The sequence below is a fragment of the Bombus terrestris genome, chromosome 2, assembly GCF_910591885.1.
Source record: "Bombus terrestris chromosome 2, iyBomTerr1.2, whole genome shotgun sequence".
NCBI classification, from domain to species: Eukaryota; Metazoa; Arthropoda; class Insecta; order Hymenoptera; family Apidae; genus Bombus; species Bombus terrestris.
Window position 1 is genome coordinate 16,812,611 of NC_063270.1, and position 61,405 is coordinate 16,874,015.

The 61,405-nt window shown below is 41.8% G+C and overlaps 1 protein-coding gene across 2 annotated transcripts; it reads left to right on the forward strand.

Annotated features, from left to right (window-relative positions):
- The first annotated feature begins 10,842 nt into the window (after nt 1-10,842).
- On the forward strand, nt 10,843-53,469 carry LOC100648236. Of its 2 annotated transcripts, XM_012320284.3 has the most exons (5): nt 17,133-17,427; nt 17,513-17,620; nt 21,139-21,348; nt 35,042-35,463; nt 42,719-53,469. In XM_012320284.3, exons 3-5 carry the CDS (start codon nt 21,210-21,212, stop codon nt 42,896-42,898), a joined length of 741 nt encoding a protein of 246 aa, XP_012175674.1. In that variant the 5' UTR covers nt 17,133-17,427; nt 17,513-17,620; nt 21,139-21,209; the 3' UTR covers nt 42,899-53,469. The 2 variants fall into 2 exon arrangements, with proteins under 2 accessions (XP_048265645.1, XP_012175674.1); XM_048409688.1 differs by lacking the exons at nt 17,133-17,427; nt 17,513-17,620 and adding an exon at nt 10,843-10,979.
- The last annotated feature ends 7,936 nt before the right edge of the window (nt 53,470-61,405 follow it).

Here is a 61,405-nt window from a genome sequence, read left to right on the forward strand (position 1 = left end):
ATGCGGTCTTAACCACTTCTCCTTCCATTATATTGACATCTTACTATTACGTCGATCTTACAAGGGCGAAATTAATTAAAAGAAACGAAGGACGTGTACGAGTGAGGAAATCGTTCTCCAGCAAAAAGTTCTCTTTCATCGTATCATAAAACACGCGTATAATAGATTTTTCCTCTCGACCGCCTTCGATTCCAGTGACAAATTCCGAATGGCTCATACCCGCCCCCGCGTCACTGTTTTACAAAATTGCGAAACCGAGGGACTGGGGCAACGTGTCGAGTTACCGCTGCAGGAATTACCACAGTGTCTTCTGACGTCGCCGTCGGTGGAGCAAGGTATGATTCACTATCCTATCCTTCCTGTTCGTCGCCACTTGCCTGCCTCCTTTCCTCGCGCTCCTCCGCCCGACGGTTTTCAGTGCCAACGCACAAGAGGGACTGCTACAGGAGAGAGGGACCGGCCGTTCGTTTGGCGAAAGCATGCTCTCCAGCCTCTTAAATAAAATAGGGACCGTGTTGCACAATCAGACGTTGGCCCCTCGAGAAGGCATGACGGAACAACCGAATCGTGACGCATAAGCGGACCGACCGGAGGTGCAGGTGACACAATTCCAGATCGATCCGCTGGTGGCCGACCGCCAGTGAAAATCGCAACTTGTAACCTTGATTACGTGACCCTGCCATTTCTAAGGTTCTTTGATTAATTAATCTATCACGCTGTGCACAATTTTTATGATAAGATTGCACCGAAACTTCGGTATACTTTTATGATGGAAATTGATAAATTTGTAGAGGAAGGTTGATTAAGTTGTTATTTAAATGACGAGATATCTCGATATTGGAAACCGTCAAATATATTTTAAAATAATAGATACAGAGAATGTTCGCTAAGACGCTTGGTACAATTGACTCGCTAAAGACTATGTAGAGATCGCTAATAAAATCGCTCGGGACTAAGACTGATGAACTGGTATTGATTCGCACGATTGACTGACTTCTGGAGAACATGATCGTCTATTTATACTGGTCGAGAGAATACCGGAAAATTCAAATTCGCCTTCGTTTGACGATTGCACGTAGCGGCGATATTGTTTTGCCCGGAGTTTATTCATTATTACATTATATATGTCCTAACGATGTCGATACTCCGAGGCAAAATAATAACATGATTTTAATTGTCCTCTATCTCATATGCCGCTAGAAATTTTATTTTCAGAAGGCAGTTGATAAACTTACTGTACTCTGAAGATTTGTATACGATTAGAAGCATCGTAACGCGTTTGTAGAGAGATACAATCGGAGGATCAAAGCTTCTGCTTTAAAAGTATTTGTATATTTATTTATACGGTAGCTTTCTTTTCTTCCTCGTTTTATCGTTCAAAAAAGTACGAATCTTCAAGCTGTCAAGATCGTTGTAGCGGTATCAGTGGAAGGTACAAGATTAAATATACTTAAGTGCATGGTTAATGGCGGCTGGAAAAGAAATTAATTACATTTACGGTATAGGGTATCCCCTCTATTTTATCTCACAGTCGGTTATTCACGCGATTTAACATCGGTTATTCTCTTTTCGTGATTTTTATCGATAACGCGTAAGGTGGATCAAGACGATTTATTTATAGCAAATACTCATTACGAAACAATAATCGTAAGAATTTGCGCAGATCCGCAATCACAAGAAAAGGATTGAGATGATCCGAGAACGTTAGGAATCTATTAATAGATAACAGAAGGCCATCGATTCATCGATACTGATTCAGAGGTTTATCTGAGAGGCGATAATAAGGAAACATCGGTGCAGTAGCATCTATGTTGCTATTGTGGATATAGGTCGCGGTCCAGTTTATCGTCGCGCTTCTTTCCCATCTTTTTCCCCATTTTCTCTCGTTGCATCTTCGAAAAAAGACTATCTCGTGGAAACTGTTTACACTGGCTATTTATATCGAGGCGCGTAAACGCGGCGTTATCAGTCGTCGACACACGAGTCGGTTTACGAATCGGGAAGGCGAGTTTAACGGGACCGCGTTAAATATTTATACACCTCGCGATCGAGGTTATCGAGTGTGCGCGACACACGCTCGGCATTTGATCCGTCACCCTTTTGCCGATGGAATCCACTGCTATCTAGCGAATCGTTGTTCATAGACATCAAAGAAAAAGGAAAGATAGACAGAATTTGTTACAACGTAAATGAACGTCTTGGTGTATTAGGTTGTCCGAAAAGTTTCTTTCGTTTTATAAGGAAGCAGTGGATGCACAACATTTTCCGTTTTATATTATTTTATCGAATTGCGTATGATCCATTTTGTTCTATCAAGATAAGGATCACAACGTTTGACAGATTAGATTTTATGTTCTTTGTGATTTTATGTTTCTGTAGAAGAAAGACATTTTTCGGACAACATAATATTTAAGAGATTGTTAAGAGAAATAGCTGAAACGATATTTACGACGTTTTCAGTGGCTTAATTTTATACCGATTCTTCGAGTAAGTCAAGTATTTAATTCGTGTTACTGCGCATATATTTATATTCTCTCTTATCTCTTCGTTTGCATTCGTCGTAATTCAAATATTATTTCTCTTAATCTCGGCAGGGGAAAAATTATTACAATCAGAAAGAAACAATTGTTTCTAATATTCCTTTTCATCATTTGATCATTTGATAAGAGTTCAGATAAACGAATTCAATGGACGGGAATCCGGTTAATCACTCGCTGATTAAAATACTGTTCCAATAAATGGATTTCTGGGTTGCATAAGAAGAGAGAAAGAGAGAAAATAGGAGAGAAAAAAGAAAAAGACAGAAGAGAACGTCCCGGAGTCGTCGTCGTTGTACTTTCATGAAAATAATGTCCCCGTCGAGCTTGTTTGCCCACGATAAGGTTTCCTCGTGTGTCTTGTATCGCGGTCGCCGGTGTGTCCCGCGGGCCTCGCCACTCGAATTCCCCGGTACACATTTTTTTCCCGCTCGAACAGGGCCCCGAAACAACGAGATAACGAGTGCACGCAGCCCTGCAGGCGGCCAGCAGTCCGCTTCTGCTCTCGGTTTCGCGTCCGTATCTCTCGCAAATCCCAGCGGGGGTGGCAACGAGAAGAGGGAGGAATACAAAAAAGAAAAAAGAAAGACGAAGCCGGGTAGCTCTCTAATTATTCATCATCGTGTCCAGACGGGAGAAACAAAAATGGCCGCTTCTCTCTCCGCTAATACATACTTTCATCCAAAGAGGATTCTACCAGCTGTCTCGCTCGCTCTTTCACCACAGGCCTGGATTAACGAGCACTTTATTTGCCCGTCGACTCTTTTTTCCGCTTCGAAACGCGTCGTCCGCGCTCCGTGCCTCGCGGACACCAGCCGGGATTATCAATTTTCTTCGGTCGACGACTCGAAAGATTCGAAAGAGAAAAATAATCGACACACCCTCCCTGGCGAACGGTGAACGATCTGTCTCAACGTTACGATTATACATAGTTTATGTAATATTGATATTGCATTCGCGAGATTTCTGCCTCTTCTAACATAGATAAACTTCTACGCTCGTTTACCCTCGCACTGAAGAGTACAAGCGATAACCACTATCAATATTTGCACTGATACAACAGAAAATGCCTATTACGATAAGGAATCGGTCTCGTTCCGACTTCTGATTCGACACTGTCAATAAATATCAAAGTGCTAGACTCTCAGAAAATTTACCTATATCCTGCAACACTATCATTGTGATCAGGCTCGTATATAACCCAGAGATCTTCTAGGAAACAACAAAACGAGGAGGACAGTGTACAAAAAGAAGAAATCCAGAGAATCATCGCAAGATCTGAAACCCGCAATTTCGGAGGGTGCCACTTCCCTCTACGTGGAGGCAGAGAGAGAAAAGACCAAGAAGAAGAAGAGAGGCACGGTAAACGATTCCACAGTATGCATTTATACCTGCGTCTCCCTCGTTGCAATTCGGGGTCAAGGAACGTCTTTTGCTCGCCCCTCGAAGCGAAGGGTGTCGAGGGAGGGTTTGGTTGTTGCGGGTGCTGCGCGAAGTTAGAATAATTCATCATTACTTTTTGGCTTCCCGTAATAATCCGTGCAACGCCCACCGATTATGCGCGCGTTGACCATGCCTGCGGGCGATTTCCCATACGGCAACACCATAGGGCTCGATTCTCCCTTACCTCGCTCTCTCTCTCTCTTCCATTCTATGCCCGATCGTTTCTTCGTCTTCTACCTTGTCGAAGAAAAGAAATTCAGTATCTTTCTCTCTCTTTTCTGCTACTCTTTGTTTCGTCACGTGATCCTTCTTCATCGTCCGTGCCCTCTTCTCTCACGTTTATTAAAATGCACCGTGCAGAGGAGCAGCGAGGCGGACACCGTTCCATAGTGGCTCCCATAACGAAATTACTGTGATTAGTCGTTCACCCTCCCACGCTAACCACCGTTCTAACTTGCCCTAATTCTACCCCCGCGACGCTCCGTTTCTCCCTCTTGTTTTCCTTTTGATCGCGACGCACCAAGGTTACCGGGAACGCGACCGTCTCACTTCGTGTCCTCTCCACCCGATGGACCCTCCTAATAGCCTAATTTTTGCCCTCATGCGAACCATACCGGGAATTTCTCCGCCAGTCTCTCATTTCTGCCATTTTAGACATGGAAGAATCGTAGATCTCGACCAATTTTAGAGCAATTTCAAACGAATGATTTTAATAACAGGTGTTGCAACATGGACGCATTAAGACACAATCGCAACATCTATAGGATTGCTAGTTTATATGTTTATAGGGGACTATCATGGTCTCTTTCTCAGTGTAACAACGACATCGTTTCTCTTCTTATTTCGAACGTCGAGAAATGGGAAGAGGTGAGTAGGTCGAGCCGAGAATGTCACATAATTATGTTGAAATATAGGAAGATTATACAAAAAGCAACACTTAAAATCCATCGGTGAATATACGCAGGCGACAGGAAAAAAGAGCAATGTGAGGAATTTCAAGTATGAAAAGATAAGGGAGATAACATTTGCATTGTGAAATTGCATCGAGATGAAATCACTCTGTTGCTGCGTTACCCCTCTCTTGTTACACTCGAAGCCATTTCGAGTGGTGAAAAATCAACTTGAAATCCATCAGCGAACACGTCCTTCCCAAATTCATTAATCATCCGGAAAGACGAGTAGCCATAAGTTCACAAAGAGAAGACCACAGAAAACCAGAAATGGTTTGGAAATGGAAAACCAGAAATCCTTCTCCCATTTCTGTACGCTATTCTATTTTTCGCCAAAGCATTGTAACGTCACCTGTTGTCATTTGTTTAACGATTGACCGCTGATGTTTGTCAGACTTAACTGAAAAAGGCTTTAAAAAGTAAACTCCGAACTTTTTCCTATCTTGGGAAACACTCGAGAAGAGATTCGAGTCAAACGTGATTCGTAGTAAGGAACCTGAAAGTCCCAGAAAAGCTGGAAGAATTCCAGGAAACAGGGTCTCCTCCGATGCAGGGAACCTTTTTGTCCCTCTTCGCAAGAAGATCCTATAAAGATAGGGGCGACGCGTTGGCGTGGTGAGGGACCAGTTTTCGGGGCCCTATGCCATTTATTACGTGACGCGACGTGGATCTTTTCACGGACGGGTCCTACGAAAACGAAGGGAGAAAAGGCAAGGCCAGATGTGAAACTGCTTGTTTCGACCAATCCTCCGCTTTTACCAAAATCTACCTATGCCTGTCCTTCTCCTTCTGCAAGCGGACACTGTGCTCTCCTGTTTCCCTATGGTCATCTTCGGGTCACGTTTACACAAGTGTGTTGATCCCTAACAGATCTGCGAAGCTGCAGCATGTACGAGGGCAGAGAAAAAAAATCGAAAGCGTGTAAAGCTTCGCATGGTCTGCCGTGCCCGTTGATGGATGTTCCGTGCAGGGTTATTTTTCTGCTAACGACTTGTTCGAACATTTGTTCGTACATTCGTCGATGACAAGAGCGCAGACGTGATTTTTCGAAAGGTTACGCGTGGTTGCATCGATCTTCTTGTTTCTGCGGTTTGGTCATATAGCGTATGTTGAATATTCTTTGGACTAGGTCGGTCAGAGAGGATTCGACGCGGTCGAGTCTGGCGGTGATCCAACTCCATAACTCTCGAGGCCGCAAATTTACACCGTTATCTGTAGATTAGCTTTATCTGAGCGACCTTCCACTGCTACCGGGCCCGTCGCGACAGAAGATCTTCTCGATTTCCTCGTCGTCGATTTTTCCGGTCGTGGGAACTCAAGGTGAACGCGCCCGAACGTCGAATCGTCAACTCTTACCACGGTTTGTCGTTCGTGAGTCAAGGTTTTCAGAGGATCGTTAGCTACCACGGTTACGAAAATGACTCGCGATTATGGGGGAGATTAACATCGATTGCTAACGTGGAAACTATTTCTTGGCGCGATTTCGTAAACGGTGCAACGTTGTCTTGGAGTTACGTCCGATTGATGCAGCGGAAATGTAGAACAAAGTATGAAGGTTAAAGCATATAGGTAATTTATTCCAAAGAGAAGAAATGTTAAAAAGCCATTGTTCTTAATTCGATGTTCATTCTTTTGTCGAATACTTATCAAATATTTTTTATATAATTCAAAGAACTCACATTATAACGCTAATATAATACTTTTCGCAATAGTCAAATATTTACATCACAACTAAGTTTATCTTATTGTTGATCTATGATTATTCAAATATGACAATAACATGAAAATCGCAAAAACTCCGATCCCAAACGCTGTCTCGAAAATTATGCGGGACAGGCCAAAAATTGTATACCAACAAAAGATCGAAATACACGAACTTCGCTGTACCGTTTTAAGAAAAAATAAGGGATCCCTGAAATCAGACCAACGAGTAGGGGACAGGTAAGAAGCGTCGAAGCAGGGGAATCCGAACCTGTTGGGACCTGTTCCGTCTTGCAGGTGCATTCGTCCGATCCGGGACCAGGCTTGTGGAAGAAAATAATGCGCAGGTCGACCGAGAAAAAGGACAAAAGGGAGGTGTGGGCACGTCTTTTGCGTCGTTGAAAATCGTCCGTTCCCCGTTCCTCGTCTCGACGCCTTGATTGTCCGTCCGAAACGCATCAACGATCATCCTACTGTCACTTGGACGTTTCGAGACGAAAAATGAAACCTCTAACTTGAAATGAAACTAAATTTCCAACACCTTGGTCCAGTCACTTCATCGATACAATCGTTCGACCATCCAGATAAACATGGATCTCTGATTAAAAATTTTGAACTGAATTATTTATGAAGGAATTCATACTTAAATCTCGTTAACATATATAATCGTAAACATTGGCGCGAGGTTTTCTTCGTTTAGAGAGCGTAATTAATAAAAAGTACTATTTCGAAACCGGGTCTCTGTAGACTCGGAGTCTGGAAAAATAAAAAGAAACAAGCTCCTGAGGATGGAGACACCGCCGATGCCCAATAAGAATATTAAGGCCTGCCTTAAAGAGGTGGAAAAAAAGGAAAAAATGCTCTCACCGTCTCCGTCTGGTGTCCGTCTGCCTGGCGACTGTCTGGCTCTCTATGCCTGTCCGGCCTGCGAGTCGCGCCGCTACGCTGTCGCAGCGATTTATGGATCTCTGTGCTCACGACTCTTTCCACGCAATCGACTGGAATCATAGAATAATATGATTTATTGCGTAGTTTTAAATACTTTTCGTGTCATACTGTTTTGATTATTTTGGTAGAATTTTCTAGAATTCGGTGTTCGTTGAATCATTGCAAGGATGAAGCATATTTGAAATTGCCAGCAGAGTTCTACGGTGTTCTTTATACCATTGGACGAATTAATATATCAACGAGTTTTAGGAGTTTGTCTTTCTAATGAAAAAATGTATCGCTAGATTTTAAAAGTTTTTTATATCGTTAGATAGATCAACCAGTTGCATGGAGGCGAGCCTGACCTCGCCCAACATATTCTAATATTTTAGCAAAATTCTCCAAAACTAGAATTTATCTGTATCCTTAATCGCATTAGATACATATAAATTTCAACTTCGAAAACATTGATATGGATGACGTTCTCTTGTTATTTTCTCCGATTTTAATTTTGAAACGGGTGGATAGATAATATCCTTATAAATCAAATACTATATAAAAGTGAAAAACAATCTACAAATTCAAGACCCGATAGAACATTTAGCAAGGTCCACAAACCACTCCCGATGACGGCGAGGGTTTTAAATCATAGAGGGTTGCCATTAAAAGGATTGAGGCCAGCGTAGCACGCGAGAGCACCATAATACGACGAAATTTCTCATGGCTTCTACAATAGATCGCGGCACGCGTTACGACGATGGCCATAACGGTTGATAAATGAGTAAATTCTCTGGCTTCCATTTAAGCAAAGTGTCGACCGCTGCTACGTTCGTCTTCCCTTCGTTTCCGGGCGAAAAAGATCGTCTCGTGAAAAACGTTCGCGTTATCAGTTTTATCGCAGCCAATGGTTGTATCCTGCGTGAAAAATTGTCATCTCGTTTCCTGACCGGCCGCTTCCTCCCTTTGCCCCGATTAATCGAGATTACACGAGATGTTGTACGAAAACGCCGACAAAAGAGATTGCGTGGCGATTAGAAACACCTTACTGCGAAATTATTCGGCGCGCTGTCGCTTCCGGCCCACTTTGTCGAAACGTATATGTGATTGTTAAGCAAAGAAAAACGACTTCTTCCTGGGGTCGAAGCACTCCGCTCCATCTGAAAGCATTTTCTCGAGCAGAAACTGACGACCGTTTCCGCGGAGAAAGAGATGCTACTTGCAGTTAGCCACGGGCGAAATAAGAGATTGAAGTACTCGAAAGTTCATGTTTATTTATAACTTCCGCAGCAGTTATTTCGCTTTGGTAGAATTTAATTTAATTAACATCAATCAATTATTAATTGAAATTTAGATCGATATTTACTAATATCTACGTTGCTACTAATTCGAAGCAATTATTACACAAAACCTTTATACAGAAAAGAAAAGCAAATTCAAGGGGAATTTAGGGGTCGATCGACCTCCACTTAGATCAAAAAAAGTTTACCTTTCTTTGTATTTATAAAATTTAGAATTACTGAAATTTATATCTATATTTGTTAATGCTCGTATAGACACCAATTAAGAAGAATAATTACGTAAAATCTCCATAAAGAAAATTACGTAACTCGAAAACAAACTCAAGAATCAATCAACCTTCACACCAAACCGGCTAGCAGCGGAAACGTTCAAAACCATAAACATGGATAGAAGGCTAAAAAGGAAGCACCCAGCAGACCTCACAAAGGATATAACCTAGCAAACCCGAGGATGGTACCCCGCTGGGGTTAGCCACCTACATGTTAATATAACCGTTAAAAAATTCTACCAAATGTCCAAATTGGACAAATTGTGAATTCAAATAATAAATAAAAAAAAACCTTCGCTTCAAAAAAAAATTCAAATTTTCACCACTTCTGATAACGAATTAACGAGCACGTAAGAGAAAAAAATGTATGTGTTATCGCTATTGCTATCTACGAAGATCGATGCGCGTGAATTTGGTGGACTATCGCGTGACTGTATGTGACTGGAGAAGAGGAGCGCGGTAACAAGATTATGCGATGCGCGTAAGTGCGGTAAGAGTTGGTTGCGTTCCAGTTTCTATGCACGCCGCGCCGCGCCGGTTCGTCGTTTCGTTTCCTCGGAGCGAGACGGGTGAGTCATCGGGTTCGTTTCCTGCTGTTGGTAGGTCCGTCATAGCGCGTTCGAGTTAACCTGACGGGATCGTGCGACGCGGGAGGGTTCGGAGGGCGGAAGAAGGGTCCCTCGGGTTAGAACCTGTGTTTCTGGGCCTTAAAAGAACCGCCCGGGATTGGACGGTTGCTAGGCACGAACCTGTTCTTTCGAAAAATCACGTGATTCATCTCGGTTCTGACTAACCTGCCTGATATTTCGCTGAATCCCTTCGATGCCTTTCGCCTTGATGAGTCAATGGTCGCAAACACCGGCCCGTTGTGTGTACATATAAACAATGCGACCTGGTGGGACTACCTGTACTCGTGGTCGATAGCCACGGTGTGTTCATAGTATTTAGATAGATTGTCACCTGTGTTTGATCCGCGATAACGAATGGAAACGATAAACGAATTGGAAACAGACTAAGTGTATTCTTCGAGGACTGCGTTACGTAAGCACGTCAAAGCTTTATTCTGTGATTGCCTTCTCTTCGATCAGTTTGCAATATCAACGAGAAGCGCATAAAGCAAATGGAAGGAAAAATTGTCTAGATCAACAACTGTCATTAATCATTCCCAACAACCTAATAAATCTCTTTAAACAAAGTCAACATGTATGGCCCCATTTTCGGTAAAGAGCAAACACTTCGTACACATTGTAACTGCAATTCGTCGTCGAAAAGGAATTCTCGATGACAATATGCGTATGTGTGTACGTAGCTTAAAACTCGTACGAGCCAGTTAAAGTGCGTAGAAGATCACGTAAGCGGAAAAAATACTCACATCGACTAATTAAATATAGAGGAATTCCTTGGTGATTGTATCATCCCTTGATAGCGAATTTTTACTGGTTTGATAACAGGCGGCGCGCGCCGCTAGCGATCAGGGATTCTGTTTGGTTTCTTGGTGAAAATCGCAGGAGTCATCAGCCTGGTATCTGCCAATGGTGACGGAGGCGGCGAGCAGGTTACACCAGGATTGGCCAAGTAAAACGTAGCGAGACCCGAAGCAGCGTGCTGTGATTGGTGGAAAACAAGCGGAGCCACGTGTCCCGAACCCCTCCGTCACAGCCCATAAATCTCGTCGAGATTAAGCTAGCCACCGACGCGACCAACATTTTCAAAATTAGTCTTCGAGAGCTTGCTTTCGTTAAATCATCGTGTACTCCAGATTTAGTCTAGACATCACAACCTGTTGATATTCGAAACAGTCCAACGTGTTTTGAAAATAATCTGACTGCTCCAGCTCGTGAATCTTCCATTTCGGTGAGTAAATGTATCGAAGTTGCCATTTCTCTTTTATCGATCGCACACGATAAACTTTACCTTTCCTCGTTCAACGTATGTGACACGCAACTTGCATCCGTATAAGTAATAACCACTTTATTTAACGGGTCTCGAAAATCACGTCTACATTCGATTACCAAAAATATTCTAAGATAGTACGTTTCGAAATAGTGCGAAAAAAATACTACAATACCGTTTAATAGAGCAAACATCCTAAAATACAGAACTTAGAAAATTATACGAAGGAAACGTTCCCTGTTATTGAACAGATCTTGAATATTTGTTCGTCATCGTTGAATTGAAGGTCGAGTAAAAACACATTATCGCGGTAAAACAATGGACACGTGTAACACGTAGTCATCGTAGGAAAGTTTCGTATTAGCGGTTAAACCGTTGTCACGATTCAAGGACAGCTAGCGAAATGCCGTCGAATGCACCAAATAAATATCTACGATGAAACTACGTCATAGACCGTTAGATCGAAAAACACGCGAGACTAAATGTCTATATCAGTGTTTTAGACAAGGTCGAGGAAATTGTTATCTGACGCGTGGCTGAACACTCTTTGGGGAAGACGCACGATTATCGTCGTCGTTGCAACATTACGCGAACCGTGCATGCAACTTCGGTATACATGGCTTTATCTGAAACAGATACCGTTTTATTAGCCTGCAAGGGCAGGTTCTGGGCTGCCGAGGTTATCGTTAGAGGCCGGCATGTCCCACGATTAGCTCGTCTGATGATACTCTTTTTGTCCTGCCTAAACGAACTATATTCCTATCTATCGGACCTTGATGATAGCTCACGTTCACTGGTTATCTACGATTTCCGCGCGTCTACCTGCATATTACGCCCTCACAGCTGGGAATGCACGTCCATGCACCTGCAAGCGCACCAGGCTTACTCACTGCGCGAGCATTCGTTTGCTCTCATCCGATTGCTCTCCGCTTTCTTCTTTTGGAGCCAATTTTTGCTTTTCATCCTCTTATTCTTTTTTTCTCTTTCCCGATTTTTTATACACGCGGAGAAGTTCAAATGTCCTTTTTCTTTTTACGCAATTTTTTAAATAATTCTAAACATTTCGTATCGTTGAAAGTTGAAATTTGCGGAAGAAGGAAATCGAAAGCTTCCAATGTTGGAAAGTTGCGTACGACCTTGAGCCATGTCGACGCTGCGGTTTACAGTAGCGTAATTCGACGAATACGACCTGGATTCCAATCACGATGACCGCACCGCGTCCGGCATTTTTAGGAACGTTTCTGTTTGCCAGTCGAAGTTTCTGAGAAGCTTGCAAGTTGGAGTAAAGTGATATGTAAACTGATCTTCCAGATGTTGATGTATCTTCTGATAACTCGCTCAATCAATTCAATTGGCAATTACTTGTTTCTTCGGTTAGATTAATCGATTCTATGGAAAATGTCATCGACGAGATATTTAGGTATATAACATCTGTTACTTCGTTTATCCTCCATATGATTCTATCACATGTCAAAATTTCTATCTTCTGCACACTTCTGATTCATTTTCACTTCTCGTACTTAGCATTCGTCGTAATAAAACAGAAATGTTCCCAGCTACTGATTACACTTTTTTTTACCAGTATCAGTGTAACGTTAATCAACGTCGGTTATCTGAAAGTTTAAGGAAAGTCAGTATCGATAGCGTGGCACGCGATCGTGCTACTGACCCGCCACACTTTTAAGCGAGTCACGCTGTGTTTACGAAGATGTCGATTGGTTCCGCGGCGCGTGGCGAAAAGAACCGGTATCTTGGTGAATCGGTTCGCGATCAGAACAGCCTTTGCGAGGAAATTTCGGTCGTTCCACAATTATGACAACGATGACGACAAAGTGGTTCGATGTTTTGTTGCTACTAGCACACAGAAGGCGACAGATAATCTGACTTTGCGGCCCCTCGTTATCGCATCCGCAAACACCCTCGCGAATTCTTCATTTCCGCTGTTCGATTTACGAATCTCGTGTAGAATAGTCACGTCCTTCACAGACATGATTGATATAATTGCTTATCGTGAAGAAAAACGATCTGCTATCAAATATCTGCTACAACTTATATAATCGACCACGTCGAGCCAAACTTTGTTCTATGCCTGTCCATGACGATTTGAAACATTTATGGGAAAATAGATGGACTGAGAAAGAAATATTTCGAATTCATATGTGCTAATTCTAATGAAATTTATCTGAGCGATAGCCGAGAGAATATTTGAAAATCGTTAATGCTAAAGAGGTGAAAACAATTCATAAAGCAAATGGTTGAAATTATATGTAAATACTCTTTAAAATGTTCTTAAAAATCAAATCCTGAGAATTTGGAAGGTGTAAGAATAAAATTTTGTATCCAAAATTCAGTTTTAAATAAAGTAGGTACTTAATTATTAATAAAAAAATTAGTAAAAGAAAAATATTGAGATTCGCGGAGATTATAAAATAAAAGACACTAATCGGAACGAGTATGGTGTAATAGGCAGATAGAAATGGCTATTAATTTTGTGAAGTAGGTGATTTTGAAATTTCTGATACTTCCTGGCGACGTTTCAAGCTAAATTATGAAGATAGGAGAAAATATATTTAACATACTTAGTGAATATTTTAATTTCATTTTATTCTAGTGTTGCAACGAATATCGATTCGATAATGAGCAAGAAGCTAAAAATAAATGTACATTAAGATACATTGGAATGTGATAAGGAAATTGATAAACGTTGTCTGACAGACAGACTTTGTAGAAGGCTTGACGCCTTGGCAATTTTAATGAAACCCAATGAACAATTAGCGTGACAATTAGCTCGACGAACTAAACGTACTTTATAAAACCACAGGAAGTGAATCGATAACACAGAAAAATCACCAACGAACAATCACAAATAATATTTCATTCTCTTCCCAACATGCTAAATAATATGATAGGTCTCGAACAAAGAGCAAACAGCGACGATATATAACGTTATCACGATCGTAATCCATCGTCTCAGATCGTATCGAAGGTATCGAAAAAATCGTTCTGAAGTCTTAAAAATCCGAGGGGAATAATTTCCTCTGACATTGAGGTGCTCACTTATCGAGAAATCCCATCGCGTTACGTGTGCCCGCGTGCACGTGTCTCTGTGCTTTCGTGACTGACGTTTGTGCACTTCTCGGAACGCGGAGTTCTTTCACTTCGACTGCTCGGTACGCGTTTACCGAATGGACGCTTTCAGAATTACAAAATTGCCGATATTAGTCGCGTCTTCGCACCTGCGCACTCTATAAATCCATCTCCATGCGCTCCATTTCGCTACGAAATTCAACAATTTTCTACATGTTTCTCTCGTCGTTCTATCACACTTTTCGCTGATAAAAGTGAAAACGTGTATTTCTGACGCGATTTGCAAATACGTTGCTCGTTGTAGACGAAGAAGGGGGAAAAACCGAAGGAACACGTAATTGGATATCGATACCCGGTTCTTACGTTTTCGCCGGTCATTCGATTATCACTCACTGGAATCTTTTGTAACTTTTAAGCAGCGATGACTACAGATGTAAATGGGTTTTTTTCCTGATGCTTATCGAGCGATCCCGTTTCGATACCGGAAGATAAAACCGTTTTTATTGCTGTTTGGTTAAGATTTTCACACAAATCGATCTCATCTTTTCGTTTTGTTACACGAGGTATTATAAAACACTCAATTTGTAAATTCGATGGAACGAACGATAATTCTTGCGACTTTGGAACGTGATGTCATTGACGATGGAATGAAATCGTTAGGGTAAGCTTGAGACACGAGATTCGCTCGTGAATTACAAATAATGCACGGCCACAGTTTTCCGGCTATTGTTATTCGATTCATTTTATATTTTTTTAGTTACTGCGCTTGGTTACTGACTTTTTTATTGTGGTACGTCGCCGTAAGGTCATTACGCCGTTTTAATAATTTCTTTCCGGTCCGGCGAGTCGACATTTGCACAAAACAAGCAATAAATCTAGTTCGATGAACCGGCGGGATAGGGTGAATGCACCCGATAATCCGATAAAAAATGATAAGAAATGCAATTCGTACCATCTACGTGATAAGCTGAGTCACCTTTTGGATGCGACTCTCAATCGTGCTGCTTTTTTGTACGTTAATTTCGTTGCTTCAAGTTTTACGCGAAATTAAGTTACCTGACAACGGATGTAGATTAAATCTACATTGCATGTAAGAATCGTTACAAAAGAAATTGCATATGTAACTGTTTTCATTAAAGACAACTGCAATATCAGAAATCTTGCAAAAAGCCTAGTTCACGTTTTCTACAATTATTTATAAAACTTCACCGTCGCTTTTCCTAAGTATATTTAATCGTATAAAATTCTAACTCATTTTTTTCGTAAATCTTGTAACATGTTACGACAATTTCAGTACAGCATTCTAGATAAATAGAAATACTGCACGAGAGTTTAATGTTACTCTGACATAAAATATAACAACAATTAAGAGGAGAATACATTTAATAGCATGTTTAACGATTCGTTTAAGAAATGTTGAAATACGATTAAAGTAACTCTCGTCCACGATTTTTCCTGACCCTGTCCGCCTTCAATGACCTCGCTGAGAACTTTCATTCGTATCCTTGCATCGTGGCCAATTACTCGTCCAACTGGCGAGTTTTTGCAGCCAGTATGAAAGACGCTTACTAACGTTGCTCTTACTATTAACCTCGTAAACGACAGCAACGTGTGTATAATGGTAGAAAGGACGAAAAACGTGTTCTCGTTGCCGATCGACGGGTATCATCACCAAAATATCATTTTTGGAGCATGACGTAGAGCCTTATCGTTGAGTTACCGTAATCACGCAGAATACGTACGCCAGTTCCTTTATCTCTGTTATTTGGTTTCTGTTACGTATCGACTGATTATAACACTCGTGTGTGTAATCTTTAGAAGGAATTTACTCGTGGGAGTACAGTTGGAGAGTTATCGACAATTTTTCGAGTGCAAATGCTTGAAAGTGAAGAGTTACTATGAAGTAAAATAAATTTCCGATCGTGGTTTGATGAGGTTTAGCGAATTTCCACGGATTTCCCGTTTTCTCATTTTTTTGTTATTATTTGGAGAAACTTTCTGACAACATAGTATTTTGATTATTTTATACAAAAAATTCAAGGGAAATTCAAGGTTGAATTTCAAAATGTTAAAACATAGCTGACCCAAATAACTACATTCTACTATATCATAATATCGCCGTTAAAGATCCAAAGTTCACGGAAAATGTGACAAATCTTGCAATAAATGAATGTCCTACTTTCAAATTATTCGGACCTCAAACTTCTTTTTAAAATCAAAATCGAAGACACACAACAGGCTGGCTGATCTCTTAACACCCTTATATCGATCGAAGATTTCTCTTTGAAAAATGAGCACCGGTGGCGTCCCTCTAAATCCCAACGAATTATCCTTGCTTCACGGCACGTTGCCAGAAGAACGAACGCTGAGAAATCTGCGACGAGCGTGATCCGCCGACAAAAGGGGATCATCGTGCGCGCTGGAAACAACGTGGTGCAGGTTCCTGGACCGGTGACCAGCGTGTCCGCCCACGCGAGGATGCCGGTCGTTCTAAAAATATACAATCCAGTCGGAGCATACGGTGCTACCGGTTTTAAATCTCGCCCGCTACCGGCCAGGAACCGATTCAATGCTTTCCGTGGAAATAAAACGAAAGACCCGGGCCACACCGACGACAGAGAGCCACTTCCGAGCCGCTAAACTCGTGGATCGTTAACATTGATCGCTTTAAGGATAGTTAGACGACCAGAATCGCTGAGCTAAATATCATACGATTCGATAGATGATTGCAGGTTGAAAATCACAATAGTGTAAGGCCACTGTGAATTTTCATAAAATAGTGTTCTACGTTTATTATTATAAAGCGTTAATTAAATTCTTTCAAGCGATGAAAATGTATTGTGACACTAAGTTGCGACATATTTAATTATAAAACTGAAGAGATGATACCTTTGTAAAATAAACTATGTATTTAAATTGAGATTAAACAGACAGCCAATTAGAATAGTTTGACCTAAATGAAAAAGAAACGGAGTAGAAATGATCCTGCAAGCGTTTAAAATTCAGGATGGTTTGAGTGAAATATTATTAAAAAAATGTATTTGATAAAATTAAGAAAGAATTTGATGTTTTAAAGTATATGTTATGTCAGAATTTAAGTAGGACTGTGCAATAAACAAGACAGGGATATGAGGATATGAGGATAGGTAGTCTTGAATTGAAAAAATGTAACTTTACTGTAACTGATACTGTTGTAGTGATCGATGAAGATAAGATAAGCTTATACTTCCTTATAAACGCGAGCAGAGGAGAGGAGACAGTTAGTAGTGATCGAAGTTACTAAAGTACAATTTGATAAAACAGTGAATCTTATCGCTTTCATGTAAGTCAGCAAAATCAATCTTTCAACTCGTTTCTTCATCGTACTAGATACTACATGAAAATTAAAGAATTACTTTTACATCCAGTTCACATTTAACTAACAAATTTGGATTGTCGGGCGGTATTTGGCTGGTATTCAGAAAAAATACCTATGAAGAAAAGGAAAGTGGAAGGAAGATCGTCCGAAACAAAACGTTAGTAGCACTATTGCTTCATGTATCTATCATTATCTTCGCTCTCGATAATGTTTCACCTTACTGTTTCACTCGCTCGATCGCAAAAGGATCAAAGAAATGATGGCAATCGCGTTACGAAGGTAACTCGGTAGCCGCATCTCGAGATTACCAACTAATTAAGATCCCAATAAAATCTAATCTACGCGCCAGTCATAAATCACCGTACGGACAGACAAACGAACGAAAGGGTTCGCGACGTGCAGAAGTAGTTCGTGCTCGCGTTCTCGATCGACGTTTCGCCGATCCAGTCAATTAATATTTTTCTGCATCCGTGCAGGAAAATTTGATTAACGGTACAAGCCGTGCATCTGCCTAGACTTAGAATGTGGCTCGCGTGAAATTGTTGCCTGTAAACTGTAGCTGGGATTAAGGATCGATCTGTCGATATCGATGTGGCATTCTCCATCAGGATAGACCCGCTTCTCTTCTCGTCGACTCCAGTTTCTATGGTCCGTGGCAGTAATGTCATCTCTCTGTAACGCCATCCCTGATACACGAAGGACTCACCTGGCCTTTAACTGCCTCTCTCTCGTTCGTGTTCTCTCTCTTGATCTCTCTCATCTGATATCCAATGACAATGTCTCTCGGCGCCGTTCCCGCCATTAATCTATTCTCCTCTTGTGCCTTGTCGTCAACCTGCCCCGGTGAATGCAGATAATCCACGATCGTTCGTCGATTCGAGTGACTCGCTTGCTCGATCATGTTGGAATCGGTGCATCGTACTTAGGATAATGCGTGTACGTATACTTTGCCCGTTCGACGGTTTCGTTGGACTCTTTGTCTCGCGAGAACGGATTTGCAAGTCGGATCGCGAAAAATGATTATTCGGTGCCAACAAGCTATTGTGTGACTACTATGCGTAATTCTGAAAACTTGTACGGATAAAGAGTATCTTGATTTAACGTATTAATCGATCATTTACGATAGTATTTTCCTAATGAATGTAGTAATACTTAGTTATAAATGTTTGTAATTTCCGACTATTTCTAAATTGATCTATGTTTTTGTTTCAGTTTTTTATAAGCCTGTCTTAGATTAAGAGATATAATCATTAATTATTCTATATTACATAGTATTAGCATTGTATAGGTCAATGCCGTAGAAATAAAATGTTACAGATTGTAAGTGATAATATAGGATTGTTTATATAAAGAATTTAGTTATGTCAATTTTCGATTCTGCATTTTTTCCCCTTTTTTTTCTTCTTGTTTGATCCCATTGTCCCCGTGCAGAGTAATATGCCGATACTTATTTATGTGGTTTCATTGTACAGTGCGCTGGGTGTATCGTATGCATTGTGAATCAGCGCTCACAGTAGGAGCACATTGTATTCTTGTTTCTCCTCCTGTTTACCCATTCATTGGTCGCATAAAAAATTGTCGCTTAACCAAGCATCACGGTCCCAGAGATATCTGTCGCATCTTCGCAAATTATCGCGAAATTAAGACACCGTTGCGACTTTGATTTATTCATCGTTCAAAGTCGGTATTTTCACGTCCGTTTTATCTCGTGTCTTAGTTTCGATGGAAAAACTGAGTAATTATTAGGAGAAGAATGGAGGCAGGAACGTATTTCATAAGTTAAATTATACAACGATGTTACTCGAGCTACTCTATCGCGATAATGCGAGTCGTTCTCGATAACTTTTCAGAGTCTATAATTCCATTTCCCGAAAACGTGAATGTATTGGTAAAACTCCATCAACTACCCCCGTGAAGTTGCTCGCAGAAACTACGCAGTTACGCTCGAGTGTCGCTCCGTCGTGTCATACGCGCCTCTACGAACCGTTCCGAAGTGCATACAACCGTGCCGCTCGTTTGTATGGGTTCCCTCTCACTCTCTCCTGTCGAGATCGCATTGCTACGTGCTACACGCTTTGCTTTGCTTTGCTATGCCTTCGCCAGCGTTTCGCGTCGGATGCTCGAAAGGAAAATCTTTTATCCTTGAGAGAACTATCGTTTTTACGATACGACTAATATACAAAACCGGAATAAAGAGAACAAAAGAAAAACGACAACGTTAGGAGAGGTTGCAAACTTGGAGAAATGGCGCGCAAAATCTTCTGCCCGCGCTGCATTCGCTGACTCTTTCGAGTGAGTGCATCGTATCGATGTTTCGTCGGCGCGTAAAACACGGGACATCGTGCCACGCTCGGTTTCGAAAGTTTTGATTTTCCTTCCATCTTTTTTACCCTACTTGACCCTAACCGGTAAATTTACAACGCTACGGACCACGCGCAACCACACGATTACACGTTCGCAACGTTCACACACACACAACCCCACTAGCGACTGTTCTTTTCTCCCTTTCCTCGCATCGTACGAGTCCGGATGCGCGCGCATCGTTCCCCCACTGCTGGAGCAACCGGCCGCGCGAGGCTGGCGGAGTGGGGTAAATCGGTTGCCGCCGCAAGGCAGAACGTGCGGGCCGAGTGGCTGAAACGAAAGCACAGAATCATTACCACGCTAGATCTCGAGGAGTGTAGACGTGTTTCTCGTTACCTAAGCTCAGTCGAGAGTTCTCGTGTCGCATTACTTTCTCTCTTGCACTTTTGCTACGTACACACGTGTGATAGTCGCGTCAAAGAGGACAGTAGCGAGACGCAACGTGTTATATAGCATCGACCGTGTGCGTGTGTGGGAATCGAAGAAACGGACGAAAGAAGTCAATTTTCCCTGTTCTATTCCCTCTCGCGCGAATATTTCGCTTGTGCTCGGTGTAAGAGAAAAGCAAATTGACGCTTTTGCCAATAGACTCAGTCAGTGCATCTTGTGTCGTACATTTGACCGGAGGACATTGAACTTTGTGCCATCGTCCCACGAAACGTTTTCGAACTGTCATCCATCCGTGCCTCTGTGGAGATCGTCGGACGTGCGAGCGCGCCCCCATCCATCTCGAACTTCGATATTCCAGTGAATCTCGACCGTCCGTGAAACGGAGTTCGATAATCGATTGAGTTCAACGGCAGACAGATTCCACTCATGGAAAGTGATCCATTCGAGGATCCACCTTATAGGCGTTGCAGGCGACGTGATTAAGACACGCGCGTCGGATAGAGAAAGAAATCAGACTAATCGCACGCACAGTCGATCGCGTACTTATTCATTTGCTCGATCGTCGTAAATCCACGGATCACGATTTTCGTCAACTGGTTGGCGCGTTGCGTTCTTCTCTGGCCACGTGCGTTTTCTCTACGGACAATCAGTGACGACGATAGAGACCTTCGTAACCGCGGCGACGAACATCGAGCGTGCGCCGTCGAAGCCCGAAGGCACGTGTGTGGCCACGAAAATACCTTTTGTGTCGAACTGGGGAAAATTCATGTTTGCGATCCCCTTTGACTCTTGAACCGTCGATATTTTCGATTTAACGGCGATTCTGTGCCTGCGGGGAAAAGAGAGTAGCGTAAAACAGAATCGAGAGAGAAATTTCAAAAAGTGGTAGTGCTTGATCCACTGACATTGGTTCGATTGCAGTGCCGAGACGAGAAGAGAGCAGCAGAGTATTCAAGATCTGAAAATCGTAGTGCACCTGCCACGATCGAGAAATGGCTATCCCATTCATATTGCCGTCCGACGACGAAGCAGAGGTCCAGGGACAGGAGCTGGAGCAACTGATGCTCGCTCTGTACGCCGCTCTGCAACAGGTCCTCCGAAACAGGAACGACCAGCATCCGTCACGAAATCGTGAGTTGAACGATTTATTAAAATTGGTTTGCACCTTTCTCAAGATTTTCCTACGCGTTCTGGTACAAATGTCGAACTATCCAGCGCAATGAACAACATGTTGAGTTTATGGCCTCAACTTTAGTTTATCTTTCGATAGAAAGGGACGAACAATCGACTACCGTACTTTGCGTGGTCATGTGGCTCGTTGACACGTGCCACGGCCGCGTCTTTCTTGTTCTTTCCACTTGATCCCGGTCTCATGGCTAGGATGTATCCATTTATCTATTGGATAGATCCAGTCTTACCACGATATCCTTCCGACGGCTTTTCAGAAAGATGCATTCGAAGACCATTTCGAAGGGCGACCAAATAGAGGCAATTGCATGAGAAAATGACAATACCGTCCACGAGACGTTTTCTGATCGTCTACGGGGACTGGTGGATCTAGTCGAGAAAATATAAAAAGAAATGTAGACACTCGGAAAAAGTTAAGCAAAATGCAAAAAAAATATTAAAATGCTTAACGTAATTCTTGTTATGTAGATCAATTTAAAAAGTTATTCGCAATATTGCAGCTATTGCTGCGACGCGAAACATTTATAAATACAGTCATTGTTATTTTTTTGAACAGATGCTGTGAATTTTTGATACCCATATATGACACAAATGATCTTTATCTGACATTGTATAATTGATCTTTGTTTTTTTCTTTATACCTATTTTCTTTACCTTATTTATTTATTTATTTATTGAAAAATGTATGTTTCTTTTTCCTTACATTATTGATGATTTTGTAAACACCAATTGAAAATTGTTACTTTTTAATAAACTCTGAATACGTTGAGATTTATAATACGTGCGACGCAATTAATTTCCACTTCTCACACGCTGCAGCCGCGGGAATATACACTCGAGAGTAGGACAGCACGCTGCATATCCACTAGAAATGCAACACGTGGTTGTCGCGCGGTACAACGCGGATAACTTTCGAGTGGAACAACGCGACTCTGCAGTCAATTTCCTTTTCAAACCTGAAAGATACTTTTAGAATCATGTTTTTCATCGAGTTCCTATAAAAAAATCATAGATCATTCAAAAATTCACGCTTCATATTCATTTCACACACGAAGTTATCCGAAATGGTTTTCTTCGAAATTTTTTACATAAGTAGGAGCATGAGTATGTCACCGATTTCCAATGTTAATTTTTTTTATCGATCCTCAGGGAAAAGACAGAAAGTGGGTTGTGTGGGCGTTTAGTAAAATATTTCGGTGGTTGTAATTTCTGATTGCGAGAAAAAATTACAAAAAGTCAACTTTTTCAGTGATATTTATCTTTGTTCATTATTTTAAGTATTGTATGTTCCCTAAAATATGTACTGATCAATCTGCAATTCTCGTTCTGTTTCGTCATTGACAGCAAAAAGACATAGAATTAAGTAGTCTGTTTCAATATACATAGCATTAATAACAGTAAAAATCGAATATAATTTCCGTGCACATTATACTATGATAGTTTGCTTTTACTAAAAATTAAGCGTCAAATATATAAATTATGGTTTCAGAGGTTCGATATATAAATTCTCTGCCAACAAAGAATTACTTCTTAATCAATTTGCAGATGTAAAAAAACGATTAATCGCTATCGAAGGCGCAACAAATTCGTCAAAATTAAGGCGTAGAATATAGGGAAGTTTGATTTGTATTATTTAGTAGGACTCACGATACACGCGAACGTTCGTAAAGTCGCGGAACGATCGTCGTTTCGTCCAGGTCGTTGACACGCGTCGGCTGTTGCACGATTTGTCGAAAATTCTGATACATTTGACAGCGGTCGTTGTCCCATGAGTCAGCGTCGAAAAATTTCGGTCCATCGCGATGGTTGCGAGATATCCCGACACCTTTTGCCGTGATTTCGCGGACGTTCGAGAGAAAACGGACACGTAGGTTGTGAAACGCGCGTGTCATCGCGTGATTTACATTTGCCCGTCCTTTCGCGTGATTAATTTGATTTCAGTTTCAATGTCTTCTTAGGTCCTTGTTCCTTAATGCTCTGACGCTTTTTCCCAGAATTTTTAGTAATTTAAAGAATTAAATTTGCGCTCGCTTTAAAGAACATTGTTCAGTAGTGTTTTCTTTGCTTGGAACTAATTACAACTAACGAAAGCAATGACGCTATTTAGTAAGACGATCGTAGATTCGTGATTTTTATTTGTTCAAGTAGATTGATTAGAATGTAACATGATAAAGGTAACTAAAAAATGTCATCCTTGTTGCCTTATGACTTTTAGCTGCGTGTATCGCGATTGACTCTTTGCACTTCGACAATTTTTATTATATAATCGATCAATAAATTTTAGTATACATTTTGCAGCGAAACTTTTTGAAACCAGAAGTTTAGTCTCGGGAAGAGAACTTCCCTTCTCTGTCGTTTCATCGATGAAAACAAAATCAAATAAAAATTGCCTCAATATCATTGGCTGTAACATGAATGTTGTAAAAAAGGTTAAACTTGTGGAAGGAAACTTTCAAACTGCGATCCTTCTAATCACGATTCTCATAATCACCATCATGTACACTTGCTTTCAACTTTGTCCATTAGTTTCTCAACTGTCTCTTCTCGATGCAATCCTTCTTCATTGTAACAATAACCACGGAAATTTTGCTGGAACATACCACGCAAAAGACTGGCGCAAAGAGAAAACAGAAGATAAGAAGAGAGAGAGAAGGAGAGGAGCGAGCCAGAGGCGTAAATTGCGGTAACTTATATTCGGCGCATAATGAAACGCGGCTTTACGAGGGTGCAGCGAGCGAAAGGGGGCGAGTATAACAGATGTAGCGTGGGTGTAGAGGCGAGAGTATGGCAGACGATGTCCGGCCATGACCCTGCACCGCTGCTCGAGCCTCCTTTACGGCGAAAGAGACGGCGCGGTCGCTTGGATCGACAGGAGAGTAGGAGGAAAGAGACAGAGAGGAGGAGCGAGGAGAAAAGACCGATGGTCAGGCACACACCGGAGTAAAACGCGCCATAAAACGCGATGCAACGGCTCGTTCCCCGAATCTCGGATGTCGATCGTCCACCAGAGATTGCAGTATCGAACCGTGAACCGTGCCGCGACGATTGCTCGACGAGTGCCTCGATATCGTATCTTACACGCTTTCAAATAGTACGTATGTATATGGTGTATGGTCAATTCTGAAGAAGTTCATCAACCAAGAAATATTTTTTATGATACATTTTGAGGTGACTTTTTGAGTAATTTCATGGAAACTTGTTGAACTTTGAAAGTTATTTACGATTAAGTAGTCTTATGAAATTTGTTTCTCTTTCTTTCTTTTTCTTTTTGTTTTAATACTACAGTAGATGTATTACGGATTATTTATTGATTCAGCGACGTCAGACTGCCAATTAGTTGAGACAGACTTTAGTTTCAAATTAGTTTAGAATTACTTGCGTAGCGATCGTAATTTTATAAACCACCTATAAAATGCTTATGATCGAGGGTCAATGCACCCTGCTCGCTCGAAATGCGCGATTAACCGCGAGGAAACGTCATCAGATAGCATTCTGAATCCATTTTGCCGCAGTTTCACGGCAATACGTCGCTAACGAGCCTTTGATCTCGCCGAGCAGCGCATGGAAGTGTCCCGAAAGAAACCACAAATTGCATCCGGCCGTTGCAAGTGTGTTACTATTGTTTTGGAGTGACGCAACATTCCTTGAAAATATCACGCTCTTCAAAACAATGTACGTATGTATTTTTCCAGTAATCACGAATCCTCCCCACTGATTTAAGAAATTTTCTTTTTATCGATCTCCCAAAGATAATATTATACCTAATATCAACCCTCTCGGACTCGATAAAGACGTTCCATACTACCAAAAGCCAAGGGAAAATAAGATGGAAATTAACAAGAATCCTCGTTAGAAAAATTGAATTACGCGTCTGTTCGTTATTTTTCAAACGAAAATAGGTGGCGTACGGTGTATGTGCGAGGGTCAATAACCATAGTTTGCCAGCGTGGTTTCGAGAGAAGATGCAGAATCTGGCGGACCGCGAGCGCGCCGTTGCATCGAGTCGGGGTTGGTTATTTATAGAAACAGCTGTGGCCAGCCCCGTTCCGAGTCTTCTCCCGTGACATTTGCAGAAAACTTCCACCTCGTCATCGTGCTCGCGTAAACGCGACCACGGTAATAACGATTACGCCGCGTTACCCGATCACGCTGGCTTCTTTTTTCTTCCGCCTATCCGTTTTCACTCTCGTTCTCGGCGATTCGTTTTGCTTGTCTTATTGTTGTCGACGTTACGTTTCAACGTTACGGATAACCCCTTCGCTAATGTTTTCGCTGCGAACCACGACGCCCGCGCCCCTTTCCCATCGCCCGAACCGATAAGAGAATCGAACTGTCCATGCCCCGCGATTCCGCTCTAATCGGAGGCGTTTAATTTCTCGGTAAGAGAAAGATCGGATATCGTCCGTAAAACGATAACCCTTCGACACTGAACTTCGTATTATGTTACATTGTCGTAAAGCCTGCGCTCGTATCGGTGCACTGAATTTCACAGTGAACTCGCCGTCCTCCCGGAAGACCAGTAGAATTGCCCTTTTCTTTTTTAAACTGCGAACTTGTTCTTTTTTTTTTAATTTTGTATATTAACATATTTATGATGGGTAATTTTATACAATTATGTAATAATTATAGGGACTAGAACTTTGAAATGTTCGATTTTGAATACGTAATAATCGATAATTGAAATTGATGTAAGACGTTCTGCTTCTCTTAGAGACAACTGACAATTACCGGCAATTATCGATATTTTATCCACATCATCGATTTCGCTAATTTTTTGAATATCTTGTCGGAGACATGATTCTGAACAACTTTTTCCTATACATATAACCGCCACTCGGCCTTAGTTTCCGAGATATACGCAAAAACCTGTTGGTACCAGTACAGTGAATTCTGCGTATAATTGTACGTCCGTGGCAGCGTATGCGTCAAGCTTGCCTGGTCTTATTTCAGCCATAAACAGATATAGTCCATATGTTAGCAATTAATGTTTTAATGTCTTAAATTGCATGGAAGAATTCTGAGAAATTGATGCGCCAAAATTTCGACCATTATATTACTTACGCGGATACAAAATTCCTTTATCTTTTTCTACGCTTCCTTTAAAACAATTTTTCGATTAGATGTTACTCGAAAAAGTTACGCGAGTCGAATTCTGATTGTAATTCCTATCGATCGTTTCATTCTGAATTTACTTCATCACGGCTTTCCCAGCGGAAATCCCGAAGACGATCGATCCGGAACACGAAGAACGAAAGCACCGACCGTAGTCTATAGACTTGATGAAATATTGAAAGAAATTCGTCATTGACGATCGTCCGGTCCTCGATGGCCGTCTCCTTCCATTCATCCAACGAGCCTGGCGTTATTGGCGGAGCCCTTAAAATATTCATCGTACCAGTCCCCTCCTTCTCTTTTTCTCTTTCTTTTTCCTTCCTTTTTCGTGGTCGTCTCGTTGATAGTTCGTTACCGTCACTGGTGAGTCGCGTTTTATCTTCACGTCAGCAGAACAATGCCGTATCTTTCTTATCTATCCGTCAGAACCAGGTTTATTGAATTTTCTCACTTATCTCTGGCCTTTTTCGCTTCGATAGAAGCGAAACATTCACAAGATTCTGGTTGACGTCCCTGTTCACGAAAGAGGGTTAGCTCTAGATGAATCAGATCAACATCGTGTAAGTATAATTCCTGGCGAGGTTCCCGTTCTGCTCTACGCAATTCTCGTGGAAACATGTTTATTAATGCATAATGGAAATTCCGTTACTTCCGGAAGTTAACTTGCACAATATGAATCGTAGTAGATAGCGGATAATTCATTTCCTAATATCGTTCAAAATTTTTATCATATACAATTGCAACCGTCGTAGAATCCTTAGACAATTTCTAAGAAATTGAATTCCAAGTATTACAACATTTTTCAGAGTCATAGTTTAGGGTTCTACAGAATTGTATATGCGAGGCAATTTTAAACCTATACACAAGTTCTCGAATATCTAAATTTAAAAATTCAGAGAGCAATCATAAATAGAACTTCCTAATTCCACGTATACTTTAGTAATAATTCTACTTCTTTTATTTTCATAAAACCACTAAAATGTACTCAATCAATCGTTATCCAGATTTAAATGAACTTCTAATCGATGCAAGTGTACAGCAATATCTGTCACGATATTTTTCTCCGAAACAAACATCGGAACGATGTTTTTCGCATGACGGATTGTTTTCGACTTAACAAGCTAGTTGCCCGTGGTTCCGGCCAATTAACGTTCTTCTTGCCAGGTCGATTCTTATCCGCGGCGTCGCGTCGCGTCGTTTTTAATTAAAACTCTAATTGTACCGCTCGCCGCGTGCTTTTCACGGATTTCGGAGGTCGTTCGCGCGAGCTGGCCCCGTGGAATCATTAATATTCATTGAGACGAAGCGGTGAGCGTACTCCTGTCTTCTCCCCGCTCTTTTACTGTTGTACATTTTTACGCTCCCCTGAGCGTATTCTTCGTAGGCGGCTCGAGCACGCGTCTCCAGCCGTACATGAAATTCGGCTGATTTTATCTGGCCGGCAACCCTTCTCCTTCGATTACCTCAACCCTTCGTGGTACGGTTTCGCTTATCGCGGCTCGTCATCGTGATTTTATCGAGCGTGAAGATCTACCGCTGTTTTTCCTCACGAGCTCCTCCAAAATACATCCTGATTATAGCGATCTCCAAACAAAGTGTACTTCTAACTGTTTTCAAGCGATTTCCATTATTTGATCGCCTTCGAATCGTTATAATCGTTTGTTGAAGGTTTTCTTCTTTTGCTTAAATGAGAAAGAAAGTTTTCTAAAGTTTCATCTCGGCTGATGAATATTGCTTTCATTATCACGATATGAATATTCATGGGAAATATTCAAATGATAATATCGATACTGTTTATATGGCTGCGTCGAAAGAAGCGAAGTATATACTGAAACCGAACTGTGAATATGCGTTCCACGCAGACAGCTAAAGCTCGCAAAACCAGTTCTTTGTTTCTCTCGATGGAAGTTGCGACTGTTCACTTATAAAACTTATCGATAATACCTCCAACATTGTAGAGGCGCATAAAATATATTGGAAACCGACGTATTAAGCGAAGCAGAGAGATTTTTAAGTACATTACAGCGATAGAATATTCTATTGAATTGAATATTTTCTAATCAGAGAATATATTTTATCGTATGCATAATTCCGGAGCTTAAGACTATTCCATGTTCGTGGAATCTCGAGTTCCATCAGCTTAGTGGTATCGGTTTCCGCTTGATTCTCGGTCGATTATTAGCCGCGATGCAACAGGAAGAAAGAAACAAAGATAGAGGCTTGATTCGCTTGTAATTATAATCATCGAATAACGGTGGCAACACGTGACCAACTTGCAGTGGCGATTCGCCAGTTAACGATATAATCAGCAATGTGCAGCTTCTTAGTGATTATACCGCAAACGGAAGCTATGCATCGCTTTGTCGTTGCTCGATACAAGTAGAGCTATTCGATGGAGCGTATAAACTCTAGTTGCAGATCTACAGTGCTGCAAAGAATATTTCAACGTACTTTTCGATGGAATGTTCTTCGATCGGTTCTATACTTCATCTTCGTAATATTCCTTTTCCGTTATATAAAATATAGTTTGTATAAAAGTACTACTAAATAATACGAAATTTACTATACTTAATTATTACGACATGTAAATGGGTGTGCAAATACTTCCTACTAGAGGCACGTACCTTTGCACAGGGATTTTTTTGAAAATATTTCTTCCTCAAACATATTCATTTTCGTATGCAGCAAATCGAAACATTCGAATTAACCGAAACACTGGAAACTTAAAATAGATTCACGATTTTTCTACTCTCTGTTTCACCAGAATTTCCTCATCATCCATACACTGTAGGTCGAGCACAGAGACATTGCAAGCAATCAACTATGAACCTCGATTAATTCCGCCGACAACGAAATCGCGAGTCACGTAGTCAATAAGAGTGTAATCAATCGGTCGAGCGAGCTCCGGAACGTTTCCTCGATACGACTTCTGCACCGCAGAATCCGATCGGGCTTCGTGCTCGCGAACCGGTGGACAGAATTTATTGGGTAATCAGATAGTCGTAGGAAATCGATGGCCGGCCGCGTCGTGGCGCAACCTTGTTCCCTCATTTTTACAATTTTCTCGTTGGCCGTATCGCGATAACGTATCTACCGTAGCCGTTTCCATGCCGGGCAATCGCGTTGGTACAACGCGAGCACAAGATCTTGCCTCGTCGAAGGGAATTACTCGAAACGGCGAAAGATCGTTCGATTCTCAGGTGAAAAAATGGAGCACGCCGCGAATCGATTGTCCACTGCTAGTGTAGCGTGGTGGGGAACATTTATATCGGAGTTGGAGGTTTTACGAGATTTCCGCGAAGCGTTCGAAAGTCAAGCGAAGTAAGGTTTCGAGTAAGACGCAGAATCAGCTGCTTTTGTACGGTACGTTCACCGTGGTGCGATTTAAGGAACGTTACTTGAACGATCGTCCACATCCTGGAGAAATCATCGCGTATTTACGACTTCGGTTCTCTCGAATAGGCCCGGCGATATTTTCTATTGCAGAACGAGAAATGTCGTACACGCGTAAGTTTGGTTGGATGGTTCGACTTTTCTTCGTGGTGACTCATTTGTGGTTTTACGTTTTATTGTGTTAAACTGACAATAACATTTAATACGTGCCTGGCGTATACATATGTATATCTTGAAATTTTATCGACTTCCTTTATAAATGAAGATCATATGGAGAAATATAATCTATGTTTCCTACCTTTAACGAGGAAACAACTTTAAAATTCAATGTATGCCGTTAATTAATTTTAACTAATTAACTATGTTATATTTACATTTTAACGGCAGAGCAACTACACCAAACAATTATATTGTAATGTAGAAGCATTGAGAATGACTTAGTTGTTTAGACGTATTGTAAAAGTAATTACTGAAATCGATTAAAGAATCTTGTCTGTCATTTCTTGAAAATATTTTTGTACGGTAAAAGTCTAGCAAAAGCGCCTCAAAATTCACCCTTTTAATTACCGAGTGACATTTAAACTCAGAAGATCGACGTAAATAGACCGATCTCGTATTTCCACCTGCGCCCCATATGTATTCATGAACCGAACGTACTTAACAGTGACTCCATGGAAACTCCAAGAGCGACTACCAAATCGCGTAAAAATGAATTTCCATTACAGCCTCAACGGGAGGTTCTGACGAAACGAGCAACCGATCATTGGAACGACGTAGTTCGACTGTTCCGTCTCATTGTCTCTGAAAAGCCGCAAAAGCGTGACACGATAAAAACTGAGCGCGCGTTCGCCCGTATACGCTCGACACCGCTCGCGATTCGCGAGTGTTTCCACGCGCGAGTCGTCGTCGCGCGCGCACGCGTCTCATTGGTGTGTATCGCGGCTGCAGCGGCCTTGAGAGGGGTTCTTTGTGCAGTTGAGCGTTCACCACTGCTCACGTATGCTGTCAGGCACACGTACACTCGCACCTACGCACACATAGGTGCGGGAGATCGCGCTCGCGCTGCTAGGGTTGACGTTACACGTATACTGTAACAAGTTGCGTTGCACTTACGCGTACAAAGGGCGCTCCATGTGAGTCACGTGCTCGCATATGCTGCCAGCGTTCAATCTGCTCCCACTCTTCGCCCTTTTTTCGTCTCTCTTTCTGCCTCTTTGACATAACGCGTGTACATAATGTACATTGTCTCTCGCGTGTTCCCGCTGGTCCGTGTACACTCGAAATTTCCCCCTCGTTCCGCCACTTTTCTCTTTTTTCCCTTCTTGTTCCTGTTTTTGCTTTCTCGAGTTCCCTTTTTTTCCACCGCGTATTATCTCCACCGCTCTATCTCTTCGTGGAACTCCTTTTTTTTTCTAGCCGTACATTCCTCGCTTCGTCTCGTCAACCCCGTTTTTTTGTCTAAACGCCTTTCCCCTCTCCTCGTTGGCTCACGATCCTCCTCCTCCTTGTCCCAACCTTCTTGTTCTTTATATACTCGTTTCACGTCCCCTCTATGTACAACCATTCTCCTCTCGAGTCTTTTTCGTCGGTTCCAACCCGACGTCCCCGCCCTCCAACCGCGTGTGCACGTCCTCTCTGATGCACGCGGATCCAATGTCCGCGCGCGAGACCGCGAACGCAGCGTGCATGCGGGTGTTGGCCACGTGCGCGCTGCACTTTTTGCCCCGAACGCTTTTATGGGACGCGCGAGCCGTGCTCTTCTCGTTCCCCCTTTAGTTGCTCCGCTCACGAAGACGAGTTCTTTCGACCGCATCGCGAAGAACTGGCTTATCGAGAACTCAAGTTACCGACAAACTTTTAATATCTTGCCATTATATTATGTACCGTGGAACCAGGAGAAAAGCGAATGAAATCTCAACGCGAGTAAAAGCGGGTCGCCTTGAATCTCACAGGAAAGCGCGCGAAAATTGCACGGCTGTAAGAGGTCGAATATAGTCGAACTTCCCCGGGGCATAAATTAGAATTAGGCTGGCCGTTTGTCATGCTGAAGGCGGTCGTAAATCGCGAGCTGACAGAATCCGTGCTAATAATCATTCGCGTGCATTGATAATTACAACAGATCGTTACATAAATCGGTTTTGGAATAGGCTGGCGTTCACACCAGCTTCGTGTTTCATCCAATATACATATTGGCATGTGTGTGTAGTGACATTTTACGAGGAAAATCGCGAGGTAGAAAGCGAAGCGAGACCGTCGATACGTTCGGATAAGCGCAGCTGTTGTTTTGCAAGCGGTGAAAAGCCTGTCGTTTGCTAGAGATTTCGCGATCGAGCAGTTCGATGCGAGTAGGCGACGATGTGTGGCCGATGCGCGCGCGTACGGGTTGCACAAGCGAAAGAGAGCCTCAGGAGAGTGTGGCCTGAGTATAGTGGTGCGCGTGCGAATGCTAGCGCGGACGTTTACTCGAAATGTCAAGGATGCAACCGCGCGAGCGCACGAGGGCGCACGCGCGCGCGCCACTGCGACCGGTCCCTGAGACAATGGCGGCCGGAGGCGCGGAGGAATTGTTATTTTGTCACGCATGGCTTCGATTTACGCGCACGCGGCGAACATCGCGCGAAAAAGCCGCGCGCTTAAATGTTTCTGGCAGCCCACAGGCGCGAACTGTTCTTCGCTTATAAAAAGATGGATTTCATAGCTTGTCGGTGGATGATTGTATCGGTTATCGACGTGAAAAGATGGTTTTTTTCGCAAATTTTTGCTCCGTTGAAAGTTGAGATTATGTACCTAGCCTTTGGTTCCTGGTCTTTCCCTTTGTTAGCTTGAAATGCCATCGGATTCTTGATACACTGTAACCCTGTTATAACCTTTGAATCATGTTTCTGTTCGGCCGTATTGTCTATTATTCGATACTGTTTGAAGCTCGAAAAAGATGTGTAAAAGATTCTTGCTTTCGTTTCCTGAAAATATTATAGGTTTTCTTGTTCATTCAAGGGATAAAAAGATCGAAGAAGAATAAAGAAGAGCTAACGTTGTGTTCTATGAATTTACTTTTAATCGTCGGTTTCATGTTTTACATTCTGATTTCTCTAACTCAAAATCTATCAAAGGAAGTTCCGCGAACAGAGACGCGTTTAACCGACAACCGACAAAGCAAAGACGAAGCTGGTGTATACGTCACTGATACGAGCGTGATTATTCACGCGTTTGCATGATACGGTGCAATCGGAGCGTCTTACCTGATTCCGTGATACGCAGTAACTCGTTGTTTCTCAAAAGTATTTAACTACGTCCTCGGCATCCGTGGCGGTAGATAACGTTCCCGCTCCGAAAATTCCAAAACCAGTTGCACTCGGTTTACGAGTACCATTTCGCGGTTCGTAAAACGCGTTACTGCGTCTCGGAGTTGGCACAAACAGTAAACCGTTAGGCCCTCTCTCGCGACGAAACCGCCGAGCCAGCGAAAAGGCTTCGTTAAAACTAATTACCACGGGGCCTGACCCCTCTTCGGTGTCCCGCTCTTAATTATCGGAGGCGTCGTAAAAGCGAGTCAAGCGGTCGACCGAGTACATTTCTGTTTACCGGTTCTCTCAGCCGGAATTACACTGCGTTTATCTGGCGTCGACGCGAGAGACGTAAAACGCGCGTGGCCACTTATCAATCGGAAAACGCTTCTTCGGGCTTACTGGCGGCGATAAAAGTGGCGAAACACGCGCGTATCCCGACGCACCGTGCGGCAGTCCGATATCAAGCGTTTCCTGACCGCCAGATACCATACTCAGCCTCGATTATTTCGTTTTTCCACTTCTTCTCTTCCTTTGAATTCTGCCGTTTTTTTAAAGAAACGCTCGATCACGTACAGTATATAATCCGTGTTGACAATATCCTTGCACTTTCTATGTATATATCGTGTACATCTATATGTGTGTAGGTTAGATATGTCGAAATCACGGAACGAAGGCTATCGTATGGAGCGTTGTAAATTTTCAGACAATCATTAGCCAACAATGTCGTTAGTTACCATTACAGGGCAACCCGGTGGTCGCCTTTACCGTTGTCTAGCCAGAGCGTGGCATTAAACCTTATAAGCAAGGCGCGCGGCCGTCATGCGTGCGTAGATCGTAGCATTTCCATTGTATGACGCAACGTTTGCCTTTGTGCCACGATTAATTATCGATGGTAAATCCAGATACGCTGAATACAAATCGGCTGGACCGCGTATTTCGTCGATTACGATATCGCGGCGGCCATCTGTTTTCAGTAGGCAGTCGGAAAGATCGCTCGGAGCGATCGAAACGGCGATGATGAATCGTCGAGCTTGTACTTATCGGATGATCGAGGAAAGTTTGAACTTTACGGTCGCACGTAAGGCGATCTCGTACGGCGCTCGGTTATCCGGCTGAATTTTGCGCGAGATTTATGGGACACGCCGACGAAACCCGACGCGCGCATGTGGTTCGCAAAGTTGACAAATTGCGGTCGAAGTTGATTAGACAGTTGCCACGATATCTCGAAATTTAGCTGAAGTTGGCATTTCGTTCGAATTGTTGGATTTTAGAAATACGTTTGTAGATCGTGAGATAAGCACGATTTAGTAAGTTTAATCCTCGATCGTACGTTTATCTTCAACGAAGCAAAAAAGTCGAAGTCATCCTGTAGTTATTTGTAAAGGTCATAGTAATATTCACAGACATTTAGCATCGATTCGAATGAAGCGGTTAATATCAACCCTGAGAAAAGAAACGATCCATTCTTCGCCGATAAATCATCTTCAGTCGTCTCAAAAATAAAATAGCTTGTATAAATTTCAAACTAATAAACTTTCACTTAAATTTCCCCCGTTGAAATTCAATTTTCCTTCTTTATTAAATCGGGCTTAATATAGATTTCTAGACAGAAGAAACAATCTTCTTTATTGGCGAATTCAGTTTAACTCTTAAACATTTTCTGGATTAGCAAACCTTCAATTAAGTGACACGAATTTCCTGTACTCTCCAGATCAGAGTTAACTCAATCTTTGAAGAAAGTAACGCAACTTTTCTCACGAATAAATTCTTTTCAAAATAATACTTGACAAATTTTGGACCCAGAAAACTCGAATGAAATTAAGCGAATTTCTTGTGTCCTTCAGATCGGTTGCCACGACGAATGGGCGACGAGCGGCATCCGATGGTTCTGGTGGACTCGGATTTGGCTCGCATGCCGTTGCCGGATTTGGTGTTGTCTGCCGTGGAGCAACTTCCGCCCGCTGCGCCTCAGGTGACCGTATCTGCGCCCAGCAGCCCAACCAGGGACGCGACATTCCAGTTTCCGGAATCTAACAATGATGCGATCGATGTGGCACCGGTGCCAAACCCAAGGCCACGACCGCGAAGACGCAGACTTGCTTCAGAGGGTGGTAGCTCCGCGGCTGTGAAGAAGACATCTGCTGTAAAATCAATTTGCAAGTGCTGCTGCGGCCACATTGGACAGGCCTTCAAGGGAAGTTACTGGGCGACCGTAGGCGCCAACCTCAGGAACATCGCCGACGATTTCCACGCGTCAAAGACCAAGGTCAGTGGATTAGCCGAATCGGGGTGATAATTCAGAAGGTTCTGTAACTTAATCTTTTCGTGGAACTTATTTTCGTCATAGTTGTTACGTAAGAGTCACAGTGTTGTAACGTTGCAGTTAAACCGACGAACTTCGTCTAGATAAATTGTTTGATTTCTGAGAAGTTAAGTACGATACGCGCTCTGACATTAAAATTAACAAGTTTGTGCAAAGATGGAGTTGCGCGATTAAGTTTCTATCTATAAAAGATGTTTGTTTCTTATTCTTTCTGTATTTTTAAGTCATTTTTAAAACAATCGTAGTACTGCAAAATTACATCTCGTAAAGATCTGAAAATATTACAGAAAGATATTTATCAAGAAGCTCGAAATGCAATATTGAATTTTTGACGCTAAAAAAAGGGAAAGCTCAGGATGGCTCTATTGTTTTCAAGTTTTCGCGGTTGAATGCCGGGCTTATCGCCAACGCGAGCGTAACGCCAAGTGTTTACGACGCGAAGAGTACAGGTGCGAAGTGCGCGGCGTAAAAATAATTGCGTTGCGAGATCCCTGTCACAATCGCATCCACCCCCTCGTGATACTTTTTCACTCGTCATAAAGTCACCCTTGTAGCGTGACTGTTATAAAACCGCCGGAATACGCAGATGCCAAAAAGGGAAGCCTTAAAATAAAATTCGCCTACCCCCTCGGCATTTTTACGCCCTCAATTCCTAAATTAATTTTATCCTATTCACCCTCTCGTAGCTTACCGTACATAACTCCAACATTTTTTTTACTATTATATTCACATTCTCAGGGTATTATGTATCTAACGTTTCAATTTAACCATATTTCAACGCAATGCTAAATTCTTCAACCGGTTAACGGAGTTATTTTTTAATCAGAAATTTCAATAACAGAATTGCTTTTTAACCCCGCTGCCCTTGGTTCTACATAACCGAAAATGGACATTATATTTCAATGAATATTAGCAAATTAGTAGATACATAAATTTTAAATATTTGGTTTTATTCTTCGATGTAATGTTTGTACCCTTTGCGTATTCCATGCTTTTTATGGATGAAATAGTCCCAAAAGAGAGGATCCCTGAAGAAATGCGAACGTGAAAAAATAAGGAGGAGGACAGCAAAGTTAATTAAAACATTTTTATGAAATTAAGAAATTAATAAAAAGTAGTCGATCGGTTTACTCGCTGCGGAGCTCATATAATTTTCTTCCCACATAAAATTCGATACATTTCTACTTACGTGGAGCAACATCAATTCCCGAAAATCGATCTGACCGATGAAAGAATCCCCCGTGCCATGGTCGCGATATCCACGATTTAATGGTCCCACGAATGATTCAGTGTCTCTCATTTCGTCGCGGTTTCTTTCTCTTTCTCTCTCTCTCTCTCTCTTTCTCGCTGGTTTGCGGAAGAAAGGAGAGAAATTGGCGGCTGGAGTGGGTCAAGCCAGGGTCATAAACGCGAATTTAGTTATATCGGTGGCACCGACGGCGTCCCATGGGCGCAATAAATATCTGCCCGCTACCGTTAAGACGTCTAGTATTGCTCCCAGTGTGTACGACCCTGCGCGTAGCCGCCACTTCATCACCGTCTCACCCGCTTTACCTTCTCCATTTCCTGTCTCTTTTGATCACTCGATCTAATATGTATCGACGGCCTCGGAACGATGTCCCACTGATTTTACGAGTGGTTGCCGGTTGTTTGTCCCGGACAGACAGGTGAGAGAAATAGGACATCGGACGGTTTTATGGCAGAATTCCATTTTTACACCCAGCCCAGATGAAATTGCTCGCGGACACTCGCAAACGAATTACGGAAGATCGCCTATCGATGCGAAAGTCCATCGTAGATTTATTAGAATTGGATTGAATTTCACGATCGATGCGCGTCCCATGTAATCCGCGTCAAATATTTCCTGAGAGTAGTTTTTTCTCCTGTCGAAGGAATACTCTTATGAAAAAAAGTATTTTATAGTTTTAGTATATTTTATCGTTTTAGTATATGTACGAGTACTGGTCATCTCTTACGTTACTTAGATTACAGAAACTCCACCTATATGAACCTTCAGTGGACAGATAGTTTACGTATAATTAGAGTTCATACAATAAAAGTTTACCAATCTTATTATCTTCCTTTTAGATAAGTGAATTCATCTAGGAATTCCTTTAATCACGCGCTAACTGGAATTTCGTTAGAATAAATGAACTTTACATTAGCGAAGTTTTACTGTACTCAATCTCCTTCACAGTCTAGACAAGAAGCATAGCGATTTGGACCTAATAGACAAGCATAAACGAACATAAAAACAGATCTAAACCCTAGTAATCATGGAATCGTCTCTCGCGAGAGGAAGAGAATGGTTTCTGCGGCAACGATTATTACGGTCGGTCGTTCTTTTCACTTACGCACGTCGCCGAAGCTCGGAGGAAAGGCACAGGCCTTTCACGATTTTACGAGATTCCCCGTGATTTGCCGCGGCCGATCGAGAGGAAGGAGCCAAGGGCAGTAAAGAACGATCCATCTAAAAAGCAGAGAGACGGAGAAAAAGATGAACAAGCCGGAAGGGCGTTCCCTTCTTTTATCCCTCGTCTCGACTTTATTCGCTTTAAAGGTCCGCGTCAGCGTGATACCCAATCCCACAACGTCTAATTATTGCTGGTTAAGTGGTGGTAATTGAAGGGGGCGAACGGATCCGTGAAATTGAAGAAATCTTGCGCGTCGCGTTCGAGGATCGGATACCGATCGGCTCGGTAACTCGAGGACCCGAGGCTTGTTGATAATACGAATCGTGGCGAATTCTCCGCCGGGGGAATTGTCTCTACGGAATCCCCGGCATGGTGTTTGCGTTCCTCCCTCTTGGGGAATCGAAGTGTCAGATTAATCTGTCGATGGGGCAGAGATGAGATGTTCCTGTATCTCCTCTGTTCTATGTGTACAGGGTAGATTCGTGTCTTATTTGTGTCTTATAGACCTGGCTCTTTTTTTTCGTTTACTCTTGCTTAGTTGGATTGAGCGATATTCACTACGACGTGATGAAGTCTCGCGTTTTCGATATATGAAATTAAAGAGTAAATGTTGTTTTGTTTTCTCTTGACTTTAATTACAGATTTTCTTCCCTCCGTGATGAAATTGTCGTGCTTTTATTTTACGTTGAAGTAATTCAATTTGCTCGCGGAGATTGATGTCTCTTCCGTAGTTTTATGATGTCTCATATTTTATACGATGGCGCTGACATAAGTATGGATCGTAGCTGCAAAGGTTACGCTATGTTTTCTTCATTAAATGTTCATGGACTAGTTTTAAACGACTGGTTCTAAGCCTAAGGCTAGTTGTACCGTTATCTATACATTGCTCTTCGATAATTCGTTTATCGCAAATCTTATGTCATTTTATCGGTACGAAGCAAGATTCAAGATTAGAAGTGATTATAATATAATTGAGCTTGGTGTAACTTCGATCACGACATGCTTGTACCTACGTTTTTATCCGCGACTCGATAGGCATTGACTTATCGACCCCTGAAAATTGCTTTTACCGGATGTCATCGCGTCCCTCCGACCTTTCGCGGGTTTCTTGGTGCAGAAGGAAGCTGAGTCGATCGGAGAAACGCGTGGTCGAATGTAACTTACAAACACGATCCCCGTTCGTTCCCCATTCGTCATGCGAACGCAACGTTTTACATATGCATGGAGAGTAAGCGAGCATGTAACGGCTAAGTGGTCACATCCCCTTACGTGAAAGTTAAGTGGGCATGGCAGCACGAGCCGTGGCCACGGGCCGAGAAAATTATCTTCAATTATCTCGTGCAATCGTGAGCCCTCTTTGCTCTCTTCTCCTTTGCTCGCGATCTCTCGATCTCTTCTTCGCATTACTCGCCAACCTCTTCGTGATTTATTATTCATGGAAACTATTTCTTTATTCTATGAATCGGCGCGCAAAAAATATGAATTCTTAATACGAGTTTAGAGAAATGTGAAAAATATCAATTATTACTCCTAATCTCGAAATTCTCATTGGTAACCGTAACGAATACAGATATTGGAAATTTAAAAAATTACAAAAGAAAGAGAGATACAAATATGGAGCAATTTTATTCCAAGGGTTAATCACACGGGCCAGACATCCAAGTATTCCGCAATCTTTCGTTCCTAGAAGGCCTGTCGAAGCCATTCGCGGTAGCACGAAGAAAATTGCTTCATCGACACGATAAAATATTCCTCCCGCTTTTAGCTTAGCTTAGATTTCCTCGAAGTCTGATTTAACCATGGCGCAGTTAATGGAACGTCCCGTCGGTATTTATCAGTTATTCAAACGATAGACGCGCAAATTGATACATTAGACACTCGGTGGCATGACGGATCCCTTGGTCGATCTAGCAAGAACATTCTGTCCACTCTTCTTGCCGTTGCTCTTGGCTACATAATCGATGAGTTCCTTCCGAAGCACGCGATCGACCGCTTCGTCTTACGATTCACGTCATATTTCCACCATCTTTCAAAGTATTCGCCAAGATCGAATCGTAGCGAGGATTTCATCGCCCATGGTGCGTTGCGCATTTGATACTCAGGTTGCCTCGATGTTCAGACCGCAAATCTCAGTTGCCTGTGAACGTTTTCTTACGCGGCTTACCGAAACGTCCATCCGAATGGCTATTTTCATTGTGAGCTCCGCAATTACACCGTACAATATCCCGATCTCCAATAGTTGATGGCGTTGCTGTTCGTTTTTCATTGAAATGTTATTATTGTATCGTTGGCACGGATGTCAGGGTTTAATCTAATTTTGATGAATTTTTTGGCGGAACGTAGATGTAATGTTCTTTCACCAAGAGACGTTGCCTACGTTTGTTGATTTGGATCATTCCATGGAATTCGAGAACATTCAAGTTTGTATTGTTAATCGTGAAGTTATAGTAGCGAAGGAATTTTCTTTTTTTTTCATTTGTATTTATTTATTATAATTCATTATCCGATAGAATATACATATTTAGATTAACTCGTGGATTGGCCATTTAGTAAAGCAACTTTTTTTTTCTATAGCGAGACAGAAAGTTTCTTCCGTTTGTTAAGACCATTCTTCCAAAGCCATAGAGCTTCGTCGAAGAAGATGTGCGACGCAACAAAGCAGGAAGTTTAATTAAATCTGTATCACGTTCCTTCAGAATGAACGGTATCGTCTTGCGTATTAAATCTACAGAAAACGGTTGGTCCGTGCGTTTCCTGTTCGTTGAATTATTAATCATCGCACTACTTGAATTAAAGTTGCCAGCCTTCTCTAATCCTCGCATTAAATCAACCGCGCGGTGTAACGCGTTCCCGAACGAGCGGAAAAGCGGAGAAAAGAGGAGGTTGCAGCAACGATATTTAGCCAGTTGCGCAACCGGCTGCCACGAACAATTAAAATTTACCGTCCCGGCAACGATAAACACCGACAACGTAATCCTGGCGACCAGGTCGCGCATAAATTCCGCGTTTAAACGGTGAACGAAGCTCGAGCGAAACCGCGCGCGTTGCTCAAGCGGTTCAGGGCGTTCTCTTCCGGGCCTGAAGCAATAAAACCTGCTCGCCATCTTTCCATACGCCTGTGTAGTCGTTGGGAGAGAAAGTTTCGAGTCGCAGCTGGTTCGATGATAACGGACAAGGCGCGTGAAACGTTCGTTCGGCTTCACACTTCCCTAGAGTGTGAAAACGATTCGAAGTAAAAGGAAATTCAGCTGACAGAGCTCGAGAAAAGATCGCGATAGAAAGAGGGGAAGACGTTTGAACGAGTAGAGGGAAGGGAAGGTATACTATTAATTGACGAGGAGGACTCCCACGAGAAGAGTCCATAGACCATAATTCTTTCTTAATGCGACGCCTTTCTACTTCTCTCGCTCGCACCCTCTTCATTCGCCGCGTAATCTCTTTCCTCGCGACGAGGCAACACTCGGCCCGAGTGTTTTTCTATCCGCCGGTTCACGTAGAGGGACGAAGGAAAGTTGTATTGGGGCGGATCGAAGCCGACGATGACCAGATATTATGGGGCCATCCTCCCATAAAAGCCTCTGCTCACGGAGATTGAGCTCACCCCCTGTTTCTCGCCGTTTATTATTGCACGTCCGGCCACCACGAGTGGATTAAGACGAAACGAGGATCGGAAGTCGCGCGCGCGCACTCTGCGGACTGCGGGTGTGATCGAGGAAACAGAGAGGAAATCTCCCTTTCACCCTCCACTCTCTTGGAATGGGGAAGATACACTGGCCGGCAAATATTCGCCCAGCAGATATAGAGAAAGCGGAATTATCGCTGGCGGGATATATTATCGTGGTGCTTATCAGACCCAGAGAGTTTGACGCGAATCTCCGATCTCTCGAGGTGATTAATATTTCAATAAAACGAAATTTCCTTTGGATGAAACAATTGATCGTAAGGAGAAAGAGTAAATTGAATTGCTAGAAGAATATCGATAACCTTTGTCGCGCTGATTTCATCCCCTGATGACTAATTGCGTAATGAAGCGTTCCCTGCAAGTTATAACGAAGACCTTTGTGTTCGAGAAGGGTTTAGGGGGATGGGAGACACGGATTCTTAAGCGAGGAAAGTTTTGCAGGCCAATTGTTCCTCAGTGGAAATTCTTCAAAGCGGAAATTAATTGACAATTAACCGGTATTAATGCGCTCCTGGCCGCGATTTGTGTTTCGCGCAAGTGGCGCCGCTATTCCCGAGGGAGCTCGGTGGACCTTAATCGGCGGCGTCGTGTTCCCCCCGTGCGTCTCTCGTCTTCTCGTGTAAATTCGAAGGGATCAGGCACAGAGAACTCGATAAAAAGAGCGCGGTGCTTTCTCTACGCCGGAGGCTTAGCCGCAAGGAGTGTCGAATCGACGGTAATTCCGTCCAATTAGGACACTCCCAATTAGAGGAGCCTTAGCCCGAACCCCGTCTTTCTTTGGCCCACCCCATTTCCCTGTGATTCTTGCTCCAACAGAAACACGACAGCTCGTCGAGTTCCTCTTATCGAGGTTCTACGGAGAACGTTGTGTCTTTCTTAAACTTACTTCCTTCCTCAAATTCTGTAATCTGTCCTACTATGTAGTAGTGTCGGCTTAATTGCAGCGATCTTTTTTCCTTTTTGAAACTGTATCTATATAACTTTAGGATCTTATAGAGGGAAGTTATGGTATAGCACTACCAATATAGTACTTGTAGCAAACTATACAGCAATAAAACTAAATCTGATGGAATACTCAGATCGTTTCTCTGCTGTGTTGCAGGCCGCCGAGATCGAGAAGTCTCGACTGAGCGCGATGAACCCAAGCTTCGCAAACACGAACAACACGAGCGGATCCACCGACAGCTTCCTGTCGTTGCTTATCCCAGCTCCTCTCCGCGAGACCTTGTGGACGACGGTGGCCCTGTATCTCGGATGGAGGTTGGTCTCTCGTCTTCGATAGGCGCAACAGAATTGTCGTTTCGTCGTCACGACAAACGACTACGATGCTTCGAGAACTCGAAGAACGATTACCCAAGCTTGGAGCCACATCAGGGACAACCAGTACGACCTGTCGCTACTTGGTAAACCAGCAGCTGTTCCTTCCTGGCCCGTTACACGCACCACGTGCGTCCGGATACCATCACCCGGTATCGATTATTCGAAGGTCGAAAGACCGATGCCTAGCCAGCAGGAAGGGCTCTGCTTGGACGATTCCCGCTGGACGTCCTACCGGAATATCCAACGCGATATCTTGTACGATTTATTTTCTATGTATGCGTGTCTATCGCCTTCCGCGGTCGAGAGTGCACTAATGCTATATCGTCCTCGTCCTGTCGATGGTGATGTTTCGAGCGAGGATGAATACTCGGAGGATGAGGAGGACGAGGAGGAGGAAGTCGAAGAATTCGACGAATACGGAGGTATAGATAGCGGTATCGACGACGAGGATGACGAGGACGACGAAGGCGGAGCTTGTCAACTCGTTACTTGTCAAGGAGTCAGAGTTATCTGAAGCCAAGTACCATTTCATACTTCTCTGATGTTTGTTGTTTGACGATGATTCGATGTAAAAAGGAGACCGATGTCGCGTACATTCGAGTAACTCTGCCTCGATGACGAACAAAGACTCGCATCTAGAGTCTGTGTTCTTTTTGATTTGTCTTTCTGATTTTGATTTTTTAATGTTCCGCATCGACATCGGTCAAGCTCACGGTTACTTAGAGCTATAGTTAGTATCATCTTGCTCGAGAGAGTTCATCTTCCGCGTGATCGTCGCGCGATGGACTCGGGATACAACATCGATTCCCAGGTGCATTCTCGCCCGCGGCAGCGATCGACGTGTATTATCGAACACCGACTGTTGGTTCGATCATGCCGATCGTTCGCCTTTAGGTTATGTTGCATGGTAGAAAGTTAAGAAGATAATATAAATATATACATATATATATATTGGTTATTATATATATATTATTATATATATATTAATTATTATATATATTATTATATATATATATTTCTCCCGGGTGAATTTACAGATAATATTCGAATAGAACGAATAGCGAAGGTGACGATCGCATTGTGACACTGGTCTTGGTGAGGGTGACGGGGAGCTAAGGACGAGATCCAAAGAGGACTTAACCCAATAATCAAATGATGATCTCATTACTGATATAAAATAAAAAAAATTAAATAAAGTAGTGTGATCACGGGAACGGAACAGAGTAGACATTGACATTTTCGTTTCTCCGTACAATCTCACTTTGCTCTTCTTCGTCTGTGTTTTTTTCCTTTTTTTATCGTGCATTTGCTTAATTTCTCGTTACTCGTAAGACATCTCTCTGTTCCGTTCCCGTCGGTAGGAAGTATTTTGACGTGGCTTGTAGATAACGCGGTTACCTAGCCGATACAGGCAAGGCAGAACTCTATCTGAGATATCATGATACCGCGCCATGTCGTTCCGCGAGCGGTCGATGATCCTCGAGGAGAAAAAGATGGCAAAAGGATAGAGAAGTCTGCCAAGACACATTTGTGGACAATTTGATTCAGGTGATTTAAAGTATTCGGAATTGATCGATTCAAGGGTCGATTAATTACGATTTTTGAAGAACAACGACCGTGGATTATGATCGATATCGCTGGACGTTCATGGCGATGGTCGAATCATCTGTACATAGAAAGATTTTCAAGGGGAGTTTCTCTCTCTCTTTCTCTCTAACTCTCTCTCTCAGTATATTCCAAAAGTAAAAGAACAAAAAAAAAAAAAGAAATAATACTATGAGAAGAAAAACTCAAAGAGAATAAAGAGAAGAAGAAAAGATAAGATACGCGATTGAGCAGGTAGGGAAACGGGCGAGGACATGTAACGTGAAGAGGGGAGCAACGTATTGTAATTGTATAGAGGATTTAACTAAAATAATTAAAATTCAGTAAATAAGTCGACATTTAATAATTAAAGTAGATAATCGATAGATCGAGGATCGCAGCATCTTAATTGGCTAGCTGCGTGTCCCGTGGACAGTTTTCGAATGATCTCCGGTAGCTTAGCTCTTAGTGGCGCCCTCCTCCACGAAGGACGCCCTTCATGACACTCGTGACAAAGGATTTCTCACCCTTTGCTCCTGTGTGTGTCATTTTTTTCTATCTTTCTCTGCTATCTTTCGTTCCACATATTCCACATATTTTTCTCATTTTTCTTTTTCTTCTTCTTCTTCATCTGCTCACAGTGTCTTTCGCCGTAACGTTTACGCTTTTCTCTTGATGATCGACGCTCGCGTCTCGTCATTTCCATTTTTTTAAACAATCTCATTCTCTTCCCTCTGTTTCACTTATCCTTTCTTCTGCTCTTATTTTCCTCTTCTATCTTGTTATTCATAGATTTTCACGATTCTGTGTTCTTTGAACGACCATCTTTTGTTTGATCTCGTTAATTAGCGTGTATTTAGGTTTTGGTTGTCTCGTATATTCGCGATTCCATGCCGCGTCCCGCCAAAATTGGCGCGAACGTTCGTAGGAAGCTGAAAGTGGAATTTATAATTAAAGGATAGTTAGAGTATCCCTGTTTCGGGCCTCGTGCTGAGAGTCTCGAACGGGATGAAACCAAAATCATCATAAGGCTGTCGATACGATAGTGTATTCCCGTGGACCGTTCTATCTGTCTCTCTGTCTCTATCTCCCGAGTAAAGACTTCTCCTTTTTTATATATCTATTTTTTTAATTATATACATATTATACATATATAATTATGTATAATATACATATAATTATCAATATTTTTATTACAATTATTATTATTATATTATTATTATTATTATTATTAATATTATTATTTTTTATTATTGTTTGTTTGCCCATTTTTTCTTCCACCTTAGGTAATAGATAAGATTTCATGACGTTCTCTGTCAAAGTATTCCAGTGTGTAGAGAATATAGTAGTATTTATTTATAGATAAAAACGTATTCATATAAGTCTAAATAGGATTATACGAGTATTCGCGTTGATCGTATTTCTCGCGAGATAATTAATACTGCCATTCGTCCTAATGATGAAACGCGCGTGAGAGGTGTGTGTCGTTTGTCGAATGAATGAACGAGTGCACAGAGATGTAGCAGAAGCCATCAGCTCTGCCTGAATGCTTCTTCGAGGTAGCGTGTATATTTTTTCCCTCTAAACGAGAAAAGTAAAGACACGCTACTGCATAAAGAGGGAACACCCTTTAGAAAGAAAGCGTGCAGAAAGAAAGGATGATTGTCTGATTGATTCTCCGAGGAAGAATTTCAATTGGTCGCGTACAGGTGAGCAAAGTGAACGCGAGTACGTATTCACGGAAACCGTTGCTGTTCATCGTCCGGCCAATTCGAAATAGTTCGACGGACGGATTACCTAGAGTCGTTTGATGTTCTCGTCGTAAAAATAGTAATTTAATATAACGTATTTTTCACTGACTACTCATCGCCAGAAATCATCGAACATGTTTCTGGGGAGCACAAGTTCTGTGCTGAGCCGACCATTTCTTTCGTTCCATCCTGTGATTTTTTCCACACGTCCGACGTGTGTTCGTTTTTGTTCTTCCTTTTTGGTTGAATTAATTGGCGATAGTATGTTTGACAGATGGTTAAGTCGTATCGCATGTTTAATCGTGTTCCGTTAGATCGATAAAGAATTATCGCTCGAAGTTCGAACGACATTTTGTTCGACGTGATTTTTCACGGTGTTGCTCCAATCGTCTCCTCGTTCGATGGTAGTTAAACTCTGTTAGAGGTTCAGCAGAAACTTGTCTCCGGTTTTCTCGTCGTTTACTTTGTTTTCTAGAATCTGTTTAAGTTCTTTGTCGATCGAGTTTTCTTCTCTCCTCTCTATTTACCCGAGGAGGGGGTAAACACGAGAGTGAGCAGGATCGTCGTACAATTGTGATGTAATAAGATAGTAATTGCCATTGGCGTCGTGAGAAGGGAGCCGGCGAACAGGGCTCTCATCGCGCTCGCGAAACCTTTCTATATTAGCATTCCGACCAAAGGAAAAGGAAGTAGAGTTTGAACGTGAACGTCGTATGCACGTAGTTAAACACAAAATATTGTTTCGTTTTTATTAGATATTTTTTCCCTTCCTGTTCGTTCCCTGCATTATCGCGGTGATATCAGCGCCCAGAGATGGCCTTTGAGACCGCCGCGGCTATACTTAATGAAATCTCTCTCTTTCCGTTTGCGTTCTTTCATTTTTTTATTTTTGCCTACGTCCTCTTTGCGCGTACGTTTGCCAACGCAACGCGCAAAGGGGGAAAAAATGAAATAGAGCACCGAAAAACATGAACAAATTTTTGCCCTGTGCAAAACATAGCCCCGTTGTAGGTTTAAGAGTCAGAGTAAAAGAGAACAATTAAAGAGATAAAATAGAAACCGAGGAAAACGCGATTAGTAAAACGAAATAGAAGCTATTACTACCAGTCGAGCAAACGATAAGCCAATCAAGCACATGGGATTAAGATTAAACGCGACCACAGGAAATAAGAAAAAACGCATGTACATAGCCGCTTGTTCGTGGGGCCGTAAAGTACCATAACTGTCTACGATTTGCTATTGTCCCCTGAGCCTCTTTGTTTTTTTTTTTTTTTAGTTCTCTACTTTTTTTTCCGTTTCCTTTACGGTATCCTTTCCACCCGCCGTCTGTTCATTTCGTATTACTTTCCTTTTCATGTTTTGGTTTCAACTTTACCACGCTTTAGAAAAACGGTAAAAAAAGCCAACAATCCTCCTCCCCTTAATAGAAGCATTTTTACGTAGCGTAGTAGTCAGCCATATTGAGAACGTATTAATTATATAAATAAACATGAATAAAAGTATATATATTATAATGGAAAACACTTATATATAAATATATATATATATATATTTTAAATGGTATATTTGGATATATATATTATTATCGAAATGCTATTTCGTAGCATATTGTGCGATATAAAAGAATGGTAGTGATGTATCTCAAAATGGTGAGCCCGGAAAGAGAATGAACGATTGAGAAACAAAAGAAAGGTTTTTTGAAAGGAAAAAAAATGATCGGAAAGAAGAAAGAAATGTGCAGGTGTTTCTCGTTTGGAGATGATGATTTTTCCTTTAACATAACATAAATAAATAAACTTTAACATAAATCGGAGAACGACAGCCGAGGCTGAGATATAAGCTACAACTGTGACTATGTGGATCGTGGGGGGCAGGCTGTGTTACGAATTTCTTCCTTTTCGACCTCGTTGTTACAAATTTTACTCGAGGACCACTGGCCGATTTCTTCGATCGATATTAGCCGAGAGCCATGTTTTAGTCGACAGAAGAAACAAAGAAATAAATCCTTCATAAGTCGAGCCAATAATTTTCTGGATCATCGAAGAAAATCACAAAAAAAAAAAAAAAGAAAACAGTCCAAAGAGTTCAAACAGAAATCAATCAGCTCAATCAGATCGAAGATAAAAAGAAAGGCTAGTCTAACGAGTAACTGGCCAACCAAATAGCTAAAGTCGAATAGAAGCAGCCCGCCTATCCGAGATCCCCGCGCGTCAAAGCGTCACTGTGATCTCGTAATTATTAATGAAATATCTGATTATTGTAACGAATAATCGTATGAATATTATAATGTACCCGATCCCTTCACCCCTTCCCAATTATCCCCCTAGCCCTCCGCAGGAGTAAGAGAGAGAATGACCCCGTTTAAGGGCGGAGAAAACGTGTTCGATTCTCGTATCGGGATCGAGAGCATCCCATATCTCTCGTATTTTGTTTCTTTCGTCGTTTCGTTTCGTTTTCGTCTCGCTCTCTTTCCAATTTCCATCTAAATCCTACTCTCCTTTATTACTCTCTGCTTTTTCCTTTTTCTTTTTTTAATTCGTTTCAACCAAATGAATTGGTGAACCGTAAGATTAATTCCCTCTTGTACGTGTTAGCTCGTAATCGTAATTATTAATTGTAAAACGAAACTTTCCAATGATCTCTCGGTGGCGCGTCTCCCGAAGACGAGCAAACTGGTCTACCAACGGCCGGCGTGCTCTAATTTTCTTCGCTATTTTATTCGCCTTATTCTTTATCGTTTTTATCGACTCTCTTCTTTCTACTTTTTATCTTCGTCTTTAGGATCAAAAGATATCGACGCCTCGTCCTTTCTTCCTCTTCCCCTCTCCTGATCGCGCCACCGAACTTTTTACTACGAACGAAGCGGGCGAGCAAAGGGACGCTCGAAGAGGGCAAAAACGAAAGCGTGGAAAATCACCAAAAACAGTCTACGTTGCGGGGTAGATCGGTGAACGATCTCGCCTGATGATTCTAAGCTAGGTTTACCACAACGGAAATTGATTATTTCGCTGTACGTTCCGCGCTCCATTAAACGCCCGCGAGCTTATCCTTGTATCGATCATTCATTATGGTTAATTAATCGCGCGTATCAAACCACCGCCAGTCGCATCGTGATAATTATAAGCTTTCGAGGTTACAACACGGTGTTTGATAGATGTTAGACTAGTGTTTTATCGGACCACTTATTGAGATTTTTCTATTTCTTGTTTTATTTCGTCCTTTTCTCTTTCTTTTTTTTTTTTGTTTTTTTTTTTCTCTTAACAAAATGAACTAAGATACGGAGATCTGTTGTTCTTCCTCTGTATTTGCTGTCTATTTGTATCTTTTGTACTTTGACTCGCGTGTGTGTTGTGGCTTTTTTTTTCTTCGAAGGTATTCCGGTTCCGTTTTGTTCGTTCGTGGGATAATTTTCAATTTCGTCGATGTTTGTCGATCGAGATCGAACATATCGTTATTTGACGAGGATCTTCAATCTCGAACAAGACAATGTTCGATTTCATCCGATTCTTCTCATCTAGCGACGCACCATGAACGATATATAAAACTTGAATCTCCCGCCAGTATTTAAGCCGGGGTTTTCTCGAGTTGCTCGTGTGTCCTACGATGTTTCCAACGACTTTTATCTAGAATCCGAGAACCGATATCGAGCGGGCCCCGATTCAATTGCAAAGAAAACAGGAGGGAAATCGCGAAGCGTACTGTATTTAACGAAGAGAATAATAAAAGAGAAAATTGCAAATAATGAATGAAATTAGGGGATACTTACATGTATACAGCTATACACGTACATACACATACACGAGTATACAAAGACAATGACATAAGTGTTGCATAATCGCGCGTGTGATCGAGCGAAAGTGAAAGAAGAAAAAAAAAAAAGAAAAGAAAGGAAGAGAGAATTGGAGATGTTTCATTTGCTCATACTGTTCTTAAGTTTGCCATAAAAAGAAAAAGAGAAAGAAAGAGAACTTAAGATTTTGCGAGACTTGGCGATTTTTTGCGGTCGAAAACTCGCGAGTCTCGTGGAATAACGTTTTTATAATGCGTGTTGCGTATTTTTCAGGTGCCAACCATGGCAAATTAGCCGCCGCGAATTTCTTTGTAACTCCTAAAAAGCGAAGCACGTTGCCATTTTGTCGTGTCGGTATTCGCCCATTTCGCGATTCTGCTTCATCAATGGTATCTATCTGTCTGTCTGTCTGTCTGTCTGTCTGTCTGTCTGTCTGTCTGTCTGTCTGTCTCTCTTTCTCTTTCTCTCTCTCTCTCTCTCTCTCTCCCTCTCTCTCCCTCTAGAAGTGACTCACAAAATCGTCTGTCAGCTATTTTCACTTTATTCATACCGCCAAGAAATCAGTTTCTATTTATTCTGTGTATGGTATGTACAAAATGCAACGGTAATAAACGACAGAGAAGAAAAAGAAACAAAGTTCTTCTTGTCCAATTATGAAAATCCCAACATGATTTTTATTCTACAAAACTAACGTTCGATTTCAATGGAGTCACGTCTAAGAGACATAATAATACTTAGCCTGTAATATCCGACCGTGTGTAATCGTAATTGAATGTGCCCCACTTAAACGTAAGACGATGATTGTTCGTACCCCTTAAACGCCTAATTAAAGCTAAAACAAACAAAAGTAAAAAAAAAATCACGAAAAAAAAGAGTAATAACGTTACCTGTAGCCAAATGTCCCGTGGACCATATAGACCGCCGCGATCTGTTCGTAACACTATATGCGAGAGAGAAAGGGCTAGAAAACGTGTGATCGAGACGCGGAGGGATCAATCTTTCTCCCTTGGTCCCTCGTTCGCGAGTGCGTATGAGAGTTGCGTGAAAGTTAGAGAGACATCGAGGCGAGCGAAACAAAGCGTTTCGCGATGCTTTTCTACGTGGAGAAAAATCCGCGAAAACGAAACAAAACGAGAGAAAAACGTACGAGATGGGAATAAAGAGGACGAAGAGAGGAATAAAAAGAGGCGTGGCGACTCTCAAGCCGTTTGTAAAGCTCGCAGCAACCTTGTGATAGAGTCTGGACTCGCAGAAAACGTGTTCAATTTTGCTACTTTCCTTCTTTTTCCCCCTTGCTCGAGAGAGGCGAAGAAGCGAGAAACGTGAAGAGGAAAAACGGTCGTTCCTCGATCGTTCCTGGGTTCTCTCGCTTAGCTCGCACGAACGAAGACGAATTTCTTTCGCGTGTACGCGCCAGAGAAAGAATGAGAAAGGGAACGCGGGGAGAAAGAAACGAAAGCAGCGAAACAACGAACGAAAGACAACAGAGAGAAATATATATATATAATATATATAATATATATATTGTATATGCTTAGATGCGTATAGTAGAAGTGTTTTACGCGCGAAAACGTTTTATTGCGAAACGCGGGAAAGAAATATATATATATATATTTTGAAACGAAATTTCGTCCAGCTGACCAATCCAAAGAAGCGACCAAATAAATGAAGGAGAGGGATAACGATGCGAGCCGTTGCATAACGCTTGAGGTGCTTAGAACAAAACAAACAAATGAAAAAAAAAAACGAATAAAAAATGAGAATAAAGATAAAGAAAGGCAGGAAAAGAAGAGAGACAAAAGAATATGAAACAAACAAACAAAAATTTTTCTACTCTGTACTCTGTATAACTTGTAACTCCGTAAACGTGTGTGTAAGAGGAGAACTTCTTTCTCTCTTTCCTTTTTAGGAGTTTTTGCGTTTTCGCTTAACGACTGTCCCGATGCGAGTGATTGGACGGAAGACGTACGGCGGTCAACGTGATATGTTATTTACAAGCGTAAAATATCGTATTATGTAACAGGCCCCCCTTATATCACGCGTAAGTGAGAAAAGTGCGGCACCTACCGTTAATTTATTTTTTGTTTTCATCCAATTCTTTTTCCCCTTTTCTCTCTGTTCTTTTTACTTTTCTACTTCACTCTTGCCTCTTTTTACGTTTCTTTCATCCTATTTTCGTTTCCATACCCTCTTCTCGCTCATTTTTTTTTTTTTTTTAACTTGTTTCTTCTTTGGCCTTCTCTTAAATGATTATTCGAGCGAAACGAGAAATCGACAGATTATACGGCCCGATCGTTTCATCGATTTCTCGGTAAGAAAAGAGAACAAAACAGGAAAAGAAAAGGAATGCGCCGTATTCTACGTATCTTACGCGTCCCTTTGGGGGGCGCGTAAACGCCGCGACATTTCACTTCTCTATTCTTGCGTTCTCGATCTCTGTTTCTTCTTTTTGTTGCTCTCGCTCTTCACTTTCCTTCCTTCGTTTCCCTCGAGATTCTCTATTCTTTACTTTAAGTATGGCCACGAGTTTGCCCATTCATCGTTGACCACTTGGATCTTTTCCTTGACTAAAATAGAGAAACGATATCTTCTATATCGCTTTTCGTTAAGAAAAATGCAAACCGAGCATCGATATCAAGAAATCAACGAGGAATAAGCAAACCGAAGCCCGATCATACGATGCTGTGTTATTTAAGTCACTACATAACTACGTTATTGATTACTTTTGATTTTAGTTTATGACAATTTTTTTATGTTATTAATTTTATTTGAGTAGGATTTTAAGTGATACGAGAATGTATTATTATTACCTATTATATATGATTGAATTATTATCTGAATATTATTATAATTATTAATATTATTATTATTATTATTATTATAATTCTATAATCTTAACATTGTGTAATTATTCACTCCCCATAGTCGTTACTTCTACAATTGTTCTCGCGTCCGCTGCCCGATCGCCGGTCGACGCAACGCCCCGAAGACGTCACGACGCTTCTCGCTCCCCTTCTTTCTCTCGCGTTTGCTCCTCTTTCGTCCTTTCTTCCTTCTTTATTTTGTCTTCTCTTCGTTTTGTTCTCCGGTATTGCAAGATATGTGTACGTGGATACACACAGGAACATGCACTCACGCACACAGATTGACGTTCTTCGTGTGGTGTAGCGTCGACCATTGGGAGTTCGCAAAGGGACGGGGGCATCTCTTCGCTACCCGCGTGTCTTTCATTGTACAGATTTTTTCACTTTTATAGTTATCGATATATCGTAATGTTATGAAATGTCGATTGCGGCGGTGTCATTATGTGTCGCCATTTTATTACTGTACTTGATATTTTTTTTATTTTATTGAATAAATGTGAACACCGAATGTATATGAAGACGTTCGGGTGATTCTTCGAGCGCAGTTCGATTTCTCTTTTTCCCCTCCCACACCGTTCCCTTCTTTTCATTCTTCTTTCAGCATATTACGTAGAAGATAAGTAAATCGTAAGAAATGGAAGAGAAACATCGGGTTAAGCGTAAGTTCCCGAAATACTATGCAGACATCTTCAAAAAGGATTACGACAGATAACGTATCGACCTGTGCGAAATTGAAACCATACCTTCATATCTTAATATGGAATTCTCTAGTTAGAAATTATCAGAGATTATATCCAATATAGATGAAAATCGATAAACCTACCTATTACACGTAATTACTTAACAGTAAGGAAGCTTGTGCAATCATCATTAATCTAATTCCAATCGAATCGTAATCGAATATAGTAGCTCTATGGCTAAGAGGACCGTTATCGTGTACTTTGCTCCGACAATCTAAAAATCTGGAAAAACTGCCAAGCTTCGATCAAATGAATCACTCGATAATTCTCAAAGCAAACATTGACATCGAAACTTTTGTTTCTAATAAAAATTTACGCTTGTTCGATTAATGAACGTTACTCATAGATCGATCGGTCATCGTTCGCACGAATGGCATTCTCCAAGCGCGAACCAGAAACGGACAACAACACGAAGAACAATGCTAATCGTTCTAAGATCGACTAAGATCGCCGTGACATTCGATTACGAAGATCAGCGGTCCATTAATAATTTATTTCGATAATCTTTGACCGCCTCCAGGGGATAGCCAGTCCGTTTAATCTGTATCGATCAGCATGGCAACCAGTTCCGGTGTTTAGAATCGGCCTAATGGGTTTCCTGAGACGTGCCATCTGCGAACCTCATTACTAACGGATGTGACCGCAAACCAATCAACCCCCGACGTTCTGTCCGGGTCTCGTGGTGGTCGTAAGACGTTGTCGCGTGCTCGTAGATTAGAAGCTGCCAGTGAGAGCTACGTATAATGCATCGAGTCGCGTTAATAAGAACAAATCGGTCCTATCAAACCGTCGACGTAGATCAGAACTGATGGGAACAGGTAAGGAGGTTGATACTTCTGTTGGAAGATTTGGTTCACTGTGCGATTGTTGACCGTGCGGCTGACAAATGATGGACAGCGGAAAATAATAATATAACTGTCACTTTGGGATTAATCGACTAAAACTGTACGTTACCATTCATTGTACCCGTCTTTTTCTTTTCTTCGCTTTTCCCTTATCTTCGTGAAATCCTCTGACTCTTCTCTTATTCCTCTATTTATTTAATAATACAGTAATTCGAGATGGAAATTAGTTGGAACTATGAATTTATTTAAGCACGAAAAAGCGATTTGATTTCCAATTGATTTTTATTGGTTTGCATTATTGGCAAATGGGCATTTTCTTAATACAACGACCCCTTCGATCGTCAAAATTGCGGGATAACCGGTGTTAGCGAGCATAATTCGCATGAAAAGTACAAGTGGGATGGAAGATACGCAGGGTGGCGGAGTGGGTGGCAGTAGGAGGACGCGAAGGATGACGAGCAGAAATGGGAAGGGTCCGAGGACGGGTTAAACCAAGTGCACATGTCGCCAAAGCGCGCGTGTCACCGGCTAGCCACGGTATATCTGGCATGCATCCATATGCAGATCCCCATTGATATGACAACATTTACATACTGCATATTCGCTCTGGGCCATATACTCGCTCGCCAATTCCCCATTGTTGGCTTTCGGCCACCAGTGCGTTTGATTGACATTATTGGTCGCGCCGCTGACACCAGATTACATTTCTATTTGCATACATTCGCGGACCAGTTTGATCCCGCGCGAATCTCCCTTCATATTTATCCCATGGACCTGTGTGTGTGTGTTTTTTCTTTTTTTTTTTTTTTTGCCGTCTGCCACCTCCCATATCGCGGGGGCGACGATTTCCGCTTGGTGTTTCCGCGCGAGGAACGAACACGATCGTCGGATGACAGCATCGCGATTGCCTTGTCCTGCATCGTGTAAAAACCAGGATTGTCTGGAAATATAGGGGAGACGAAGTGGTTTCTAATTGCCGGATAACGATTCGTGCAGAGAGAGATGAAAGGGTTGAAAAAAGCTATGATTTTGATATGGTGAGAATTACGCTATTCGAGTGATCGACATTTTTGTATTTTTACGAAAGTTACGAGTAAAACCAAGGCTAGGTAAAACGTGTTTTTCATGCGTGGATCACAGCAACGATTTTCTTTTCTGTAAAAAATTTAATTGTACATAGGATAAATTATGCAAAGCTGACGATAGCCAAAGTTTTCTGCTTATAATTTAAAAAATGGTTGTAGAACAGGATGAAGGGACTCGAAACAGAGTATCTTTCGAGGATTATGTTCTTTTAAAAGTTATATATTTCTTACAAATATAATAACTCATTTACATATACAATTACTATATATACGCAATTCTCTTTAGACCAAAACATGTATCTTTTTTATTGCTTCTATTATTATTTGAACTATCCTCTCCTATAATATTACTCGCATAAAAGAAGCTCGTTAACCTCTTAACCTACAACTACGGACATAGCCCGTAGTACGATGATCGGGTCAAACGTAAATATTACGGGCATAGTACGGGTCATCGTGCTACACAAGGCTGCGCGAGCTTGTTTACGTTTTCGGCCCAACATTCTCGAACGTAAATCGTAGGTCAAGGAGTTAAATTTCCTCTAAAAAATCTCCCCAATCCATCGGCACCTTTCTCCACTACGACAAATAAAAATCTAAACCGTTACACATTTCAGTCACCCAGAAAAAGAAGCACGGTACACAGACTCGACATTACACGCGCAACTTAGATTAGTATCGCCCAACAACCAACCCCAAGTGCCTCGATGATCACCGATGATCGTTATTAACAACAACGTGGACCACGGTATTTTAAAACCGACGATATAATAGCCGGTGTAAATGGAACACGCAATAACGCGTAATCCGTCCACAGAATAATCATCGGCGGGCAGAAATTAAATCGAGGGCCCATTGAACGCACGCGGCCGTGTCTATCGCTAAAGTTCTCACCCTCTCTTTAACCCTCGTTCGCGTCGCGGAAATTCGCGGGCGAAATGAAGCGGATCCGGTCTGTTCGCGGTTTCTTTGCCCGCCACGGGCACACGGAAGAAACAATGGTCGTACAACGTACAAAAGGGGACGCGTGTCAGGCGTTAGCGGCCTCGGTTAGCCCTTTATCGGCGACCCTCTGGCCCGTGAATTATGGACGCGCGCAATGGTACATGCATGGTATTGTCCGTGGACGAGCGCGTCGCGGATATTAAGCGAACTGGTCGCGAATTGCGGTGACGAGCCAAGTGGAAAATGAGGCCTGCTCGGTTCGACGGCTTGGAATTTAAGAATGGGAGCCGCGTCGCGTTAATTGTTCCGCGCCTCGCGCAACCTGAACGTCGCCCGCCTCGTTGACTCGCGTGGGAAAACCTTCCCTTTTTTACACCTGTGTTCTATTAGCCTGCCTTTGCGATATCATTAACTTTCTCTATCTCTTTTATGTTTTATTTTTCTTTAATCTTTTCTCTTCTCTGGAAATGTCAAGGAGAACGATGAATGGGATTGATGGATATAGTCGAGATTCCTTTTATTTCTCTTTCATTTTTTGTATCTTCTTCTCCTTGGTGGAAATGTTTGTTTAGGTTTTATCTCGGAATAGAGAGAGAGAAAATGCGTGGATGAATGTATAATAGAAATATATAATATTTAAGTAAGTTTAAGTACAAGTACAATGTGTATGCTAGACCAGATCCGTACGCTGGTAGCGTTACTTTACGAAAGAGCTCTGAAGCCATGGGCCTATGGGTATTTATATAATTACGAAAAACTTGCCTGTCTGTACCCCGCTGCACCATCTGTGCGAGGCGTGTTCCTAGGAAAGGCTATGAGGCTGAGAGGCTCTTCAAATTGATTTAGTGCTAAACAATACTCAGTGGCTTCGAGGACTAAGAAAACTAAACATTACAGAAGATGTGGAGTTTTCCTTGAAGTGAAACCCACTTCAACAATGTTGAAGGAAATTCAGGTGGTCAGAATTCATACGCGAGATATAGTCGGGTATATAGATATAGCCTTAATCACTTGGTAATATTATAGAAATTTCACTCTCTGGTTAATGATCTCTACAGAGTTATTTATTAATGACATAAATAGGAAACTATGGTTATTTAACGTGACGCAAATTTCTGCTTCCTCGCGACTCTCTAACAACTCTCACAATTCTACTCGCAACTGACTTATATCTACCTTTTGTACCGCGATATTGATATCCCTAGCATGCACACAGTCGTGGATGACACATGGTTAAGTACATCTTTTTTAATTGCCCCGTGTCGTAGAGGGCCACGGCTATAGGTCCATCGGGATTTTCCATCTTTCCCTGGCCTGTCACCACTTTTGTTGTTTTTCACCTATAGTACATCGAGATTTTCACCAGGGTTTTTCCCTGATACTACAATACACTTATTCGATCTGCATATTCATTGGTATTCCCCTCTATGGTAAAATTATTTGAATCACATCGAATCCAGGTTAACAATATTTAGATGTCAGTCAGTTAGTTGGTTCAAATATTTCCCTCTTACTTTTGTCATTAGGTGGTGATGAAAAAATCCGCAGTCGTTTAATTGCCAACCCAATATTTGATTTTTTCAATGTTCTACCCTAAGTAATCAGAAATTAATTAAAATCCGTAGCCTATTTTTTATGATCGTATGCGTAAGAAGAGTGATCGATGAGTTTTCGTTTCGAAATCGTAAAGTAATTCCCGCCGCTAAATATGACCAGGTGAAAGGTAAATTCACGTATCAACTGTGAAGTAAAAATACGTTGTTCTGCTTCGTTCTTGTTCCTTGTTCGTGGGAACGTTGAAAAAAGCGACGAACAGGATCACGACTGGTACTGTAGGGTTGAAACGGTCTTAAACTATGCGTGAATTAAGGTGCGGTATCGTACTGTTCGGTTGTGTACTGTTTAAAGGACTAGTTAGTCGAGCGATAATTATTAAGGTTTAGCGCTTTCCCGTACGTGGCTCCATTTCTCCGACGTGATAGGACACTGTTTGCGAAGTTGCGAGAGAAGTTCGCTTATGTTAAAACATTATTTTTCTGTTTTGTTTCTCTCGCGACCAGAGTTTTCCGAGCTAACGAGCCGAAGAAAACGTGTTCATCCTCGATTTCTCGTATTCCAGATAATTAGTGCTAGCATGTTTTCTGGAAACATTTCAGTAGTTTCTTTTGCTATAGACTTGGGACATAAAATTAGGAAATAAAATAAAAATTCATTATGAATATCATGTCAGAGAATATTATCATTTTATCGTATAAATCATTACAGGTTTCAGACGTTTCTGCGTTAACAAGAGATCAAGTTTAAAATAAAAAATATCATACTTCACATTCGTGATTTTTGTTCAAAAGTAATTAATTAGAACAATTACGGAGAATATGAGAAAGATTTTGATATATGAATTTACACGCTTTTATAGACGCGTATAATAATGCGTTTTAATATTCGCAAGCAAACAGATTTTTCTATTAGAGTTTATATTTATCCGTAGCTTCCTCGTCTCAAATGTTATGCGTATTCTATATTTATTTCAAACAAATAAAATACACGCTGAAACGCGTAAATAAACGTGACGTCTTGTTCACTTCTACCATTTCTTATCCCGGATAAACGTTGTACGCTTCTTCGAGCAAACAATAAGACCACGTTTTATCTAAACTGTTTACATAAAGCGCGTCTCATTGTCTGGTTTCTGCAGACGTCAGGTGGAGACGGTTTCAATCACGAAGCAGAAAACTCGGTCACGCACGAGCAGTGATTCAAGGTGGTGAACGTGCCGTAACGTTAAAATATAACAGCGTGAGTAAGTCGGTCGATAAAGACACCTCGGCATCGTGGGATCAACTTTGATCTTTACTCAATTGCGCGTTTATTTACCACTATAGCGTTCGTTACTCATAACCCACTACAATTACCAGAAACATTCGCGTACGGTGACGAAATTTAATAAATTCTAGAAAAATAAAGTTCTGTACAGATACGTTTATTAAAAATGGGTCGATAAGAATAATCGAATCATGGGAAAAGAATGTATCAAATACGTAACGAGATAACATCGTTTCGTGAGTCATATGAATTTTAGACGCGCGCAAGTATCTACGTGTCTTTGAGTATGGTAAATAGAGTAGAAAATATGTACGCGGTGAATAGTTATCGAGCTTTTGATAAAATATCGATTTTCTCTCGTCGCAGCAGGTTCTCAGACAAATTTCCGCGAAGGGTATTTCTGATTCACTTTGCACGTTAACAAATTTCAGAGAATCGTCGAACGATGGAAATCGATTACCAGATTTGAACATTTTCGTGGTAATTCAATCTCTTCAGATAAGATATTTTTATGTTCGAGGGAAAAATTATGTGGAGTCATAATATATGTGTCACTTGGTCGATTTTACAATACGAAAAATAAGAATAGATTACAGTTTGCTCTTAACGCTTTCGTATTTCCAATCCTTAACGAGTTAATGATTAATCAAAGTATAAATGTATTTCTTCTTTGTAACGACTGTTTTTTCTACTTTCAGTGCATTGTGTCTTCACAATCGATAAACGAAGAATGCTTCCCAAACCAGAAACTATGGAAACCACATAATTTTGAATACAAATCTAAAGAAATAACTATTTTTCCCTTTCCAATCCACCCATCGAATCATCGTTGTATTCCACGCTGCTTCAAACCAATCCATCGCTCCGATCAATTTCCTATCTACTTCGCGCCATTGCCAAAAACTTGTTGAAAACTTTGCGCTTGTTTTTCTACGAAAACAACCCCTCGAGAAACGCAGAAAATGCAGCTACGCTAATAAAAAATTCACGAATCGTCATCACGAAATAAGAAGTGGTTCCGCATCGAAACTCTGGTCGCTGAACTTTTTCGCATCGACGTAACTAGTTGATTTACAGCGAGCAAAGCGGAATGAATCACATTATCGGGCGAGTGCCGCGACGATAGTCGTCGCGAGGCAGCAGGGGCCGGAGAAAAAGGCGATAAAGCCGTGGCGACAGGCAGTCTAGCGCGATACGGAGCGAGCGTAAACAGAGAGACACGCGCGTGCCAGCGCGAGTCACACCTGTGCACCGCGCCGCGCCGCGCCGGTGCTCTCGAAACGCGTATCGGAGTCTCGACTTCTCTCGAGGCCGTTTCCCCGTCGATCGACGACCAAATGGCCCGAATATCGCGTCACGAGACCGACCACAGCACCGGGGGATGATTTATAATGCCTGGAGCGAGCCGAGAGGGCTGTCGAGAAACATGTGGGTGGTGTTGATTCATGGGGTAGAATTTGCTTCTCTAAAGTGCTGTTTCTTCGGCTTTCGATTGTTTCTAATCGATCTAATGTATTAGTCATTGAAAAGATGCTTTGAATCGACGATTGAATATTTTGAGGGCACATAGGGGCGATGATACAGGGGTAGTTATTTTTCTATTAAGAAATTGTATACAGAATTGTATACTTTTTAGAGGGAAAACCGTTCTAATCGATTTAATGTATTGAATTTTCGAAGGAAACATCGATACGGTATTTGGTTATTTTGAGGGAAATGACGGCAGGGTAGTAAAGGATGTTTGTTTTTTGTGAATTATGTACAGTTGGGAATAATTGATTTAATATATTGATTTATCAAGAAGAAAGTTCTAATGGGGATTCTATTCATTTTGTGCAAATAGGGGAGATGGTAAAGGACTTTTCTTGCGAAGGATCGTGTACTTTTTGAAGAAAAAGAAATTTCAATCGATTGGAAACAATCAACCAGATGTATCGGTAATGTGGAATGAAGGTTGGCACGGAGGGTTTCTTTTTGTGTAAATAAGGGAAGTAATAGGAGCGTAGGAAAAAATTGTTGTTTCAAAGAATCGTATACAGAGT

Excerpts from the sequence above, each read along its gene's own strand:
- LOC100648236 (XM_048409688.1), top strand. The coding sequence starts at position 21,210 with ATGGCTATCCCATTCATATTGCCGTCCGACGACGAAGCAGAGGTCCAG. Across the intron at positions 21,349-35,041 it reads CCAGCATCCGTCACGAAATC|ATCGGTTGCCACGACGAATG; the intron begins GTGAGTTGAACG and ends TGTGTCCTTCAG. Across the intron at positions 35,464-42,718 it reads TCCACGCGTCAAAGACCAAG|GCCGCCGAGATCGAGAAGTC; the intron begins GTCAGTGGATTA and ends GCTGTGTTGCAG.